At 45.0% G+C, this 72,089-nt stretch overlaps 2 protein-coding genes across 9 annotated transcripts; both read left to right on the top strand.

Moving 5' to 3' along the window:
- The first annotated feature begins 23,525 nt into the window (after positions 1–23,525).
- LOC122942023 lies at positions 23,526–27,677 on the top strand. Its single transcript, XM_044299517.1, has 2 exons — positions 23,526–24,314; positions 26,710–27,677. The coding sequence occupies exons 1-2, from the start codon at positions 23,621–23,623 to the stop codon at positions 27,675–27,677; spliced, it is 1,662 nt and encodes a 553-aa protein (XP_044155452.1). The 5' UTR covers positions 23,526–23,620.
- Positions 27,678–40,027: 12,350 nt separating this feature from the next.
- LOC122942501 (keratin, type I cytoskeletal 18-like) lies at positions 40,028–69,305 on the top strand. Of its 8 annotated transcripts, none has more exons than XM_044300163.1 (9): positions 40,028–40,173; positions 40,616–40,884; positions 51,648–51,730; positions 54,082–54,238; positions 54,882–55,046; positions 56,774–56,911; positions 61,948–62,168; positions 63,168–63,223; positions 63,410–65,572. In XM_044300163.1, the coding sequence occupies exons 1-9, from the start codon at positions 40,134–40,136 to the stop codon at positions 63,526–63,528; spliced, it is 1,248 nt and encodes a 415-aa protein (XP_044156098.1). In that variant the 5' UTR covers positions 40,028–40,133; the 3' UTR covers positions 63,529–65,572. The 8 variants fall into 8 exon arrangements, with proteins under 8 accessions (XP_044156098.1, XP_044156101.1, XP_044156095.1 ...); XM_044300166.1 differs by lacking the exon at positions 40,028–40,173 and adding an exon at positions 40,222–40,391; XM_044300160.1 differs by lacking the exon at positions 40,028–40,173 and having other exon boundaries at positions 40,467–40,884; positions 63,751–65,572.
- The last annotated feature ends 2,784 nt before the right edge of the window (positions 69,306–72,089 follow it).

Genomic DNA, 72,089 nt, shown 5'->3' with positions numbered 1-72,089 from the left:
AAGCATGAAGGAGGAGGTGTGATGGTGTGGGGGTGCTTTGCTGGTGACACTGTTGGGGATTTATTCAAAATTGAAGGCATACTGAACCAGCATGGCTACCACAACATCTTGCAGCGGCATGCTATTCCATCCGGTTTGCGTTTAGTTGGACCATCATTTATTTTTCGACAGGACAATGACTCCAAAACACACCTCCAGGCTGTGTAAGGGCTATTTGACCATGAAGGAGAGTGATGGGGTGCTGCGCCAGATGATCTGGCCTCCACAGTCACCGGACCTGAACCCAATCGAGATGGTTTGGGGTGAGCTGGACCGCAGAGTGAAGGCAAAAGGGCCAACAAGTGCTAAGCATCTCTAGAAACTCCTTCAAGACTGTTGGAAGACTATTTCAGGTGACTACCTCTTGAAGCTCATCAACAGAATGCCAAGATTGCGGCAAGCAGTAATCAAAGCAAAAGGTGGCTACTTTGAAGAACCTAGAATATGACATATTTTCAGTTGTTTCACACTTTTTTGTTATGTATATAATTCCACATGTGTTAATTCATAGTTTTGATGCCTTCAGTGTGAATCTACAATTTTCATAGTCATGAAAATAAAGAAAACTCTTTGAATGAGAAGGTGTGTCCAAACTTTTGGTCTGTACTGTAGATGTTCTTTTTCCTCATCTTCTCCAGTCAGACCGCCATGATGATTTTTCAGCCATCTTCCGTCTCTGCAGAGATTGACAAACATACATTAGTTTCCCACTTTTCCATCATCTTCACATCTTCTGAACACCCCATCCTGCCACCCCCAATACTGTGTACGCTGTGCTCCCCAATACTATACTGCAGAAACTGTCCCCTAAAAATATTAGTACCACACAGATAATGCCCTCTTCAACAATTATTTGCACATAGTGCCCATACTAGTAATCATGTTCCCCATAGTCCCCCAGTAGTAGTAAAGCTCACCATAATGCCCCCTAGTAGTAATAATTCTCCCTATAATATGACAGTACAAGAAATACCCCCGCTTAGTGCCCACAGTTGAGCTAATGTCCCCATAATGTATGCCAGTATAAAATACCCTTATATAGTGCTCCTCTCCCCCTTCTTCATAGTGCCCCCATAATGTGCCAGAATAAAATACCCCATCTTAGTGCCCCCAGCACATGCCTCCATTGTGCTCCTCTCCCCCTTGCCCATATTGCCCCCCATAATAAGCAAGGAAAAAAATGCCCCTTCTTAGTGCCCCTAGCAGATACCCCTATAGTTCTCCTCTCACCCATATTGTATCAATAAAAAATCCCCCTTCTTTGTGCTAATTCTAATTCCCCCATAATGTGCCAGCCAAAAATGTCCCTTATTAGTGCCACCAGATGTCCCCATAGTGCCCCCATAATGTTCCATTTAAAAATGCCCCTTATTAGTGCCACCAGATGCCCCATAATGATGCTCTCCCCTATAGTGCCTCCCATGTGCCAGTAAAAAATGCCCCCTTAATGCCAGATGCCATAGTGCCCCCTATAATGTGCCAGTAAAAAAAATGCTCCTTTAGAGCCACCAGTTGCCCCCATAGTGCTCCACTGCCCCATAGTGCCCCCAAACAATGCCCCTATAGTGCCACCAGATGCCCCATAGTACCGCTCTCCCCTATAGTACCTCCCATAATGTGCCAGTAAAAAATGCCCACTTAGTGCAACCAGATGCCATAGTGCCTCCCATAATTTGCCAATAAAGAGGGCCCCTTTAGAGCCCCCCAGATGCCCCCATAGTCCTCCACTCCCTCATTGTGCCCCCAAATAATGCCCCTATAGTGCCACTAGATGCCCCATAGTGCCCTCCCCCCCAAAAATGGGCCAGTAATAAATGCTCTAGTTCCACCAGGTGCTCCCCATAATGTGCCATCTAGTGTTGATCGAGCACCAAAGTGCTTGAGTGCTCGAGTAGAACACTTTGGGAATGGAAGTCTATGGGAGAACCTGAGCATTAAACCAGGCACCCCCTGCTCTGAAGAGGGGAGGGTGTCTGGTTCACAGGAAAAGGTCAGAAATTAATGGAAACACCACAGAAATGGTCCGGGAACAGCATGGGGAGGATGTCTGGATGCATCTTGGAGTCCCAGGTCGCTGCTGGGAATTATGTTGTCCGAGTAATACGCCACTTTTACAGACTGACAATAATACGCACAAAACCAAAGCTAAAATCGATTTTAGAGGAAAAATTGTTAGAAAACATTCTTTCCTGTATATTTACTTGTATATAAAGTGCAAGTGCTGCCAACAATTACAAGGCAGAGGCAGTCCGATACAACCTGTATATCACATAAAGGAGGGCCTCATTTGCATTGTGGTACAATTGTTCAGATAGTTGGACTCCCACACTCATAAAGCCTATGCGCCAAGTGAAAGGGCTGCCAAAAAGTACAAGGAACCGGCAATCTAATACACCCTTTATTACACATAAAGGAGGGCATCATACACACCCTTTAAAAATTATGATAGATGGCCTTCTGGTGACCCTCAAAAACATTAAGGGCGAGGGCCTGTTGCTTATCTGACCATCTAAAACATTAAAGGTGAGGGTCTGTTGCTGAGCTGACCCTCTAAAACATTAGGGGCGAGGGCCTGCTGCTGATCTGACCCTCTAGAACATTAGGGATGAGGGTCTGCTGCTGAGCTGACCCTCTAAAACATTAGGAGCGAGGGCCTGCTGCTAAGCTGACCCTTTAAAACATTAGGGGCGGGGCCCTGCTGCTGATCTGACCATCTAAAACATTAGTGGCGAGGGCCTGCTGCTGATTTGACCATCTAAAAAATTTAAGGCGCGGGCCTGCTGCTGAGCTGACCCTCTAAAACATTAGGAGAGAGGGCAGCCTAATAAGCATGTTGATATGATGGATGAGGACGATGACGAGAAAAGGAAGATTGAACCATATACCCTTTTTTGCGGTGGAAGGGGTGCATGGGAATACAGTGTATTCAATACACCATAAAAGCCACATGCTTTTATGGTGGCCAAGTGCCAAGTGCCTTTATGTTCAGCCGCTTTCCTCTGGTGGAGTAAAGAAGTCAGGGGCAATCCAGGCCTTCTTCATTTTGATAAGAGTCAACCTGTCAGCATTTTCAGTTGACAGGCGGATACACTTATCTGTTATAATGCCACCAGCAGCACTAAATACCCGCTCTGCTAAAACGCTGGCAGCAGGGCAGGCCAGCACCTGCAAGGCATAGAGTGCCAGTTCGTGCCATGTGTCCAGCTTGGATACCCAATAGTTGTAAGGCACAGAAGGATCACTGAGGACGCTGACACAGTCTGCTACGTACTCCTTCACCATCTTCCAAAACTTTTCCCTCCTTGTGACAGTAGGCCACGCATCAGGGTTAGGGTGCTGGTGGGGTGTCATGAAACTGTCCAAGTCCTTGGAGAGTGTTGCCCTGCCTCTGTTGGAGCTGTGTGTTCCCCTCGTCTCCCCTCCTCGGTTGCTCAAGGAACTACGTACTCTGCTGCTGGCGTTGTCAGCTGGACATTTTTGGAGCAATTTTTTCACAAGGACCTTCTGGTATTGCACCATTTTTCTAGTCCTCTCCACCACAGGAATGAGAGATGAGTTCTCTTTGTAGGGGGATCGAGAAGGGTGAACAACCAGTAATCAGCGTTGGCCAAAATGCATATAATGCAAAGGTCACAGGAAAGGCAGCATAACAAATTCAGCCATGTGTGCCAGAGTCCCAACAGACAAGACTCAGGACTCAGGATGACTCAATCTCCTCATCCTCTTCCTCCTCTTTGGCCCATCCATGCTGAACACATAGAATAAACCTGTTATGGGTACTACCCTCTGTAGCAGAGGCAACCTTCTCCTGCTCCTCCTCCTCATCATCATCCAATTCGCGCTGAGAAGACAAACGGAGGGTAGCCTGGCTATCACCCTGTGTACTGTCTTCCCCCATTTCCACCTCTTCCACATGCAAAGCATCCGCCTTCATTGTGAGCATCAAGTGTTTCAGTAGACACAGAAGTGGGATGGCTACGCTGATAATAGCGTCATCGCCGCTCACCATCCATGTTGATTCCTCAAAGTTGCGTAAAACCTCACAGAGGTCAGACATCCATGCCCACTCCTCGCTTGTAAAGAGCGGAAGCTGACCGGAAAGGCAACGACCATGTTGCAGCTGGTATTCAACTACTGCCCTCTGCTGCTCACAAAGCCTGGCCAAAATGTGGAACGTGGAGTTCCAGCACGTGCTCAGGTCACACAACAGTCGGTGAGCTGGCAATTGCAAGCGCTGTTGCAGCATTGCCAGACCGGCAGCAGCTGTAGAGGCCTTTCGAAAATGGGCACACACATGGCACACCTTCACCAGTAGATGTTACGGAACACATGCTGGTGTAAAGCGGGGATAGCCCACTGGGAAAAATTGTCGCGGCTGGGGATTGAGTAACGAGGGACAGCCGCCGCCATCAGGCTGCGGAAAGCCTCAGTGTCCACAAGTCTAAATGGCAACATTTCCAGGACCAGCAATTTGGAAAGCTGCGCATTTAGTGCTATGGCCTGTGGGTGGATGGCTGGGTATTTGCGCTTTCATTCAAAGGCCTGGGGTGTGGACATCTGTATGCTGCGCTGGGACACAGAAGTGGATGTGCTTGTGAAGGTCCAGGTGCAGGGGGCGGGAGGCATTCGGGCCTGCGTCTTGGACAGGGGATTGGCCAGCACTTAACACAGGCAGTTGTGTGACCCGCAGACACTGATTGTGGACCCAGGCGTTCAGCCCACCTATTAGGGTGCTTTGATGCCATGCAAATGACAATTCTTTTATCGTCTGCACTTTCCTCAAAAAAGCGCCAGACTGCGGAACATCTATCCCTTGGCAAGGGAGATTTCCGAAAGGGCGTGCTCCGGGGAACAGTTGCGGGCATGTTTGGTGTAGTCTGCCTTCTCCCTTTTCCCACCCCACTGCCTCTTCCAGCCTCTTGCGGTGCTGCAGATCCCTCCCCCTCTGTACTGCTGTCCTCGCTCAGATTGCCACCATCCCAGGTTGGGTCAGTGATTTAATTGCCCACGACCTCCTCTTCCACTTCCTCACTCTGATCATTCTCCTGACTTGTTGACCTAAAAAGAACCTCGCTTATTGACAACTGTGTCTCATCCTCATCATCAACCTCTTGAGACACTAATTGCCGTTGACTTATTGGCAACTGTGTCTCATCATCATCATCATCATCCACTTTGTGAATCACTAATTGCTATTCCCTACAGTCATCTTCTTCTGACTGTGGATGCTCAAGAGTTTGGGAATCAGTGCACAAGATCTCCTCGTGTCCCTCTTCAAGCAGGCTTGGCCAAATTAAGGAATGGCGATGAAAACAGCTCCTCGCAATATCCGAGTGTGGGATCACTTATTTGCCAAGACATAGAGGGTGGAAGGAGTATCAGGGTGAGGATTCTGTTGACCAGACTCTTGGCTACTAAGACTGGATTTTGTGGAAGACAGGGTGGTGCTTAACCGACTGGAAGTATTATCTGCTGCAAACCAACCGAATACCTGATTGCACTGGTGTGACTTTGAGAGTGGTGTCCTGCGCTGCCCTGCAAACTGGGACATGAAGCTAGGTATCGTGGATTAGTGTGTTTCTTGTGCTCTGGCAGCAGGCACAGTATCACCGCGCCCAGGGCCACGGCCTCTGCTTGCACCATCAGCAGCACGGACACTTCTCCGTCCCTTACTGCTTGCCTTGAGCATATTAAATGTTATATATGCTTGCAAGTATGTGCAATGAGCAGGACACTGGGTCAGTGGGGTTGCTATGCAGTGGGTCAGTTTTATATGTGTATAAGTTTGTGACTCCATTTGCAGATTGCGCAGGTACTGTAGCAAGGCCCTTTAAGATGTTACAGCTCATACCAGGCGAGGAATGCCAGAGGGGGAATAATGTCTCTATGCAGTGTCAACGGTGTATCCTACCTTGGTACGGCTGGACTCCTGTATCCTGGCTCACATGCAACAAAATGAGTGTTGTTAATAGGAGTTTTGATGAAATAATTGAGATCCAGTCTGATAATAAGGTCCAACTTGTCTTTACTTAATGGCAGCTTTGATCCATACAAGGTAACAACAATAGTCTTGGGTCCCAGCAGGTTTTGGCAATATGTGGCAGGAATTTATATCTATTCTGCATCTGGTACATATGCCTATAGATTTGGCAGGTATTAATATTCTGCTCTATCTGTATTCTGCTTGATATGGGCCTGACTAGCTGAGGAGGTACTTATCTTCTCCTGGTCTTGGGATCTGTACTCACAGGACTGCTCGCAGGGTATGGTGTCTTCTTCCTGGAGATCTATTGTTCTGTGGATGCTGCTTCTTTGGTCGTCCAGCTGAGGTAGATGACTCCGGCTGGGAAGATGGATCTTGAACCTCAGCCCTGATTCTGGGAGCTAATATCCACACAACCCACCCCAACAGGGGTGGCTGGTACACTCACTTAGACTTCCTACTCCTCCTCATGATACAGGACATGGGAACGTCCCACTTCTGCTCATACAGGGGAGCCTAGACTGGAATGGACTATTCCGGTCTAGATATACTAAACTGTCCTATAGACTGCCTATACATTGCCGCCACCTACTGGTGTACATTAAAAATTACAGCAATTTACATAAAACAGTCATAGTAAATCCAAATAATACAAAGGCAATGTCAGATTACACAGGATGATAACACATTTACACTTTAACATCATGTAGCAGAGTGAACAGAGTTTTAGTGACATACTCTGGGATGTTACATATGTCACACGTACAGTAGCGCAGGTTTTGTAAGTGTATTCGCAAATAAATAAGACTAAATGTCACAGATATTTAGGATGCGCAAACGTTATACAGGAGATGTAGCACAGTAATGTTGATGGTAGTATTGGGAGCAAATATTCAATTCGCAAATTTTAAGCGTGAATATCGCCACTTCGAGAATTCGCGAACATTTAGAATAAAGTGCTATATATTCGTATTCACGAGTATTCTAGATTTTTATTTCATCAGTATCCTCCCTTCTTGCTTGTGGGCCAATGTCTTTGTCTGAGCTTAGCAATCTCTAGCAACCAATAGGAAAATGCCCTACCCCTTACTATATAAGAACCTCCACAGCAGCCATTTTCTGTAGTTTTATGGAGTTCTGAGAGAGACAGCAGTGTCGTTGCTGTACTCTGTGCTTTACTGTTTAATTTCATAAGGCTAGTTTCACACTAGCGGCAGGGAAGTCCGGCAGGCTGTTCCAACAGGAGAAGAGCCCGTTGGATCCGTCCTGCCGCTAGTTTACGTGTTTTCCCCGGACTGCCGATCCGACCCCATTGACTGTGGGCGGAGCTCCGGCGGCAGCAAAGCAGCGCGCGGCGAGAGGTCCGGCTGCCTCTCACTGTGCGTTGCCGTGCTGCCACCGGAACTCCGCCCCCATTAAAGTCAATGGGGACAGAGCGGCAGTCAGGGGGCACACGCGAACTAGCAGCAGTAGTCAGACCTGCTAAAATGTGAAGTTGCACGTATTGTGCAAATATATGTGCATCAATAATTGACGATTTGCGCAATTGCGAATATATATGTCGCAGAGAAATGATGAAAATGGAGATTTGATCAAATCCCTAAGGGTGTGATTTCCCTAAAGAAAGTAAGTGATTTGGTTCAAATCCCTTAACTGTTTTAGTGAAAAGATTAACCCCTTAAAGGAGTTGGCCACCATAAGTATAAAAAACAATAAAGTTCCCCAGACAATAACTAAAGCCAAGAGGAATTTGTATCATGACAGATATACTGTGTATTTATAATTTTTCTACTGCATTTAGCATAGCATGCTCCCATTAATGAGGGGCTGTGTGGGCGGAGCAGCTGCAAAGTGAAAGTAAAAATCCCAGCATGCATCACAGCAAAGCGTCTCCAGGGGAGCAGTCACATGACATCTCTGCCTACTTGTGATGCCATAGTGACAACAGCACATTAGGTGTCATTTCATCAGTGCTTTAGCATACCTCCCAACTTTAGAATAGAAGGAAGAGGGACACTACGTGCCCAAGGCTACTTTCACACTTGTGTTTTTTGCGGATCCATCATGGATCTGCAAAAACGGTTCTGTTACCATAATATAACCGAGTGCATCCGTCATAAACGGATCCATTTGTATTAGGTCTTCTATAACCATAACGGATCCATCTTGAACATAATTGAAGTGAATGGGGGACAGATCCGTTTTCTATTGTGCCAGAGAAAACTGATCCGTCCCCATTGACTTACATTGTTTGGCTCAGTTTCATCAGGCGGACAGCGTTTTGTTGTCCACCTCCAAAGCGGAATGGTGACTGATCGGAGGCAAACTGGTGCATTCTGAGTTGTTCCTTTTCCATTCAGAATGCATTAGGGCAAAACTGATCCATTTTCGACATACCTCCCCCGTACCAGGACCGCCACTGAAATCCGTGACTGTCCTGCCGGATACTGGAAGGAAGTATGACTTTAGGCCTCATGCACATGACCATAGCCTGTCTGTGCCTGTATTGTGGCCAGCGAACAGGGGGTCTGCAATATACAGGCACCAGCCGTGTGCGCACCGTATCAAGTGATGGGTCTGAAATCCGACAGATACGATGTGGTCTGGAATGGAAGCACAGATCTGAAACCTATGGAGTGCATCCATGGGTTTTCTGTCTATGCCTCCGCACTGCGAAAAAGTACTGTCGGATGCAGATTGCAGACCCCATTTAAATGAATGGGTTCATGTCTGCAGACAGTGGACACACTGTCGGCGCCCATGCATTGCAATGTATACACACACATGTGTGTAAATATATGTATATAAATATGTATATATACATATGTGTATGTATATATATATATATACATATACACATATATTTATATATTTATATGTACACATACTTAGGCTCCATTCACACATCCGCAATTCCATTCCGCATTTTGCAGAACAGAATTGTGGACCCATACGACTTTCGGGTCCGCAATTCTGATCGTGCAAAAAATAGAACATGTCCTATTCTTGTCCGCAATAGCGGACAAGAATAGGCATATTCTCTTAGTGTCGGCAATGTGCGGTCCGCAAAATGCGGAACGCACATTCACTGTGGTCTGTGTTTTGCGGATCCGTGGATCCGCAAAACACACATAGATGTGTGAATGGATCCTTAGGCCTCTTACAGATGGGCGTTAGGGGAAAATGTGCGGGTGCGTTGCGGGAACACGCGCGATTGTAATGCGTTTTGCACTCGCGTGAGAAAAATCGCGCGTGTTTGGTACCCGAACCCGAACGTCTTCACAGAAGTTCGGGCTTGGGATCGGTGTTCTGTAGATTGTATTATTTTCCCTTATAGCATGGTTATAAGGGAAAATAATAGCATTCTGAATACACAATGCATAGTAAAATAGCGCTGGAGGGGTTAAAAAAAAATTAAAAAATTTAACTCACCTTAGTCCAGTTGATCGCGCAGCCCGGCTTCTCGGGACCTGTGGTGAGTATTCATTGCAGGAACAGGACCTGTGGTGACGTCAATCCATTCATCACATGATCCATCACCATGGTAAAAGATCATGTGATAGATCATGTGATGATCGGAGTGACGTCACCACAGGTCCTGTTCAGCAAAGGAGACAGACGAGTAGCCGGGCTGCGCGATCAACTGGACTAAGGTGAGTTAAATTATTATAATAGTTTTTTTAACCCCTCCAGCGCTATTTTACTATGTATTCTGTATTCAGAATGCTATTATTTTCCCTTATAACCATGTTATAAGGGAAAATAATAATGATCGGGTCTCCATCCCGATCGTCTCCTAGCAACCATGCGTGAAAATCGCACCGCATCCGCACTTGCTTGCGGATGCTTGCGATTTTCACGCAACCCCATTCATTTCTATGGGGCCTGCGTTACGTGAAAAACGCACAAAAAGGAGCATGCTGCGATTTTCACGCAACGCACAAGTGATGCGTGAAAATCACCGCTCGTGTGAACAGCCCCATAGAAATGAATGGGTCGGGATTTAGTGCGGGTGCAATGCATTCAATTCACGCATCGCATCCGCGCGGAATACTCGCCCGTGTGAAAGGGGCCTTAGACATAAATACATACACACACATACATATAGATACATACACACATATATACATATATATACACATACGGTCAGTGCCCATGCATTGCGGACCGCAATGTATATACACATATAAATATATTAAACACGTGTGTTATATTTTGTGTATTAATAAATATGTATGTGTATATATATATATATATATATATATATATAGCAAAACAACAGCACTCTCATTAGATGAAAATAGAAAAAAGATTATTCACCCATGTGGACGCGATGTTTATATATATATATATATATAAAATCCAAAAAGCAGGCAGCAATTTTTTCACTTTATGCTTCGAGTGCTGCCTCATCCTTTTGAAGTTATACTTATCAATAGCCGTTGGAGCCTGCGGATTAGGGATGAGCGAACTCGAACTGTATAGTTCGGGTTCGTACCGAATTTTGGGGTGTCCGTGACACGGACCCGAACCCGGACATTTTCGTAAAAGTCCGGGTTCTGGTTCGGTGTTCGTCGCTTTCTTGGCGCTTTTGTGACGCTTTCTTGGCGCTTTTTGAAAGGCTGCAAAGCAGCCAATCAACAAGCGTCATACTACTTGCCCCAAGAGGCCGTCACAGCCATGCCTACTATTGGCATGGCTGTGATTGGCCAGAGCACCATGTGACCCAGCCTCTATTTAAGCTGGAGTCACATAGCGCCGCCCGTCACTCTGCTCTGATCAGCATAGGGAGAGGTTGCGGCTGCGACAGTAGGGCGAGATTAGGCAGATTAACTCCTCCAAAGGACTTGATTAATCGATCGATCTGCAGCTGTGCATCATTGAGCTGCTGATACTCAATTGCTCACTGTTTTTAGGCTGCCCAGACCGTTTGTCAGTCACTTTTTTCTGGGGTGATCGGCGGCCATTTAGTGTTTTGTGGTGCGCCAGCACAAGCTGCGACCAAGTGCATTTAACCCTCAATGGTGTGGTTGTTTTTTGGCTAAAGCCTACATCAGGGTGAAGCTGTCACACCAAGTGCATTTAACCAGCAATAGTCTGTTTATTTTTTGGCCATATACTACATCAGGGGCAAGGTGCGCCTGTCACCAAGTGCATTTAACCCTCAATGGTGTGGTTGTTTTTTGGCTAAAGCCTACATCAGGGTGAAGCTGTCACACCAAGTGCATTTAACCAGCAATAGTCTGTTTATTTTTTGGCCATATACTACATCAGGGGCAAGCTGCGCCCGTCACCAAGTGCATTTAACCCTCAGTAGTGTGGTTGGTCAAGCTGTCACACCAAGTACATTTAACCAGCAATAGTCTGTTCATTTTTTGGCCATATACTACATCAGGGGCAAGCTGCGCCCGTCACCAAGTGCATTTAACCAGCAATAGTCTGTTCATTTTTTGGCCATATACTACATCAGGGGCAAGCTGCGCCTGTCACCAAGTGCATTTAACCCTCAATGGTGTGGTTGTTTTTTGGCTAAAGCCTACATCAGGGTGAAGCTGTCACACCAAGTGCATTTAACCAGCAATAGTCTGTTTATTTTTTGGCCATATACTACATCAGGGGCAAGCTGCGCCCGTCACCAAGTGCATTTAACCCTCAGTAGTGTGGTTGGTCAAGCTGTCACACCAAGTACATTTAACCAGCAATAGTCTGTTCATTTTTTGGCCATATACTACATCAGGGGCAAGCTGCGCCCGTCACCAAGTGCATTTAACCAGCAATAGTCTGTTCATTTTTTGGCCATATACTACATCAGGGGCAAGCTGCGCCTGACACCAAGTGCATTTAACCCTCAGTAGTGTGGTTGGTCAAGCTGTCACACCAAGTGCATTTAACCAGCAATAGTGTGGTTATTTTTTTGGCCATATCCCAGTCTAATTCTGTCAGTAAATCCATACCGGTCACCCAGCGCCTAAATACTAGGCCTCAAATTTATATCCCGCTAAATCTGTAGTTATCGCTGTACTGTTCTGGCTGGGCAAGTTATTTAGTGTTCCTCAAAGCACATTTTTTGTTCTGGGTTGAAAAACACTTCCCAATTTAGCAATTTCCTAATTTAGTGGTTTCTGCTGTATCAGAGCTATTTGAAATCTATCCCTAAAAGGGTATATAATATTCAAGGTGCACATAGGGTCATTCAGAATAACTTCACACACACGCTACTGTGCATTTCCAAGTCTAATTCTGTCAGTAAATCCATACCGGTCACCCAGCGCCTAAATACTAGGCCTCAAATTTATATCCCGCTAAATCTGTCTTTATCGCTGTACTGTTCTGGCTGGGCAAGTTATTTAGTGTCCGTCAAAGCACATTTTTTGTTCTGGGTTGAAAAACAATTCCCAATTTAGCAATTTCCTAATTTAGTGGTTTCTGCTGTATCAGAGCTATTTGAAATCTATCCCTAAAAGGGTATATAATATTCAAGGTGCACATAGGGTCATTCAGAATAACTTCACACACACGCTACTGTGCATTTCCAAGTCTAATTCTGTCAGTAAATCCATACCGGTCACCCAGCGCCTAAATACTAGGCCTCAAATTTATATCCCGCTAAATCTGTCTTTACCGCTGCACTGTTCTGGCTGGGCAAGTTATTTAGTGTCCGTCAAAGCACATTTTTTGTTCTGGGTTGAAATACAATTCCCAATTTAGCAATTTCATAATTTAGTGGTTTCTGCTCTATCAGAGCTATTTGAAATCTATCCCTAAAAGGGTATATAATATTCAAGGTGCACATAGGGTCATTCAGAATAACTTCACACACACGCTACTGTGCATTTCCAAGTCTAATTCTGTCAGTAAATCCATACCGGTCACCCAGCGCCTAAATACTAGGCCTCAGATTTATATCCCGCTAAATCTGTCGTTACCGCTGTACTGTTCTGGCTGGGCAAGTTATTTAGTGTCCGTCAAAGCACATTTGCAAGTCTAATTCTGTCAGTAAATCTATACCGGTCAGCGCCTAAATACTAGGCCTCAAATTTATATTCAGCTGAATTTGAATACAATACATTGGGCCAAATAATATTTTTGTTGTTGTGGTGAACGATAACAATGAGGAAAACATCTAGTAAGGGACGCGGACGTGGACATGGTCGTGGTGGTGTTAGTGGACCCTCTGGTGCTGGAGAGGACGTGGCCGTTCTGCCACATCCACACGTCCTAGTGTACCAACTACCTCAGGTCCCAGTAGCCGCCATAATTTACAGCGATATATGGTGGGGCCCAATGCCGTTCTAAGGATGGTAAGGCCTGAGTAGGTATAGGCATTAGTCAATTGGGTGGCCGACAGTGGATCCAGCACGTTCACATTATCTCCCACCCAGTCTTCTGCAGAAAGCGCACAGATGGCGCCTGAAAACCAACCCCATCAGTCTGTCATATCACCCCCATGCATACCAGGGAAACTGTCTGAACCTCAAGTTATGCAGCAGTCTCTTATGCTGTTTGAAGACTCCGCTGGCAGGGTTTCCCAGGGGCATCCACCTAGCCCTTCCCCAGCGGTGAAAGACATAGAATGCACTGACGCACAACCACTTATGTTTCCTGATGATGAGGACATGGGAATACCACCTCAGCATGTCTCTGATGGTGACGAAACACAGGTGCCAACTGCTGCGTCTTTCTGCAGTGTGCAGACTGAACAGGAGGTCAGGGATCAAGACTGGGTGGAAGACGATGCAGGGGACGATGAGGTCCTAGACCCCACATGGAATGAAGGTCGTGCCACTGACTTTCACAGTTCGGAGGAAGAGGCAGTGGTGAGACCGAGCCAACAGCGTAGCAAAAGAGGGAGCAGTGGGCAAAAGCAGAACACCCGCCGCCAAGAGACTCCGCCTGCTACTGACCGCCGCCATCTGGGACTGAGCACCCCAAAGGCAGCTTCAAGGAGTTCCCTGGCATGGCACTTCTTCAAACAATGTGCTGACGACAAGACCCGAGTGGTTTGCACGCTGTGCCATCAGAGCCTGAAGCGAGGCATTAACGTTTTGAACCTGAGCACAACCTGCATGACCAGGCACCTGCATGCAAAGCATGAACTGCAGTGGAGTAAACACCTTAAAACCAAGGAAGTCACTCAGGCTCCCCCTGCTACCTCTTCTGCTGCTGCCGCCTCGGCCTCTTCTGCTGCTGCCGCCTCGGCCTCTTCCTCCGCCTCTGGAGGAACGTTGGCACCTGCCGCCCAGCAAACAGGGGATGTACCACCAACACCACCACCACCTCCGTCACTAAGCATCTCAACCATGTCACACGGCAGCGTTCAGCTCTCCATCTCACAAACATTTGAGAGAAAGCGTAAATTCCCACCTTGCCACCCTCGATCCCTGGCCCTGAATGCCAGCATTTCTAAACTACTGGCCTATGAAATGCTGTCATTTAGGCTGGTGGACACAGACAGCTTCAAACAGCTCATGTCGCTTGCTGTCCCACAGTATGTTGTTCCCAGCCGGCACTACTTCTCCAAGAGAGCCGTGCCTTCCCTGCACAACCAAGTATCCGATAAAATCAAGTGTGCACTGCGCAACGCCATCTGTGGCAAGGTCCACCTAACCACAGATACGTGGACCAGTAAGCACGGCCAGGGACGCTATATCTCCCTAACTGCACACTGGGTAAATGTAGTGGCAGCTGGGCCCCAGGCGGAGAGCTGTTTGGCGCACGTCCTTCCGCCGCCAAGGATCGCAGGGCAACATTCTTTGCCTCCTGTTGCCACCTCCTCCTACTCGACTTCCTCCTCCTCTTCTTCCACCTGCTCATCTAGTCAGCCACACACCTTCACCACCAACTTCAGCACAGCCCGGGGTAAACGTCAGCAGGCCATTCTGAAACTCATATGTTTGGGGGACAGGCCCCACACCGCACAGGAGTTGTGGCAGGGTATAGAACAACAGACCGACGAGTGGTTGCTGCCGGTGAGCCTCAAGCCCGGCCTGGTGGTGTGTGATAATGGGCGAAATCTCGTTGCAGCTCTGGGACTAGCCAGTTTGACGCACATCCCTTGCTTGGCGCATGTGCTGAATTTGGTGGTGCAGAAGTTCATTCACAACTACCCCGACATGTCAGAGCTGCTGCATATAGTGCGGACCGTCTGTTCGCGCTTCCGGCGTTCACATCCTGCTGCTGCTCGCCTGTCTGCGCTACAGCGTAACTTCGGCCTTCCCGTTCACCGCCTCATATGCGACGTGCCCACCAGGTGGAACTCCACCTTGCACATGCTGGACAGACTGTGCGAGCAGCAGCAGGCCATAGTGGAGTTTCAGCTGCAGCACGCACGGGTCAGTCGCACTACAGAACAGCACCACTTCACCACCAATGACTGGGCCTCCATGCGAGACCTGTGTGCCCTGTTGCGCTGTTTCGAGTACTCCACCAACATGGCCAGTGGCGATGACGCCGTTATCAGCGTTACAATACCACTTCTATGTCTCCTTGAGAAAACACTTAGGGCGATGATGGAAGAGGAGGTGGCCCAGGAGGAGGAGGAGGAAGAGGGGTCATTTTTAGCACTTTCAGGCCAGTCTCTTCGAAGTGACTCAGAGGGAGGTTTTTGGCAACAGCAGAGGCCAGGTACAAATGTGGCCAGCCAGGGCCCACTACTGGAGGACGAGGAGGACGAGGATGAGGAGGAGGTGGAGGAGGATGAGGATGAAGCATGGTCACAGCGGGGTTGCACCCAACGCAGCTCGGGTCCATCACTGGTGCGTGGCTGGGGGGAAAGGCAGGACGATGACGATACGCCTCCCACAGAGGACAGCTTGTCCTTACCCCTGGGCAGCCTGGCACACATGAGCGACTACATGCTGCAGTGCCTGCGCAACGACAGCAGAGTTGCCCACATTTTAACGTGTGCGGACTACTGGGTTGCCACCCTGCTGGATCCACGCTACAAAGACAATGTGCCCACCTTACTTCCTGCACTGGAGCGTGATAGGAAGATGCGCGAGTACAAGCGCACGTTGGTAGACGCGCTACTGAGAGAATTCCCAAATGTCACAGGGGAACAAGTGGAAGCCCAAGGCCAAGGCAGAGGAGGAGCAAGAGGTCGCCAAGGCAGCTGTGTCACGGCCAGCTCCTATGAGGGCAGGGTTAGCATGGCAGAGATGTGGAAAAGTTTTGTCAACACGCCACAGCTAACTGCACCACCACCTGATACGCAACGTGTTAGCAGGAGGCAACATTTCACTAACATGGTGGAACAGTACGTGTGCACACCCCTCCACGTACTGACTGATGGTTCGGCCCCATTCAACTACTGGGTCTCTAAATTGTCCACGTGGCCAGAGCTAGCCTTTTATGCCTTGGAGGTGCTGGCCTGCCCGGCGGCCAGCGTTTTGTCTGAACGTGTATTCAGCACGGCAGGGGGTGTCATTACAGACAAACGCAGCCGCCTGTCTACAGCCAATGTGGACAAGCTGACGTTCATAAAAATGAACCAGGCATGGATCCCACAGGACCTGTCCGTCCCTTGTCCAGATTAGACATTAACTACCTCCCCTTAACCATATATTATTGTACTCCAGGGCACTTCCTCATTCAATCCTATTTTTATTTTCATTTTACCATTATATTGCGAGGCTACCCAAATTTGAATGAACCTCTCCTCTGTCTGGGTGCCGGGGCCTAAATATATGCCAATGGACTGTTCCAATGTTGGGTGACGTGAAGCCTGATTCTCTGCTATGACATGCAGACTAATTCTCTGCTGACATGAAGCCAGATTCTCTGTTACGGGACCTCTCTCCTCTGCCTGGGTGCTGGGCCTAAATATATGCCAATGGACTGTTGCACTGGTGGCTGACGTGAAGCCTGATTGTCTGTTACGGGACCTCTCTCCTCTGCCTGGGTGCTGGGCCTAAATATCTGACAATGGACTGTTGCATTGGTGGCTGACGTGAAGCCTGATTCTCTGCTATGATATGAAGACTGATTCTCTGCTATCATGAAGCCAGATTGTCTGTTACGGGACCTCTCTCCTCTGCCTGGGTGCTGGGCCTAAATGTATGAAAATGGACTATTACAGTGGTGGGTGACGTGAAGCCTGATTCTCTGCTATGACATGAAGACTGATTCTCTGCTGACATGAAGCCAGATTGTCTGTTACGGGACCTCTCTCCTCTGCCTGGGTGCTGGGCCTGAATTTATGACAATGGACTGTTGCAGTGGTGGCTGACGTGAAGCCTGATTCTCTGCTATGACATGAAGACTGATTCTCTGCTGACATGAAGCCAGATTGTCTGTTACGGGACCTCTCTCCTCTGCCTGGGTGCTGGGCCTAAATTTATGAAAATGGACTCTTACAGTGGTGGGTGACGTGAAGCCTGATTCTCTGCTATGATATGAAGACTGATTCTCTGCTGACATGAAGCCAGATTGTCTGTTACGGGACCTCTCTCCTCTGCCTGGGTGCTTGGCCTAAATTTATGACAATGGACTGTTGCAGTGGTGGCTGACGTGAAGCCTGATTCTCTGCTATGACATGCAGACTGATTCTCTGCTGACATGAAGACAGATTCTCTGTTACGGGACCTCTCTCCTCTGCCTGGGTGCTGGGCCTAAATATATGCCAATGGACTGTTGCACTGGTGGCTGACGTGAAGCCTGATTGTCTGTTACGGGACCTCTCTCCTCTGCCTGGGTGCTGGGCCTAAATTTATGAAAATGGACTGTTACAGTGGTGGGTGACGTGAAGCCTGATTCTCTGCTATGACATGCAGACTAATTCTCTGCTGACATGAAGCCAGATTCTCTGTTACGGGACCTCTCTCCTCTGCCTGGGTGCTGGGCCTAAATATATGCCAATGGACTGTTGCACTGGTGGCTGACGTGAAGCCTGATTGTCTGTTACGGGACCTCTCTCCTCTGCCTGGGTGCTGGGCCTAAATATCTGACAATGGACTGTTGCATTGGTGGCTGACGTGAAGCCTGATTCTCTGCTATGATATGAAGACTGATTCTCTGCTGACATGAAGCCAGATTGTCTGTTACGGGACCTCTCTCCTCTGCCTGGGTGCTGGGCCTAAATATATGCCAATGGACTGTTGCACTGGTGGCTGACGTGAAGCCTGATTGTCTGTTACGGGACCTCTCTCCTCTGCCTGGGTGCTGGGCCTAAATATCTGACAATGGACTGTTGCATTGGTGGCTGACGTGAAGCCTGATTCTCTGCTATGATATGAAGACTGATTCTCTGCTGACATGAAGCCAGATTGTCTGTTACGGGACCTCTCTCCTCTGCCTGGGTGCTGGGCCTAAATATATGCCAATGGACTGTTGCACTGGTGGCTGACGTGAAGCCTGATTGTCTGTTACGGGACCTCTCTCCTCTGCCTGGGTGCTGGGCCTAAATATCTGACAATGGACTGTTGCATTGGTGGCTGACGTGAAGCCTGATTCTCTGCTATGACATGAAGACTGATTCTCTGCTGACATGAAGCCAGATTGTCTGTTACGGGACCTCTCTCCTCTGCCTGGGTGCTGGGCCTAAATTTATGAAAATGGACTCTTACAGTGGTGGGTGACGTGAAGCCTGATTCTCTGCTATGACATGAAGACTGATTCTCTGCTGACATGAAGCCAGATTGTCTGTTACGGGACCTCTCTCCTCTGCCTGGGTGCTGGGCCTAAATTTATGACAATGGACTGTTGCAGTGGTGGCTGACGTGAAGCCTGATTCTCTGCTATGACATGAAGACTGATTCTCTGCTGACATGAAGCCAGATTGTCTGTTACGGGACCTCTCTCCTCTGCCTGGGTGCTGGGCCTAAATTTATGAAAATGGACTCTTACAGTGGTGGGGGACGTGAAGCCAGATTCTCTGCTATGGGACCTCTCTCCAATTGATTTTGGTTAATTTTTATTTATTTAATTTTTATTTTTATTCATTTCCCTATCCACATTTGTTTGCAGGGGATTTACCTACATGTTGCTGCCTTTTGCAGCCCTCTAGCCCTTTCCTGGGCTGTTTTACAGCCTTTTTAGTACCGAAAAGTTCGGGTCCCCATTGACTTCAATGGGGTTCGGGTTCGGGACGAATTACGGATCGGGTTCGGATCCCGAACCCGAACATTTCCGGGAAGTTCGGCCGAACTTCTCGAACCCGAACATCCAGGTGTTCGCTCAACTCTAGTGAAGATCTCTTGCAAATCATTTTTATTTATAAAAAAATACCAAATTTACCAAAAAATTAAAAAAAATTGCAAATTTCCAAGTTTCAATTTCTCAACTTCTATAATACCTCAAAAAATAGTTAGTTTACATTCCCTATATGTCTAATTCATGTTTGAATCATTTTGGGAATGATATTTTATTTTTTAGGGATGTTACAAGACTTAGAAGTTTAGAAGCACATTTTTCAGAAATTTTTAAAAACCCAATTTTTAGGGACCAGTTCAGGTCTGAAGTCACTTTGCAAGGCTTACATAATAGAAACAACCAAAAATGACCCCATTCTATAAACTACACTCCTCAAGGTATTCAAAACTGATTTTAGAAACTTTGTTAACCCTTTAGGTGTTCCACAAGAATTAATGGAAAATAGAGATACAATTTAAAAATTTCACTTTTTTGGCAGATTTTCCATTTTAAGAATATTTTTTCCAGTTACAAAGCAAGGGTTAACAGCCAAACCAAACTCAATATTTATGGCCCTGATTCTGTAGTTTACAGAAAAACCCCATATGTGGTTGTAAACTGCTGTACGGGCACACGGCAGGAGGCTGAAGGAAAGGAATGCCATACGGTTTTTGGAAGGCAGGTTTTGCTGGACTGTTTTTTTTTACACCATGTCCCATGTGAAGCCCCCTGATGCGCCTCTAGAGTAGAAATTCCATAAAAGTGATCCTATCTAAGAAACTACACCCCTCAAGGTATTCAAAACTGATTTTACAAATATTGTTTACCCTTTAGGTGTTCCACAAGATTTAATGGAAAATAGAGATACAATTTAAAAATTTCACTTTTTGGGCAGATTTTTCATTTACATTTTTTTTTCCAGTTACAAAGAAAGGGTTAACAGCCAAACCAAACTCATTATTTATAGCCCTGATTCTGTAGTTTACAGAAACACCCCATATGTGGTCGTAAACCGCTGTACAGGCACACGGCAGGGCACAGAAGGAAAGGAATGAAATACGGTTTTTGGAAGGCAGGTTTTGCTAGACTGTTTTTTTTTTACACTCATGTCCCATTTGAAGCCCCCTTATGCACCCCTAGAGTAGAAACTCCATAAAAGTGACCCCATCAGAAACTACACCCCTCAAGGTATTCAAAACAGATTTTACAAACGTAGTTAACCCTTTAGGTGTTCCACAAGAGTTATTGGCAAATGGAGATGAAATTAAAAATTTTTAATTTTTTGGCAAATTTTCCATTTGAATCCATTTTTCCCAGTAACAAAGCAAGGGTTAACAGCCAAACGAAACTCAATATTTATGGCCCTGATTCTGTAGTTTACAGAAACACCCCATATGTGGTCGTAAACAGCTGTACGGGCACACGGCAGGGCGCAGAAGGAAAGGAATGCCATATGGTTTTTGGAAGGCAGATTTTGCTGGACTGTTTTTTTTGGACACCATGTCCCATTTGAAGCCCCCCTGATGCACCCCTAGAGTAGAAACTCCAAAAAAGTGGCCCCATTTTAGAAACTACGAGATAGGGTGGCAGTATTGTTGGCACTAGTTTAGGGTACATATGATTTTTGGTTGCTCTATATTACACTTTTTGTGAGGCAAGGTAACAAGAAATAGCTGTTTTGGCACCGCTTTTATTTTTTGTTATTTATAACATTCCTCTGACAGGTTAGATCATGTGATATTTTTACAGACCAGGTTGTCACTGACGCGGCGATACCTAATATGTATACTTTTTTTTTTTTTATGTAAGTTTTACACAATGATTTCATTTTTGAAGCAAAAAAAATCATGTTTTAGTGTTTCCATAGTCTGAGAGACATAATTTTTTCAGTTTTTGGGCGATTACCTTGGGTAGGGCATGATTTTTGCGGGATCAGATGACGGTTTTATTGGCACTATTTTAGGGCGCGTGTGACTTTTTGATCGCTTGCTATTACACTTTTTGTGATGTAAGGTGACAAAAAATGGTTTATTTAGCACAGGTTTTATTTAAAAAAAATTACGGTGTTCATCTGAGGGGTTAGGCCTCTTTCACACTTGCGTTGTCCGGATCCGTCGTGTACTCCATTTGCCGGAATTACACGCCGGATCCGGAAAAACGCAAGTGAACTGAAAGCATTTGAAGACGGATCTGTCTTCAAAATGCATTCAGTGTTACTATGGCAGCCAGGACGCTATTAAAGTCCTGGTTGCCATAGTAGTAGTGGGGAGCGGGGGAGCAGTATAATTACCATCCGTGCGGCTCCCGGGGCGCTCCAGAATGACATCAGAGCGCCCCATTCGCATGGATGACGTGTCCATGCGATCACGTCATCCATGCGCGTGGGGCGCCTGACGTCACTCTGGAGCGCCCCAGGAGCCTCACGGACAGTAAGTATACTGCTCCCCCGCTCCCCACTACACTTTACCATGGCTGCCAGGACTTTAGCGTCCTGGCAGCCATGGTAACCATTCAGAAAAAGCTAAACGTCGGATCCGGTAATGCGCCGAAACGACGTTTAGCTTAAGGCCGGATCCGGATTAATGCCTTTCAATGGGCATTAATTCCGGATCCGGCCTTGCGGCAAGTGTTCAGGATTTTTGGCCGGAGCAAAAAGCGCAGCATGCTGCGGTATTTTCTCCAGCCAAAAAACATTCCGGTCTTGAACTGAAGACATCCTGATGCATCCTGAACGGATTTCTCTCCATTCGACGACGGAACTCTATGCCGGAACAAAAGAACGCGGCGATACCTAATATGTATACTTTTTATTTATTTATGTAAGTTTCATACAATAATATAATTTTTGAAACAAAAAAAAAAATCATGTTTTAGTGTCTCCATAGTTTTTTCAGTTTTTGGGGGATTATCTTAGGTAGGGTCTCATTGTTTGCAGGACGAGATGACGATTTTATTGGCACTATTTTGGGGTGCATATGACTTTTTTATCGCTTGCTATTATACTTTTTGTGATGTTTTACACAATAATATAATTTTTAAAACAAAAAAAATCATGTTTTAGTGTCTCCATAGTCTGAGAGCCATAGTTTTTTCAGATTTTGGGCGATTATCTTAGGTAGGGTCTCATTTTTTCTGGGATGAGATGACGGTTTGATTGGAACTATTTTGGGGTGCATATGACTTTTTTATCGCTTGCTTTTACACTTTTTGTGATGTAAGGTGACAAAAAATGATTTATTTAGCGCAGTTTTTATTTTAAATTTTTTACGGTGTTCATCTGAGGGGTTAGGTCATGTGATATTTTTATAGAGCCGGTCAATACGGGCGCGGCGATACCTAATATGTATACTTTTTTTTATTTTTGTAAGTTTTACACAATAATATAATTTTTTAAACAAAAAAAAATCATGTTTTAGTGTATCCATATTCTGAGAGCCATCGTTTTTCAGTTTTTGGGCGATTATCTTAGGTAGGATCATATTGTTTGCGGGACTAGATGATGATTTGATTGGCACTATTTTGGGGTGCATATAACTTTTTTATCGCTTGCTATTACACTTTTTGTGATGTAAGGTAAAAAATTGTTTATTTAGCACAGTTTTTATTTTTTATTTTTTACGGTGTTCATCTGAGGGGTTAGGTTATGTGATATTTTTATAGAGCCGGTCGATACGAACGCGGAAATACCAAATATGTATACTTTTTTTTATTTATGTAAGTTTTACACAAACAAAAAAATTATGTTTTAGTGTCTCCATATTCTGAGCCATAGTTTTTTAATTTTTTGGGGGCGATTGTCTCAGGTAGGGGCTAATTTTTTGCAGGATGATATGACGGTTAGATTGGCACTATTTTGGGGTGCATATGACTTTTTGATCGCTTGCTGTTGTACTTTTTGTGATATAAGGTGACAATTTTTTTTTATTTAGCACAGTTTTTATTTTTTATTTTTTATGGTGTTCATCTGAGGGGTTAGGTCATGTGATATGTTTATAGAGCCAATCGATACGGACGCGGCGATACCTAATATGTATACTTTTTTTCCCTTCTATTTTTTACCAATTTTTTGTAACTTTATTTGGGGAAAATGACGTTTTTGTTTATTTTTACTTGAAACGTAAATTTTTCTGGGGGGGAAAACTTTATTTTTTCATCTTTTGCTTTCACTTTATTTTTCGTCCCACTTTGGGACTTGAACTTTGGGGGGTATATTACTTTACAATGCATTCCAATACTTCTGTATAGTCAGGCCGGACGAGGAGCGCAGCGGTGGGGGAGGCCGTTCATGAAGAGGTGATGGCAGCGAAAGGACAGGTGAGGTAAGGGTTAAGTGGGAGACTGGGTCAGTTAGGCGCGAGTTGTCAGGGGAGCGGGAGGGGGTGGGGGCGTGGCTAGCGCTTGCGAGGGGAAGAGGCGGGAGAGAGAGGACAGTGCGGCCAGGGCAAGCGAACGGAGCAGACCTGCGTTAAGATGTCGGCTCAGGGGATGTCGGTGGAGCAGCTGCTGGAGTGGCTGAGGAGAGAGGCGGAGGTGCGGGGGCCTGGCTGGCTGCAGGAGCAGGTGGGTGCGTGCGGAGTTTTGCCTGCTCCTGTGGCTACCCCTCTTGAACGGGCGGCACGGCCGCGGCGGGGTCACCCACCGGCGCGCCTCAGCCCTGAAAGCACCCCCCGGGCCCGGCGCCGAGTCGGGAGCCCCTCTGCGGACCCTCCGCGGCGGAGGGCGGCCGCTCGGCCTGCAGTGAGTCGCCCTCGCCGCGGGAGGAATCCCACTACACGGCGGGGCCCTGAGAGGAGCGGGACGCCCCCTCCCCCGCTCCCGGCGGCGGTCTTCATGGATGCGGGACCAGGAACGGTGGTCCGGCCTGGGCCTTCTTACAGCGGGCGGTCCACTCGGCGGCAGGATGAGTTCCAGGTGCTTCGGGCTGCATGGGATGGAGGGGATTCCCCGTGCAGGCCCAGAGAAGATCGAGGCGGTGAGGTAGAGGGTCCCCTCGTCGACACGGACGCCGCGGTTCCGGCCCGGGGGCCTTCCAGTGTGGTCCAGAGGGTCGTCCAGGTGGTCCAGGAGGAGCAGCCGTCGACGTCTGGGAGCTACGCCAGTGAAGTGTCGGTGCGGCGGGAGTCTGGATCAGCGGCAGCGGGAGTCACAGCGCCCGTGGTGCCTGGTGAGATTGCATGGGGACCCATTTTAGCGCAGGGCTTCCCGGTGGGGGGGGCTGGGGGTGGGGCGGCCATGGGTGAGTTAGGTAAGGGGTTGGGGCAGTTGTTGGGGGGGCTGGCGGGATGGTTGTCTGGGTTGGGGTCCGGAGGGGGGTCGCCATTGCAGGGTTGGGGAGTGTTGCCGGGGTTGGGGGCTGGGACGCAGGTTGGGGGGGATGCGGAGGGGCAGAGGTTGGATGACAGGGCGCGTGGCGAGGTGTATGTGTGCTTTGGGGGCTCATTTGAAGCAGGAGGTGCGGGAAAAGATATGGAAGGGGAGTATGTGGAGATTTTTTCGCTGCTCCCGTTGGAACGGTTTAACTTGGACAGGGGGAAGAAGGATGAGGGTAAGAAGGTGGAGGAGGAGGAGAAGCGGCGGCATCGGCTGATTCCGCGGACATTTGCTAATTGGCTTCAGGCGTTTGCCATTTTAGCTAGTGTCATTGGGGAACGGTCCCCGGAGTGCTGTTCGGCGCTGTTTTGCTATCAGGACGCCATAGGGGAAGCGTATCGGGTTTACGGTGGGGTGGGCTGGCTCCGGTATGATGAGCAGTTCCGGCAGCGTAAGGCGGTTAGGCCTGATATCCGGTGGGATCACAAGGACATCGGGCTGTGGCTGAGGGTGACGGCGGTGCCTAGGGCTGGGCAGTCCTTTCGGGGGGAGCCGGGCGGGTCTTCTCCAGGAGCGTTGGCGGCTGCGTCGGCAAAGGGGCTGTGTTTCCTCTTTAATGAGGGAAACTGCAGGTTTGGGGCAAAATGCAAATTCAAGCATGAATGCACTGGGTGCGGTGGGCCCCATGGAGCGAGCCGTTGCTTTAAGGGGGGACGGCAGCGGGGGGGTGAGGGGGCTGGAAAAGGGACTGACTCCGGTGCGGGTGGACGTGATGCAGGAGTTTCTAGATAGATATCCGGATCGGGAAGCGGCTAGGTTGTTGGGGGACGGTTTTCGTTTTGGTTTTCGCATTCCCTCTGTGGTGGCGGCGGGGCCTGTGGTTCACAAGAACCTTAGGTCTGCGCTTGAGCATGGGGGAGTGGTTGGGGACAAGTTGCGGAGAGAGGTTGAGCTGGGGCGGATGGCGGGTCCGTTTAGGGAGCCACCGCTCCCGAATCTGAAGGTGTCTCCTTTGGGGGTGGTGCCGAAGAAGGAGCCGAATAAGTTTCGGCTCATTCATCATTTGTCTTACCCCAAGGGTGCGTCGGTCAATGACGGTATTGATCCGGAGATTTGCTCGGTGGTTTATACTTCCTTTGACGCGGCTGTGAGGTGGGTGAGGAGGTGGGGGCGGGGGGCGCTGTTGGCAAAGGTTGACGTTGAGGCGGCTTTTCGTCTGCTTCCGGTTCACGTGGAGAGCATGGGGTTGTTGGGCTGTTTTTGGGAGGGGGCGTATTTTGTTGATCGGTGTTTGCCTATGGGGTGCTCTCTCTCGTGCGCGTACTTTGAGACTTTTAGCTCGTTTTTGGAGTGGGTGGTGATCGAAGTGTCGGGTTGTAAGTCTGTGATACATTACCTGGACGACTTCTTGTGTTTGGGGCCGGCGGATTCGCGGGTGTGTTCCTTGTTGTTGCACACGTTGCAATCGGTTTTTGAGCGTTTTGGGGTGCCGTTAGCGCGGGAGAAGACGGTGGGTCCGGTGACGGAGTTATGTTTTTTGGGGATTGTCATAGATACGGAGCGGATGGAGTGTAGGCTGCCTGAGGATAAGTTGCTGGATTTGCGCTGCGGTATTGAGCGGGCCATAGGGAAAGAGAAGATCAGGTTGCGGGATTTGCAGTCGTTGTTAGGGAAGCTCAACTTTGCTTGTCAGATTATGCCGATGGGGAGGATTTTTTGCAGGCGGTTGTCGGCGGCTACGGGGGGGGTGTCGGCGCCTCATCACTTCATACGGTTGGGCAAGGAGTTAAAGGGGGATTTGAGGGTGTGGGCGGAATTTTTGGGGCAGTATAATGGGCGGACGCTGGTTATGGGGGGGTTGTGTGATTCCGTGGATTTCGAATTGTATACGGATGCGTCGGGGGGGGGTGGGGTTTGGGGCTTATTGCCAGGGACAATGGTGTGCGGGCAGGTGGCCGGAGGCATGGGTGACCCGAGGATGGGTGAGGAATCTGGCGTTGTTGGAGCTGTTTCCGATTGTTATGGCGGTAGTGTTGTGGGGTGAGAGATTTGGGAATCGGAAGGTCCGGTTTCATTGTGACAACCTTGGGGTGGTACAGGCTATTAACAGTTTGTCAGCGTCTTCCCCGCCAGTGGTTCGGCTGTTGCAGTTTTTGGTGTTGCGTTGTTTGTCGATTAATGTTTGGGTGGTGGCGGAGCATGTTGCTGGTGTGTCTAATTCAGTGGCGGATTCTCTTTCTCGTTCGCAGTGGGAGCGGTTCCGGCTTCTAGCGCCAGAAGCGGAGGAGGAGGGTCTGGAGTGTCCGCCGTGGCTCTGGGGGATCCTGGAGGAGAAGTGATGGGGTTGTTGAGGGATTCGCTGAGTCCGGGTACTTGGAAGGAGTATGGTAAGGCGTGGACGACCTGGGAGTGTTGGAATGATGCCAGGGGGACGGGTGTTGGGGGCGGGGAGGTTAGGCTGTTGGAGTTGCTGGGTTGTTTGAAGAGGGAGGGGTGGACAGTGTCCAAAGTGAGTCGTTTTATGGCAGGGGTAGCTTTTGGGTTTAGGTTGAGGCGGCTGCCTGATTTGACGAAGGGTTTCCTGGTGCGGCAGGTGTTGAAGGGTTGGCGCAGGGGGGAGCCCAAGGTGCCGGATCAGAGGAAGCCGGTGTCTTTTGAGTTGCTGTTGCGGGTGGGCGTGCAGTTAAGTAGCATTTGTAAGTCTGGTTGGGAGCGGGGGTTGTTCAGGGCGGCTTTTGCATTAGCGTTCTTTGGAGCGTTTAGATTAGGGGAGTTGGTGAGTGGCAGTGTTCGGAGAGCGGGGGGTTTGCGGTGTGATGATGTGGAGTTAGCGGTGGACAGGGTTGTGGTTCGGATTCGACGGTCCAAAACGGATCAGGAGGGCAGGGGGCGGCAGTTTGTGTTGTTTGCGGTCCCGGGTTGTGGTATGTGCCCGGTGCGGTGTGCGGGCGCTTACGGCGCGGGGATTACCAAGGATGCGCTGCCATTTCTTCGGCATGAGGATGGTTCCTTTTTGTCCAGATTTCAGTTTCTGGCGGTGTTTAAGAAATGTTTGAGAGGATTGGGCGTGCCGGCGGAAGGATATGCTGGGCATTCGTTTCGGATTGGGGCCGCGACGGAGGCGGCTAGGTTGGGGGTCAGTGCGGAGGGGATTAGGAGAATTGGGCGTTGGGAGTCGGCGCGGTTTAAATCGTATGTTCGGTTGGGGTTTTTGTAAGGGGGAGTGGGTTGGTGTGAATTAATTTTTTCTTTTGTTGTTCGCAGGTGTTGCGGCGGCCTTGGTGTGGATCTTGGGTCACTCCTATGTTTTTTGGGGGGCGGTTAGAGCGGATGTGCGGCCGTGCGGGCGCCAGTTGGGTTTTAGTCCGGAGGTAGCCACGGTCCGGTGGTTGGGGGTTCGGGGGATGTTGTGGGGGGGAGTGTTGCGGGAGGTTCATCGCTTTGCGCGGTTGGATCGCCCTCCGGATGTGTTGGTGCTTCATGTAGGTGGCAACGATCTGGGTAGGAGGCCGTTTAGGGAATTGATTAGGGACGTCAAGTTCGATTTGTTGAGGATTTGGGCGCTGTTTCCAGGTATAGTGACGGTTTGGTCGGACATTGTTCCGCGGTCGGTTTGGAGGGGGGCACGGTCGGTGGACAGCATTAACAAGGCCCGGATAAAGGTGAACAGGGCGGTGGGTCGTTTTATGGCAAAGAATGGGGCGGTGGTGGTGCGACATGTGGAGCTGGAGAAGGGTGAAGGGGCTTTTTGGAGAGCGGATGGGGTCCATTTGAATGCGGTGGGAACAGATTTGTGGTCTCTGGGGCTCCAGAGTGGTGTGGAAACGGCGTTGGGGATGTGGAGGGACGCGCAGGCTTGAGGAGGTCAAGCTGCGCGTTCGTGGAGGCGGGGGAGGTCCTTGAAGTGGAAGAAGATGGTGGTATCTGAGGATGGGAGGGCCCCGCGGGAGGGGCTGGACTCTCATTGAGGAGCTGGTAGTAAATAACTACGCGTCCATCAGTTGCTGCCTCCGAGCTGGGTTCAACGGCTGGGGGCAAGATGGAGACGCAGGTTTTAGTGGTGTTATGAGGTTATTGGGGCTTCTAGGACCTCCCCTCGTCCTGGGTTAATTTATATGTTAATGATGTTATGTATTTATTTAATAAACGGCTGCTGTGGCCGATTAAATCCAGGCAGTGGTGTTGCGTGTTTATTTCTATGGGATTAGGAGGGTAGTTCTGGTATGGTAGGTGGTGTGGTGGACCGAGCGTATTGCCATTACCCTCTTCAAGTCAGGCCGGACGAGGAGCGCAGCGGTGGGGGAGGCCGTTCATGAAGAGGTGATGGCAGCGAAAGGACAGGTGAGGTAAGGGTTAAGTGGGAGACTGGGTCAGTTAGGCGCGAGTTGTCAGGGGAGCGGGAGGGGGTGGGGGCGTGGCTAGCGCTTGCGAGGGGAAGAGGCGGGAGAGAGAGGACAGTGCGGCCAGGGCAAGCGAACGCCCACCCTCCCGGCCCTTTGGTGATAGGGTATGGGGGGGGTCTGGGTTGGTTTCCTTTGTTATTTTGTCGCGGCAGTCGTGGAGGCGGGGGAGGTCCTTGAAGTGGAAGAAGATGGTGGTATCTGAGGATGGGAGGGCCCCGCGGGAGGGGCTGGACTCTCATTGAGGAGCTGGTAGTAAATAACTACGCGTCCATCAGTTGCTGCCTCCGAGCTGGGTTCAACGGCTGGGGGCAAGATGGAGACGCAGGTTTTAGTGGTGTTATGAGGTTATTGGGGCTTCTAGGACCTCCCCTCGTCCTGGGTTAATTTATATGTTAATGATGTTATGTATTTATTTAATAAACGGCTGCTGTGGCCGATTAAATCCAGGCAGTGGTGTTGCGTGTTTATTTCTATGGGATTAGGAGGGTAGTTCTGGTATGGTAGGTGGTGTGGTGGACCGAGCGTATTGCCATTGCCCTCTTCATGGAATGCATTGGCTGTATGAGTGATACTGTGTGTATTACTCATACAGCTTCCGGGGCTGTGAGATCCTGGGGGCTGGATCTCACAGGCTCTTCACCAGAAGGCAGCGCGATGCCTTCCTTAGCAATCGTGCTGCCTTCCATGCCATCGGATCCCCCCCACAGCCGCATGGGGAGCCGATGGCACGCTAGATCACCGCCGCAACCACAGGTAAAAGCCGCAAACCGCAGGTCTGAATTGACCTGCGGTTTGCGGCGATCGCCGATACGGGGGGTCACATGACCTCCCCCCGTCATTGTGACAGGATGCCCGCTTAATGATTTCAGCGGGCATCCTGTTCCGATTAACCCCTGCCGTGCCGCAATCGCGGTTTAAACCCGTGACATACCGGTACAGGTCATGCGTCCCTAAGGGGTTAAATAAACAAGTAAGGAGTCCTAGAAAAAAAATAAAGCAGTCAAAGGACCTTTGATTACCTCATAGACATGTGACCAGTAATGTGACCAGTAATATTGCTATGTTACTGGTCACTTGGTGATGAGGTCATCAAAGGTCCTTTATCCCATAGCTCTCACAGTTCGCTGATAAAAGGCCCTAGCAACGCCCCTGATTCTGGGTATATACTATTCTGGCAGGGGGAACACAGCCAGGCATATTTCTGTGGGGGCACACTCCTGACCATGGGTTCAGATATAGAAAAAAATCTAACTCTGACCGAAGTTGTATCTAGAGAACAGTTTAATGAAACTATCAGGACGTTTTTGAACAAGCGGCATGATAAAGAAAAACCTTTGTGGACTCGCGAAAGGATAGACAAAGCGATCACAGTCATTGAGCAATTTAAATTAGCACCGCTACTTAAAGGGAACCTGTCACCGGGATTTTGTGCATAGAGCTGAGGACATGGGTTGCTAGATGGCCCCTAGCACATCCGCAATATCCAGTCCCCATAGCTTTGTGTGCTTTTATTGTGTAAAAAAACAGATTTGATATATATGCAAATTATCCTGAGATGAGTCAGAGCTCGAAAATATGACTCTTCTCTGGTCACACAAGTAAGATATGACTCTTTTATGTTAAATTGCATAAAAGGCGGGAGGTAAAAAATGCATAATACTTATTGAATTTGTCTGCAAATGAAATTAAAAGTGTAATTTATATGTTTAGGGTAACACAATGAACATTTAGAAACGCTCAGTGCGGGTAGCATAGTAAAGGTGACAGGTTCCCTTTAAACTACAACGAACACATAAATAGTACTATTATAGAAAAAAATACGATGTTATGGAAGTAGGTACTAAAAAATCTTTGATTTTAAAGAGAAAGTCTGACTCCAATCCAAATATCTAAACAATATTATTTCATATTATTATTATTATTATATTATCAAAAATATTAAACTTTTCACTAAAACAGTTAAGGGATTTGATGATCAAATCATTTACTTTCTTTAGGGAACATCATCTTCCGTGAATTGATCATCTCCCATAGGGATTTGATCAAATCTCCATTTTCATCATTTCCCTGCGACATATATATATATAAAAAAAGGACGTGTGTGTGGATGTCTGTATGTATGTTCCGCGAAAACTCAAAAACCCAACCATCCATTTGAACAAAACTTGGTACACACGTCCCTTGCTACCTGGAAAGAAATCTTGTGGGGGTCTCAGCTCTCTAGGACGTACCATTTCCAAGATATTCCCCAAAAATGGCCTGCATTAGCCAATACAGGCCTGCAAGTCTTTCACTTAAATCCTAACTGCCATACACACGGTCACGTGTCCCTTATCAGCCAATCGAAGCTCGCAGGTCCTACTCCAGGTTGCCATAACAACTGATCACAGGTTTTTGCAGTTCACAGGTCCTGAAATATTTAGTCATATGACGGCACAACTATACTGCTACATGCATGGGGGCAGGGGCCACTATTAAACGGACGGGCACTGTGGAGTTCACTGTTAAAGAGGCGTGCGCTGTGGAGTTCACTGTTAAAGGGGCGGTCACCGTTAAAGGGGCGGACACCGTGAAAGTCACTGTAAAAGGGGTGGTCACCATTAACCGCCTCCGGACCGCCTAACGCAGATCCGCGGTCCGGAGGCGGTAGCTCTGCGCAGAGTGACGCATATACGCGTCATCTCGCGAGAGCCGTGATTTCCTGTGAACGCGCGCACACAGACGCACACGTTCACAGAAACGGAAGGTAAGAGACAGGATCTCCAGCCTGCCAGCGGCGATCGTTCGCTGGCAGGCTGGAGATGCGATTTTTTTAACCCCTAACAGGTATATTAGACGCTGTTTTGTAGCAGCGTCTAATATATCTGCTACCTGGTCCTCTGGTGGTCCCTTTTGTTTGGATCGACTACCAGAGGACACAGGTAGCTCAGTAAAGTACCACAAAACACCACTACACTACACCCCCCCTGTCACTTATTAACCCCTTATGAACCCCTTATGAATCTGCAAAACACATACGGACGTCTGAATGGAGCCTTACAGGGGGGTGATCACCCATATAGATTCCCTGATCACCCCCTGTCATTGATCACCCCCCTGTAAGGCTCCAGTCAGACGTCCGTATGATTTTTACGGATCCACGGATACATGGATCGGATCCGCAAAACACATACGTAAGTCTGAAAGGAGCCTTACAGGGGGGTGATCAATGACAGGGGGGTGATCACCCCATACAGACTCCCTGATCACCCCCCTGTCATTGATCACCCCCTGTAAGGCTCCATTTAGACATTTTTTTGGGCACAAGTTAGCGGAAATAGATATTTTATTTTTATTTTATTTTTCTTACAAAGTCTCATATTCGACTAACTTGTGTCAAAAAATAAAATCTCCCATGAACTCACCATACCCCTCACGGAATCCAAATGCATAAATTTTTTTAGACATTTATATTCCAGACTTCTTCTCATGCTTTAGGGCCCCCAAAATGCCAGGGCAGTATAAATACCCCACATGTGACCCCATTTCGGAAAGAAGACACCCCAAGGTATTCCGTGAGGAGCATATTGAGTCCATGAAAGATTGAAATTTTTGTACCAAGTTAGCGGAAAGGGAGACTTTGTGAGAAAATACAAAAAAAAATCAATTTCCGCTAACTTGTGCCAATAAATAAATAAATTCTATGAACTCGCCATGCCCCTCATTGAATACCTTGGGGTGTCTTCTTTCCAAAATGGGGTCACATGTGGGGTATTTATACTGCCCTGGCATTTTAGGGGCCTGAAAGCGTGAGAAGAAGTCTGGGATCCAAATGTCTAAAAATGCCCTCCTAAAAGGAATTTGGGCCGCTTTGCGCATCTAGGCTGCAAAAAAGTGTCACACATGTGATATTGCCGTACTCAGAGGATTTGGGGAATGTATTTTGGGGTGTCATTTTACATATACCCATGCTGGGTGAGAGAAATATCTTGGTCAAATGCCAACTTTGTATAAAAAAATTGGAAAAGTTGTCTTTTGCCAAGATATTTCTCTCACCCAGCATGGGTATATGTAAAATGACACCCCAAAACACATTCCCCAACTTCTCCTGAGTACGGCGATACCACATGTGTGACACTTTTTTGCCGCCTAGGTGAGCAAAGGGGCACACATTCCAAACAGCACCTTTAGGATTTCACAGGTTATTTTTTACACATTTTGATTTCAAACTACTTACCACACATTAGGGCCCCTAGAATGCCAGGGCAGTATAACTACCCCACAAGTGACCCCATTTTGGAAAGAAGACACCCCAAGTTATTCCGTGAGGGGCATGGCGAGTTCCTAGAATTTTTTATTTTTTGTCACAAGTTAGCGGAAAATGATGATTTTTTTTCTTACAAAGTCTCATATTCCACTAACTTGTGACAAAAAATAAAAAAATTTAGGAACTCGCCATGCCCCTCACGGAATACCTTGGGGTGTCTTCTTTCCAAAATGGTGTCACTTGTGGGGTAGTTATACTGCCCTGGCAATTTCGGGGCCCTAATGTGTGCGAAGTAGTTTGAAATCAAAATCTGTACAAAATGGCCGGTGAAATCCTAAAGGTGCTCTTTGGAATGTATGCCCCTTTGCCCACCTAGGATGTAAAAAAGTGTCACACATCTGGTATCGCCGTACTCAGGAGAAGTTGGGCAATGTGTTTTGGGGTGTCATTTTACATATACCCATGCTGGGTGAGATAAATATCTTGGTCAAATGCCAACTTTAAAAAAAAAATTGGAAAAGTTGTCTTTTGCCAAGATATTTCTCTCACCCAGCATGGGTATATGTAAAATGACACCCCAAAACACATTCCCCAACTTCTCTTGAGTATGGCGATACCAGATGTGTGACACTTTTTTGCAGCCTAGGTGGGCAAAGGGGCACACATTCCAAAGAGCACCTTTCGGATTTCACCGGTCTATTTTAAACAGATTTTAATTTCAAACTACTTCGCACACATCTGGGCCCCTAAAATGCCAGGGCAGTATAACTACCCCACAAGTGACCCCATTTTGGGAAGAAGACACCCCAAGGTATTTTTTGATGGGCATAGAGAGTTCATGGAAGTTTTTATTTTTTGTCACAAGTTAGTGGAATATGAGACTTTGTAAGAAAAAAAAAAAAATCATCATTTTCCGCTAACTTGTGACAAAAAATAAAAAGTTCTATGAACTCACTATGCCCATTAGTGAATACCTTAGGGTGTCTAAAATGGGGTCATTTGTACTGTTTGGGCATTGTAGAACCTCAGGAAACATAACAGGTGCTCAGAAAGTCAGAGCTGCTTCAAAAAGCGGAAATTCACATTTTTGTACCATAGTTTGTAAACGCTATAACTTTTACCCAAACAATTTATTTTTTTGCCCAAACATTTTTTTTTATCAAAGACATGTAGAACAATAAATTTAGTGAAAAATGTATATATGGATGTCGTCTTTTTTGCAAAATTTTACAACTAAAAGTGAAAAATGTCATTTTTTTGCAAAAAAGTAGTTAAATTTCGATTAATAACAAAAAATGTCAGCAGCAATGAAATACCACCAAATGAAATCTCTATTAGTGAGAAGAAAAGGAAGTAAAATTTATTTGGGTGGTAAGTTGCATGACCGAGCAATAAACGGTGAAAGTAGTGTAGTGCAGAAGTGTAAAAAGTAGCCTGGTCATTAAGGGTGTTTCAGCTAGGGGGGTTGAAGTGGTTAAAGGGGCGACCTCCGTGAAAGTCACTGTTAAAGGGGTGGTCACCTTTAAAGGGGCGGCCACCGTGAAAGTCACTGTAAAAGGGGCGTTCACCGTTAAAGGGGCGGCCACTGTGAAAGTCACTGTTAAAAGGTCATCCACCCTGAAAGTCACTGGTAAAGGGGCGGTCACTGTTAGAGGAACGGTCACTGTAAAAGTCACTTTTAAAGGGGCAGTCACCGTTAAAGGGGCGCCTACCATGAAAGTCACTGTTAAAGGGGCGGCCATTGTGAAAGTCACTGTTAAATGGGCGGTCGCCGTTAATGTGGTGGCCACTGTAAAAGTCACTGTTAAATTGGCGGTCACCGTTAAAGAGGCAGCCACTGTAAAAGTCACTGTTAAAGGACCGGTTATGTTTAAAGGGGTGGCTATTGTAAAAGTCACTGTTAAAGGGGCGATCACCGTTAAAGGGCCAGCCACTGTGAAAGTCACTGTTAAAGGGATGGTCACTGTGAAAGTCACTGTTAAAGGGGCCGTCACCTTTAAAGAGGAGGCCACTGTGAAAGTCACTGTTAAAGGGGCTGTCACCATTAAAGGGGAGGCCATTGTGAAAGTCACTGTTATTTAATATAAAATTGCAATAAATAAATACCTGAGCAATGCTGGGTCATCAGCTAGTCTGCATATAAAGCTATTGTAATGTTCTGCCATGCCAACCATTTTCTCCAGGAAACTTCTAGCAGCTTGAAAAATGTAGCAACTGTGACCCACGCCTGTATTGCGCGCGCAATACGCGCATATTACATTGTCGATTTTCACAATTCTGAAAATAATCGCGAATTTGTGAATATATGACAAATATTCCCGAAATATCACGAATTCGAATATTGCCCCTGCCGCTCATCACTAGTCACTGTCACCAGCGGGGAAAAAATTTGACTGAATGTCACAGATATTTAGGATACGCAAACGTTATACAGGAGCTGTAGAGCAGGTAATGTCGCTGTCACCAACGGCGACATTTTTTTACTGAATGTCACAGATATTTTGGATGTGCAAACGTTATACAGGACATGCAGCGCAACCAGCGGGGAAAAAATTTGACTGAATGTCACAGATATTTAGGATGCGCAAACGTTATACAGGAGATGTAGCGCTGGTAATGTTAATGTCACCAGCGGCCAAACAATTGTGCTGAATGTCACAGATATTTAGGATGCGCTAATGTAACACAACAGATGTAGCAGAGGTTGTGTCACTGTCAGCAGCGGCCAAACAATTGCAGACAATATAGAGCAGGCTGCGCTAATAATATATATTGCAGCCAGATAAAACAATAGTCCTTAAAGGGACTTTTGGGCCTCTAACACCTTTCAACACTAAACAATTCCTGTCGCTACACTATCTCTCCCTTCTGCTGAAGATCTTCCTAAGACTGAGACGAACCACATGTCATCGGGTTCTATAATTGCCCAGGGCCCTGATCCTCTAAGGCAGGTATCTTCAAACTGTAGAGCATTGACATTATGTTTAGGGGACACCCTGTGTATATAAATCTAATTTAGACTCTATTTTTGAAATGTCTCTGTGGGGATTTGAACTCCCAACCTTCTGCATTAAGGATAAGAACCTTAACCATTGAGCTATAGAGCTCAGTGTTAAGTCAGTGCTGAAAAACCTCATAGAAGTTTCTCTTGTACAATAAAAGTAATAATGCTCATAGAAGTTTCTCTTGTATAATAAAACTTCTATGCTGTTTTTAACAGAAGAGAAACTTCTATGATTTTTTTTTTCAGCACTGATATAGCATTGAGCACTATATCCCAGTGGTTAAGGTTCTGGCCCTTAATGTAGAAGGTTGCGAGTTCAAATCCTTTTTCAAAAATAGAGGCTAAATAAAAATTAAATGCACAGGGTGTTTCCAACAGTGAAAAATGTGATCAAATAACATCCGTATTAACCTACACCAACCATTTTAACTCGTGTAACCAGTATTTTTAAAATGTTTCTGTGGGTATTCAAACTCACAACTTTCTACAATTGTGGCCAAAAGTTTTGAGAATGACACAAATATTAGTTTTCACAAAGTTTGCTGCTAAACTGCTTTTAGATCTTTGTTTCAGTTGTTTCTGTGATGTAGTGAAATATAATTACACGCAGTTCATACGTTTCAAAGGCTTTTATCGACAATTACATGACATTTATGCAGTATTTGCAGTGTTGGCCCTTCTTTTTCAGGACCTCTGCAATTCGACTGGGCATCCTCTCAATCAACTTCTGGGCCAATTCCTGACTGATAGCAACCCATTCTTTCATAATCACTTCTTGGAGTTTGTCAGAATTAGTGGGTTTTTGTTTGTCCACCCGCCTCTTGAGGATTGACCACAAGTTCTCAATGGGATTAAGATCTGGGGAGTTTCCAGGCCATGGACCCAAAATGTCAACGTTTTGGTCCCCGAGCCACTTAGTTATCACTTTTGCCTTATAGCACGGTGCTCCATCGTGCTGGAAAATGCATTGTTCTTCAGCAAACTGTTGTTGGATTGTTGGAAGAAGTTGCTGTTGGAGGGTGTTTTGGTACCATTCTTTATTCTTGGCAGTGTTTTTGGGCAAAATTGTGAGTGAGCCCACTCCCTTGGATGAGAAGCATCCCCACACATGAATGGTCTCAGGATGCTTTAATGTTGGCATGACACAGGACTGATGGTAGCGCTCACCTTTTCTTCTCCGGACAAGCCCTTTTCCTGATGCCCCAAACAATCGGAAAGAGGCTTCATCGGAGAATATGACTTTTCCCCAGTCCTCAGCAGTCCATTCACCATATTTTCTGCAGAAGATCAATCTGTCCCTGATGTTTTTTTTGGAGAGAAGTGGCTTCTTTGCTGCCCTTCTTGACACCAGGCCATCTTCCAAAAGTCTTCGCCTTACTGTGCGTGCAGATGCGCTCACACCTACCTGCTGCCATTCCTGAGCAAGCTCTGCACTGGTGGCACTCTGATCCCGCAGCTGAATCCTCTTTAGGAGATGATCCTGGTGCTTGCTGGACATTCTTAAACAATCTGAAGCCTTCTTAACAATAATTGAACCTCTTTCCTTGAAGTTCTTAATGATCCTATAGTTGATTGAGGTGCAATCTTAGTAGCCACAATATCCTTGACTGTGAAGCCATTTTTATGCAACGCAATGATGGCTGCAAGTGTTTCTTTGCAGGTCACCATGGTTAACAATAGAAGAACAATGATTTCAAGCATCACCCTCCTTTTAACAGGTCAAGTCTGCCATTTTAACCCAATCAGCCTGACATAATGATCTCCAGCCTTGTGCTCGTCAACATTCTCACCTGAGTTAGGCTACTTTCACACTAGCGTTCGGGCGGATCCGTTCTGAACGGATCCGCCCATAATAATGCAGACGGAGGCTCCGTTCAGAACGGATCCGTATGCATTATATTAGCTAAAAAAAGCTAAGTGTGAAAATAGCCTGGGACGGATCCGTCCAGACTTTCAATGTAAAGTCAATGGGGGACGGATCCGCTTGCAGATTGAGCCACATTGTGGCATCTTCAAACGGATCCGTCCCCATTGACTTACATTGTAAGTCTGGACGGATCCGCACGCCTCCGCACGGCCAGGCGGACACCCGAACGCTGCAAGCAGCGTTCAGCTGTCCGCCTGTCCGTGCGGAGGCGAGCGGAGCGGAGGCTGAACGCCGCCAGACTGATGCAGTCTGAGCGGATCCGCTCCATTCAGACTGCATCAGGGCTGGACGGCTGCGTTCGGGTCCGCTCGTGAGCTCCTTCAAACGGAGCTCACGAACGGAAACCCGAACGCTAGTGTGAAAGCAGCCTTAACAATACGATTACTGAAATGATCTCAGCAGGTCCTTTAATGACAGCAATGAAATGCAGTGGAAAGTTTTTTGGGGGATTAAGTTAATTTTCATGGCAAAGAAGGACTATGCAATTCATCTGATCACTCTTCATAACATTCTTGAGTATATGCAAATTGCTATTATAAAAACTTAAGCAGCAACTTTTCCAATTTCCAATATTTATGTAATTCTCAAAACTTTTGGCCACAACTGTACATTATAGGTAAAAAGCTTAACCACTGGGCTAGCGAGCTCAATGCTTAGCTCCTGCTGAAAAATCTCATAGACGTTTCTCTTGTATAATACAAGAGAAATGTCTGTGAGGTTTTCCAGCAAAAGCATAAACCAGTGGTTAAGGGTTTTGCCCTTAATGTAGAATGTTGTGAGTTTGAATCCCCACAGAAACATTTTAAAAATAGAGGCTAAATAAAATTGAAATACACAAGTTGTCCCAAACAGTGTAAAGTTAGATTTTATTGAGAAAGAAAAATGGAGCAAAACTTAAAATATGATCAAATAACACTGTATTAACCCACACCAACCTTTTTAACTTGTGTAACCAGTATTTTTTGTTGGGAAACGGAGATGTGTGGGGGCTAATTTTTTTGCGGGACCATCTGTCGTTTTTGACAATGCCATTTGGGTTGTGTATGACTTGATTACTCTTTATTTCATTTTTATTAACGGCCTTTATTAAGACATTTTCTGTTACGCCATTTACCATATGGGCTAACTTTAAAAAAAAAATTATAGTATGGGCTATTTCCCATGTGGCAATGCCATTTTTTTGTGTTTTCTTTTATTTTGGGGAATGGGGTTGTTATAATTTTTATGTTTTTTTATATTTTCAAAGCTGTTTTACATTATTTTTTTCTTTTTGTTAAGTCCCCCAAGTGGACCACAACTTACAATCATCAGATGTAAATTGCTCCATTATTCTGTATAGAAATCACTTTATCACAGTTCAGTGCTGCCATCTAGTGGCCTGAACTAGGATATACTAACAATGAGCCTGAAAGCCTAGTACAGGCTGCGACTCATTTTTAGAGCAGGGTACTTTTCCTGATTTCCTCTGGGGGAAAGCGTGCCTGAAGGGAATCCCGCGCTTCCGTTTTTTAACGCTGTCAGATGCCGTGAGTAGGGGGTACTCATTGCTTTGCGGGGAGGGGGTATGTGGTATATTCTGGGGCCATGAGTGTGAAGAACTGTGTGAGGAGCTTTATGGGGTGTAAATCTGTGAGGGAGCGCCAGAATCAACAAAATGTAACTGTGTTGTTAGTACATTATTACAAGATTCGGGGCGCACATTTGATTTTGCCCAGGGCCACATTTTGTCTAAAACCAGCCCTGCCCATGCTACACCATTAATTTATGTATAATTGTCTACCATTAGATTGCAAGGTTTATACTGTACTGTACAAACATTAGTTCCACTGACGTGTACAAATTCATAAGTATGCTCTTTCAACATCTACAAACAGCAGAGAAAGAAAAACTAAGATCAGAATAGTAATTACCATACAATTACGCATGTACAGTACTCGAGAAAAGTAGGGAACCTGGACAACTTCCCAGTCATTTCTGTTCTGTTAGTTCTCACAGTCATACCTCAAGAGGAGAGGCACCTGTGAGGCAATCCTGCTCATCATACCTCAAGAATAGGCTCCATTATTTTCTATATCTCCTGATCCAGAGTCAACATGACTTGTCCCAAGGGAACAGCTCCCTATTCTTTTCTCGGTGAGTCTCTTTAACTCCTTAAGTGACTGTGTGTGTACATCAGGTGCTGTATATAATACCCTTCTAGATACTGGCATTCCTGAAATTCCTCACAACCCCATCAAGAATGTTCAGCCAGACCAAATTAAAGCTGTTCTGGGAGTAATCTTGTACTGGAGACCTGCTGGTCCCTTAACTCAAAGAATAAATAGCATAGAAGAAATTATTCAGAGCCCAAGGTGAGTGAAATTTGAGCCGTTAGACATGGTTCACTTGCTAAGCCAATAACATGCAGTTAAAGATAAGCCACAAGACTTTCTTAGTTTGTGTTACTATGGGAGCTGTAAAATCACACATTAGATAGTCAGCATGCCCTATGGTAGCAGGTCTGCTCTCATGACATGTGCTGAATCTGGTAATCCCACGCTTTTCCCTATGTCTTTCAACCTATTGAATGATTTAGGGTTGAAAAGAAGCAATTTCCAAGATAACAGTTGGAGCCGGAGACCACACCATGGGGTTACTATGGCCATTAAAAATGTCTACAGTACAAACCAGAAGGACGTTTTGATAGATTTGAATTGTCGCCTGGCTGCGTATCTTGAAAAAGTAAAGACGTTAGAGGAGTCCAACCACAAGCTTGAGCAACAGATCCAACAGGTGTCTGAGAAACGGGTGGTAAGGCGAGACTACAATCACCATCAGAAGACCATTGCTGAACTTGAAAGTCAGGTGAGAATTTATAGGTTAATCTTCAGTCCCTCTAAAATGATGTTCCTACATGTGTCTTTTGGTCTATTCTCCCTTTGATGCCTCCTAGATTAGATCAATCAATTGATGCTGTACTGTGGGCCATAATGCAAATGAGTCAACGAGGTAACAGATTCAGCAGAACTGAGGAAGGATCAGTGTATAGCAAGATAATGTAACTATGTAACTAAACCCTGTGGCCAAAGGTCCAAAATTTAATTAACCAAGACTAGGCTGTGGAGGGAGAAAAAACCTCATGAGCAGGGCGTCGGGTTGATCTGTGCCCTATTTAGTACTTTCTGTTGACACCCACCCTTATTGTTAACCATTTAGTGCTACAATCCTATAGTGCTCAAATAACATTGCTGTAAGGCACTTGCCTAAATAACATAGCTTTTCATATCTGCAAGCACCATGTGTAGAATTGGACATGCAAGCTCTAGATCAGGGATGGCCAACCTGAGGTTCTCCAGCTGTTGCAAAACTACAACTCCCAGCATACCCAGACTGCCTACAGCTAGCAGCCTACAGCAGGGCATGGTGGGAGTTGTAGTTTTACAACAGCTGGAGAGCCACAGGTTGGCCATGCCTGCTCTAGGTGCTCAAGCCACCAGAGTGACCCCTGTTAGTATTGATATGTGATACACCCCTTACCTTGCATGGGGTAGATATTTCTTGATCCTCTTTAAAATGGTTTTACAGCAAAATAAAAATTAGTGGCAATGGGCTCTGAGGGATTTAAAAACATAAAAGAATAGATACTCATCCTCATCAGTCCCCCACTGCTGTCATTCCAATGTTGATCTGGTCTCCACTTTCTGTCCCTGCAAGACACGTAAAATGTTGATTTATCCTCTGGATAGATCATCAGCATCTGATCGTCGGAGGTCCGACACCCGGGACCCCTGCCAATCAGCTGTTTGAGAAGGCAGCAGCGCTGGCAGGAGTGTCGCGGCCTTCTCGCTGTTTACTGCAGGCCCAGTGACATCACGACTAGTATCATTGGTGTGGGCGGGGCTAAGCCCTATTCAAGTGAACAGAGCTTAGCCCTGCCCAGGCCAGTGATACCAGTCGTGACGTCACTGGGCCTGCGGTAAACAGTGAGAAGGCCGTGGCACTACTGCCTGCGCCGCTGCCTTCTCAAACAGCTGATCGGCAGGAGTCCCGTTTGTCGGACCCCCGCCGATCAGATGCTGATGATCTATCCAAAAAAAAACTGCAGAACTCCTTTAACATAACTCATAACTTAAAAGTATTGCCACCATACTTTGTATAGTGCTTGGATTTTTTAGGGTCAAGCTGTTAGGTCACACGTCTGACAGCAGAATTGAGATAAACTGCAGTCTGTTTCCAAAGGCTACCAGCAGAAAATTGTAAGCTGCTATTTATGTGAATAGAGTAAAAGTTTTAAAATCAGACCAGAAACAGTAAATCTAAGTATCTGCAAAGTACTCAACTTGTTAAAAAGATCTAAACTGTGACAATCTTCTATGAGAATTCCCATATCCGTGGAATAAACGGAGGAGGAAAAAATAATGTTTGCTTATTGGAGTCAAGAAATGTTCCAGACATCAGAGATCAAAGAGAGATGTACTAGGTTTTATTAAAAAAAACAATAACTTTATCATAGTGTACAATCATCAGCATTCATATAGGCTTCTCCACTAATGAGGGAAACCATTGTGTGACTTCTATGTAGGTGTGATGTGGTGATGTGTAGAGCTGCTTTTGAATACAGTACCAGGCACAATAATAGAAGGACAACTGTTTTGAAGTCTGTGGTTTAGTAGAACTAGGGCATGCATGTTATAGAGACAACCACTCTAACTGCTCTGAGACTCATGGCAAGGAGGAGTCTAGCTCAGTATGGTCCCATCTTTTTTCCCAGTGTTATCCTGCAGAGGACTAGAAGTATTCACATAAGCAGATGGTACTATAGTATCAGGGGCGTTGCTAGGGTCTCAAAAGATCTGGGGCACAAGCCCCAATAAATATGTTGCCCCCCCCCCCCACACACACACTTTGCTGTAGTTGCTATACAGCAGCACTTACCTGTCACATGCAGGGCCTCCAGGTGACGTCTCCTCTCTGTCATCATCTTCTCTGTAGATCTTCTCTCTCATCATCTTCTCCACTCGGTCTGGAAAACTTCTCTCAGCCGCCTCGTCTCTGCAGAGTGTGACACACAGACATCTTAGCTTCCTCACATTCTATCATTATCCCCCAACTGGAGTCCCCACAGTGTTATCCTGCTGCTTGCTGTGCCCCCCCTCCCCCAGGGGTGTAGCTATAGGGGGTGCAGAGGTAGCAGTCGCTACCGGGCCCAGGAGCCTGAAGGGGCCCAAAGACACTTGTGCCGCATAAGAAGACACACAAAGCACTGAGGGAAGGGGGGCCCAAGCTGAACTCTTGCACCAGGGCCCATGAGCCTTTAGTTACGCCCCTGCCCCCCCCAATACCCCCAAATACTATCCTGAAGAAACATTACTGCCCCCCATAGTAATAGTGCTCCTCATAGTCCCACTAATAGTATTTCCCTTCTAGAATGCCCTCATTAGTAACACTGCCCCAACCGTGATAATGCTCCTCAACAATGCCCCCATTATTAGAAGAGCCCTCTCATATTAATAATACCCTCACAGAGTCCCCAGTAGAAATAAGGCCCCCTATTGTTCCCCCAGTGGTAATAAAGCTCCCTACAGACCCCTCAGTAGTAATAAGGCCCCCATAGTGCGCTTAGTAGAAATAAGGCGGATCTATAAGACCCTCCTATAGAGCCCCCAGTAGTAATAAGACCGCCTATAATATCCCATGGATCTGCAGTGCCCCCTGCAGTTATAATCCTCCCTCCACCATACAGTCCCATGTAAATAACATCACCTCCTCCCCAGCCGCCTCCAACGCACAATCCCATGTAAACATCACCCCCTAAGGCTACTTTCACACTTGGGTTGGTGCGGATCTGTCCTGTATTTGTACAGGACGGATCCGCACCGATAATACAAACAAATGCATCTGTTCAGGACCGATTTGTTTGTATTAGATTTGAATTTCTAAGTCCCAATACGGATCCGTCCTGACTTACATTGAAAGTCAATGGGCGACGGATCCGTTTACAATTGCACCATTTTGTGTCAACGTAAAGGGATCCGTCCCCATTGACTTACATTGTCAATCCGCATCCATTCAGAATGCATTGGGGTTAAACTGATGTATTTGGGGCTGCTTGTGAGAGTCTTGAAACGGATATCACAAGCGGATCCCCAAACGCAAGTGTGAACGTAGCCTAAACATTAATTCCCATGTACATAAAAATCATTCTCCCCCACTATCCACTTTCAACATACAGTCCCATGTAAATAACATCACTCCCTCCCCCAGGCACCTCAAGCACACAGTTCCATGTAAATAACATCCCTCCCTTCAGCCCTAACATACATCCCAGTAAAATAACTACAACTCCCAGCATCTGCCTCTCCCTTCACTTACCTCTCCTCATGTACAGACATCACCATTAGGCTCCTTCTCCTCTTCACTCCGGTCCAATCCTGCACTGGTCACATGATGTTGACATCATCCAGGTCATCCTATCACAGCCTGTTTTGCTGATCACATGACCTGTGATGTCACCACAGGTCCTTCACCTATTCCCAGTGTATTAGAATAAATTGTATTGCCGTTCTGTGTATGGCAATACAGTTGTATCTAGCAGGCAGGCAGGACATTCGGGGCATGGGACAAAACATCCGGGGCCCAGGCCCGAATGTTTTAACCTAGCGACGCCCCTTATTTCAAAACTGATTTTGGGTTGATCTGAATTCCACAACCCATACCACTTCTGAGGATAAAGAAGTTGAAGCTCTAGTTAAGCACTGTAGCTCCACTTTCTCATGATCGGCACAGGTCTCATGGATCATAATGGCGTGGCATCTCATTGATATGCCATAGCATCAAAAAAATGTGAATACCCCTCGATAGAATAGAGGGACCTTAATTAACGGAATATATACCACTATTCTCTCTTATGGAAGATGGAGGAAAAGTGAATAAGTGCTAGAACCCTGTCCCCCAGATAGTCCCTCTCGAGGCACACTCCTGGCATTGAATATGGTTGTATGTATAACCATTTGGTCTGGTTTCATTTCAGCTCACCTTCATTAGAGTGAGTCCATCACCTCCAAAGTCCATTTTAAATTATGCCTCACCATGTAGGATAGGTGCTCTGAAACACAGCTATACCTTTCTTGTGAAAATCCAGTCCTCTAATCCTGAGAAATGCTTCTTTTTATGCAAATAACATTTTCAGTGCACTATGGGTGGAGTATTCCCTTCGGTGCATTTAGCTTTCCCGGCATCATCATCCCAGCTCTGAAATCTCAATGACTGCCAATCAGATAAGAGGGGGAAGCACTGGGTGACATTACTGGCAGAGTAATGGTTCACCACAGGGAGTGGTCCTGCCCATGGTGCACCGATATCCCTATTTGTATAAAAAAAAAAAAAAAAAAAAAAAGAATAATCTCAGGAATAGAGAACCAGATTGTCACAGGAAAGGTATGCTTACTTTGAAAAGGTTTTTGGGGGTGATAGACTGGCTTCAAAGAGTATTTATAACTGAATTTTTAAATCATTTTTATAAAATTCTCTTATCATTTTGTTTCTATAGCACCTCTGCAGATCTTTAGTACCAGATTACAAACAGGCTTTGTGTAATCTGTTTACTGCTGTGGTATTGCTATCCATCTGACCCCTACTTCTTGCTAAATTATCAAATGAATGTTCGTAAATGGATGAAAGTATGACTGCAGGATTAGACTACACAGGGTTTGTTTGTAGTCTGTTACCATGGAGACATATAGATCCAAGTAGTAAACATGGCATGATAGGAGATTTTTCATGAGGACTATTTCAGACTTTTTCTTTTACTTTAGAGGCATTGGAACAATAAATACATTGGCTGAGACGGCAGACATAGCTGTAGATTTACTGCTGCTAAAAAATACACAGTGACTGACATAAAAAATATAATAATCATGCAGATAGTGTAATCATGTAAATGCATTCAAAGCACTGAGTAAACAGAACAAGTCATCTTTTCATTCTCAAAATCTATTTTCATCCATATGGAGATTATGGTATTATGTCTAGTCACATACTGTATGGTATCGTGGAGAACAATGACATCCAGAGCTCCATAAACATGTCTGTAAATAAACATGGCTGTAATACAATTAGGCAAGCAATGGAAATAATTCTAATGCTTGCCCCCCCATCTTATCATCTGATCATATGATGTCACTGTGCTATCATATCATGTCACTCACATGCTACTTAAATCCTTCAATATATGTCAGCATGTGATCGATCAGACACAATTCTCCAGACTAAGTAGAAATGTCCATCACAGGGATATTTATTAAAGCGTTTACACTGTTGTGATGTAAAAAGGACGCAAATCATGGTGCGTGCTATAATTACACAATAATTTGTGACTTTTTAAAAAGTGGAAAGGAAAATTGGGTGTGGCTTAGCAGGAGAGGGGCATGGCCTCCTGCATCCTGCCAGAAAATAGCGTAAATGGTAGTTCAAATCTATACCAGCTCATAAATGTTTGGCGCACAGACTGCCTAGAAATATCAGACAAATTTATTAGAAGGCCTGTAGCTCTGAATACATTTGGTGCTTTCTGCTCTGCCGGACTTTGTCATTGCATTGTCAACTGGGAACCTTATTGACCACCTGCTGTCTATTAAAGGCGGGCAGTGCAGATCCTCATTCTGCAGCAACGTGTTTTGGTGTCGTTGTAGATGAGGGGATGCCAAAACACTCCTGCGCTAAGAACCAGCTGGCCTAAGTTCTTAGCACAGACTCCTGCTTAACAGCTGTTAACACTTTGAGTATGCCGTGATCCATACCACAGCATGATCAAAAGGGATTCCCCCTACGATCAGGTCAACAGGTTTCCCAGAACTTATGATGGACCCCAGGGCTGTCTGCACATACTGGCCTTATACTCAATTTGCCTCTGTTTTGTCCATTTCCATCTGAAATTCTCATTTTTTAGATGGGGAAAAAAAGTCCTGCATGCACGGTCAGAATTTGGTCAGTATTTTGAATGAGTGTTTGATCAATATTTGTAAGCAAAAAGCAGGAATGGAGCTTTTAGGCAGCAACCAACTGACTACACAGCATTTCTCTATAGTAGTACATTTTTGCATCCCTCTCAGAAGGTTTAAAAAATGCACCCGGGGTCTAACAATGTGGATAGCCAGTAGTTATGCCTCTGCAAAATTCTGACAATGTGGCTGTCACTGCACAAATATGACAGCATGCATCTGGCCATTTGCGCAAGGGACTCGGAGGGCCTCTCTGCCTCCATCTCCACTGCATACTGCCACCATCTGATGGGGTCATCTGCGTCATTGTTGTCCTCCAGCTCCTCTCCTTTCCTTTGGGCAGATAAATCACCTAGGTGTGTATAAAATTCCTGGGCATTTATGTTGTCTTTCTCTGCCAGTTCATCCTCCTCAGGTCTACAGTGGCCATGACATGTAGGTGACACATATTCTGTCCCCTTGCCAATCATATTTATCAACATCCCCTCCAGGATGTGAAGGAGTGGAATGACATCATTCATCCTGTAGTTCTGCTGACTGACAAATAAAGTGGACTTCTCAAACGGTGTGAGCAAATGGCACGTGTCATGCATGAGCTCCCGCTGGCTAAGATACAAAATTATAGCGGGGAGTAAACCTGTCTGTCGTTGATCACCTTCCTCTGCTCATCCAATGGGTGAAAACATATCAGGCAATGTTGGGGAAGAGCATTTTGCCTTTGTACCTCGAAGAGGACGTGTTTTGCATGGTGAGAGTGGCTGAAGTGCATGCACAGTTTCCTGAACATTTTTAACAGCTCTTGCAGTCTAGTGAAAGCCTTGAGGAACCGGGTGACAACGATATTTAAGACGTGCGACATGCAGGGCGCATGGGTCAGCATTCCCTTATGCAACACAGACAAAATATTTTTCCTGTTATCAGTAACCATGGTTCCTATCTCCAGTTGATGAGGAGACAGACAGTATTCCATTTCTTTATTGATGAAGTGGAGTAGTTCCTCCCCGGAGTGGCTCTGTTCGCCCAGGCTGACGACAAGCAGAACCACATGACAACACCTAGCTTTGCATAGATTATATGATGGAGGACCACTGTATACTGTGTCTAGAGGGGAGGGTGAGGACAAGGTAGAGGATGAGGAGGCAGAGGAGGACATTGGCACAAAAAAAAACAGCATTACAATCCGGAGGTGGCATTGCTATCATCTGGCCAAGTTGCTGGTGTGTCTGGGCCAGAACCACATTTGCCCAGTATGCTGTAAATAACATACACTACTCACAAAAAATTAGGGATATTTGGCTTGTGGGTGAAATTTCAGGATGAACCTAAAATGCACTCTAACCTTTACAGGTGAACATAATATGACCTTCCCTAAACTGTTGAATGCACATGTCCAACTGTTCAATGTTTCAGTACTTTTTGCATAACTTGCTGTTCTCTAAAAAGGAGCTTAATGGCAAAGTTCACAACAGGTGTTTGATCCATGAATAACCCAATACATTTCCTGGTTCAATTACAATTGGTATTTAAAAAGTGCTCCTCAGCATGCTGTTCACATTTTGACATCATGAGACCAAGACAATATCATGAGACGAAGATGATCAACGAGGCTTCAAGCAGGATGTTCTCAGACAGAAGTTGCCACTGAACTTAGAGTGTCACAGAGTATCATCAGCAGGTTGCAACAGAGATACAGGGAGACTGGAAGAGTCACAGAAAGGCATAGAAGTAGACATCTTTTGGCACATCCCACACTGATGACTGCTTCATTGTGAACAATGCACTGCGGAAGCAGATGATGAATGCCACACAACTCCAGGCACATTTAAGGGAGGTGAGAGGCACCCAAGTTTCACATCAGACCATTCGAAACCATTTACATCAATGTGGTCTGCATGCTAAACGACCTGCAAGGGTACTTGACTACACCACCAGGCACAAGCGTCATAGTCTTGCATGGATCAGGGAGCTGAATGAGGGACCAGTGGACCTCAGTGCTGTTTACTGATGAAAGTCGATTCATACTGAGCAGAAATAATGTCTGCCAACGATGTTGGAGATGTCAAGGAGAGCGCTATGGATCAGCCACTGTTGTCACCAGATGAGCCTTTGCTGGTGGTGGTGGTGTTACAGTGTGGGCAGGTGTGTCTAGTCAATACAGAACTGCCCTACAGTTTGTGAATGGTACAGTGACAAGTCCATACTACAAGTGACAAGTCCAGTTATTGTGCCTCTGCATAAACAACACAGGCATAATTTCATTTTCATGGATGACATTGCGCCAGCTCATCGAGGTCACATAATTAGGGAATGGCTGCTGGAGACTGGGGTACCTCAAATGGAGTGGCCTGCACTTTCTCCAGATCTAAATCCCATTAAAAACCTATAAGAGCAGCTGAGTCGCTGGTTAGAGGCTCGTAACTCTGTACGCCAGAACCTCAATTGCCTGAGGGCCACCTTCAAGAAGATTGGGATACCATGTCTCAGCAGACAATAAGTTGACTTGTGAACAGTATAAGACGTCATTGTCAAGCTGTAATTGATGCTCAAAGGTCACGTCCAATGGTGTCGCTACAGGGGGAAAAGGGGAGGCAATTGCCCCCCCTAGGTTATTCCTTGCCCCCCAGGTGCCCCCCGCTGAATCCCCAAGGCAGCTGCACTGCCTCTTGAGCCCCAAAGGACAGCGAATACTGATGAGCGCTTCCATTATGTAAGCGCTCATTAGTACCGAAGAACCAGGAAGCGGTGAACACTATGTACTTACCGCTTCCTGGTCCTCAGCTGTCGGCTGTGACCTCACGCTGTACGCACCAGTTCAGAGCACAGCCGACAGAGGAGGAAGAAAATCGCAGGCAGCAAGGAGCCGCGGAGTCCAGAAGCTGGAGAGGCAAGTGTTTTTTTATTTTATAAAAAATGAGGCTGCTGGGGGCATAATGGTGCTAATGAGAGGCATAATGGGGGCTAATGAGGTATAGTGGGGGCTAATGAGGCATATGGGGGCTAATGAGGCATAATGGCAGCTAATGAGAGGCATAATGGGGGCTAAAGAGGCTTTTGGGGGCTAATGAGAGGCATAATGGGGGCTAATGAGGCATATGGGGCTAATAAGACATAAGGGCTGATAATGGGGGTTAATGAGGCATAAGGGCTGATATGGGGGCTAATGAGAGGCATAATGGGGCTAATGAGGCATATGGGAGCTAATGAGGCATATGAGGGCTAATGAGAGGCATAATGGGGGCTAATGAGGCATATGGGGCTTATGAGGCATAAGGGCTTATAATGGGGGCTAATGAGGCATAAGGGCACAGATATTGGGGGCTAATGAGAGGCATAATGGGGGCTAATGAGAGGCATAATAATAGTGTCATTCACAGATCCCCTATAACAGTACGCCTGCGCACTCAGGAGAAACAGAAAGATGGGTAAAGAATCCGTGGAAGCAAGCAGAGGATGGCACAGCAAACAACTGAATAGTTTCTTTTGTAAGTAAATTGTTTTATTATAAATGTATCCCTGCATACCGCAATTTTCTCGTATTTTGTAATCTGATTTATATATACTTATTTATTTTTTTACAGTAGTATAATAACGTGGTGAAAATTATTAGTGCCCCCCCATTTTTGACTGTGGTATCTTTGTGCCCAACCCCCTATATATGGTTCCTAGAGTTGCCACTGCACCAAATGTCAGAAGCCGAAAACATAGTCACAAAGTCCAATCCAGAAAATCACAGCCAGTCTTTCATGTCAAGGAAAAGGCAGCTCACGCCGGCATGCTAGTACGTTGGGAGGAGCTGCTGACCTGCTCGGGAGCCATGGGGCACATCCTGTTTGGCCTGGGGCTCCTCAGAGAGGGTTGGGCAGCATTTTTTGTTGCCCTGGCAACCATATGCTGATGCCATACGGAGGCAGCAGCAGCTAGCGGAACCATGACAGTTTCCCTAGCACTGTTGTCTGGGTCCCCACTGCTCTCTACTTCCAGCTCCCATCATGACAGGTGGAAAAATGCATACTCAGCCAATCATCGTATCAGGAAGGTCAACAAGGTGTCCAGTGATTGGCTGAGCAGGCATTCTGAGGAATTTCCTGAGAGATAAAGTAGAGAGCAGCAGGATCCTGGGCAGCACCAGAGGAGCCGTGAAGGTGAGCTTATTTTATGTTTTTAAGCAACTCTTACCTTTTTGTTGCACTGGAAAACCCCTTTAAACAAACCCTAAAAATCCCATTAATGAAGACACAAGGCCCTCAGGTAAGTACAGTATATACTGATCGGCTGGTAACTGCAGCCAGTGTAGGAGGTAGATAAATAATACCAAGACCCCAAGAGCCTATTTTACCAAGCTTCTAGTGGGCAGTATAGTTTCACACAAGGGATATATCAAGGACTGTTACTCCCACAGTTCCATTCTGGTGGTGGGTGAAGTTATCTTTTACTTATGTGCTTCTCATTATCACAACTCATAGGACATCCTTGTTGTTGGTGACCTGGCAAAGGGTACTGGGTATTTGTGGTGAATTTAGTGTCAACCTAAATTGAGTGTGTTGAGGTCCAATATTACAAATATTTTAGCTGGGACAATACTTTATAAAATATTTGTTCTATCTTATATATCTTTTTGGTTTCTTTAAGATAAACAGAATGAAGCTGACTAACTCTGAGCTGTACTTGAACATCGAGAACACAAAATTAGCCGCAGATGGCTTAAGAGCTAAGTGAGTGTTCATTGTTTTATAGCTTTTTCTCAAGGGCATCAGTTACATCTCTGGCTGTGTGCTATGTGGTCCACGCTCTGCATGACCAGACTTGGAGATGATCAATGGTTCTCTTTGTTCCTGTTCTTTATTATTTATGTTTTCTTTATAAGTAATTGTATTGCTAATGCAAAGGTATAAGATTTAAGGGGTTAATGCAAAATCTGTAACAGGTTTCCCATGTACAGGTCCTTCTAAAAAAATTAGCATATTGTGATAAAGTTCATTATTTTCTGTAATGTACTGATAAACATTAGACTTTCATATATTTTAGATTAATTACACACCAACTGAAGTAGTTCAAGCCTTTTATTGTTTTAATATTGATGATTTTGGCATACAGCTCATGAAAACCCAAAATTCCTATCTCAAAAAATTAGCATATCATGAAAAGGTTCTCTAAACGAGCTATTAACCTAATCATCTGAATCAACTAATTAACTCTAAACACCTGCAAAATATTCCTGAGGCTTTTAATAAACTCCCAGCCTGGTTCATTACTCAAAACCGCAATCATGGGTAAGACTGCCGACCTGACTGCTGTCCAGAAGGCCATCATTGTCACCCTCAAGCAAGAGGGTAAGACACAGAAAGACATTTCTGAACGAATAGGCTGTTCCCAGAGTGCTGTATCAAGGCACCTCAGTGGGAAGTCTGTGGGAAGGAAAAAGTGTGGCAGAAAACGCTGCACAACGAGAAGAGGTGACCGGACCCTGAGGAAGATTGTGGAGAAGGACCGATTCCAGACCTTGGGGGAGCTGCGGAAGCAGTGGACTGAGTCTGGAGTAGAAACATCCAGAGCCACCGTGTACAGGCGTGTGCAGGAAATGGGCTACAGGTGCCGCATTCCCCAGGTCAAGACACTTTTGAACCAGAAACAGCGGCAGAAGCGCCTGACCTGGGCTACAGAGAAGCAGCACTGGACTGTTGCATGTCATTCGGAAATCAAGGTGCCAGAGTCTGGAGGAAGACTGGGGAGAGGGAAATGCCAAAATGCCTGAAGTCCAGTGTCAAGTACCCACAGTCAGTGATGGTCTGGGGTGCCATGTCAGCTGCTGGTGTTGGTCCACTGTGTTTTATCAAGGGCAGGGTCAATGCAGCTAGTTATCAGGAGATTTTGGAGCACTTCATGCTTCCATCTGCTGAAAAGCTTTATGGAGATGAAGATTTCATTTTTCAGCACGACCTGGCACCTGCTCACAGTGCCAAAACCACTGGTAAATGGTTTACTGACCATGGTATTACTGTGCTCAATTGGCCTGCCAACTCTCCTGACCTGAACCCCATAGAGAATCTGTGGGATATTGGGAAGAGAAAGTTGAGAGACGCAAGATCCAACACTCTGGATGAGCTTAAGGCCGCTATCGAAGCATCCTGGGCCTCCATAACACCTCAGCAGTGCCACAGGCTGATTGCCTCCATGCCACGCCGCATTGAAGCAGTCATTTCTGCAAAAGGATTCCCGACCAAGTATTGAGTGCATAACTGAACATAATTATTTGAAGGTTGACTTTTTTTGTATTAAAAACACTTTTCTTTTATTGGTCGGATGAAATATGCTAATTTTTTGAGATAGGAAATTTGGGTTTTCATGAGCTGTATGCCAAAATCATCAATATTAAAACAATAAAAGGCTTGAACTACTTCAGTTGGTGTGTAATGAATCTAAAATATATGAAAGTCTAATGTTTATCAGTACATTACAGAAAATAATGAACTTTATCACAATATGCTAATTTTTTGAGAAGGACCTGTATAATGTATTATAATTGTGTCTTCTTAAACATTCCCTGTCACTATGCGAGTGTGTTTATAAATGACTTTCTCATATCATGTCCCATGATACTCCATTATAGACATTACCCGACCTACAACAAGAAAAAGAAGGCCCAGACCTCTTTTTTTTATAAGAGATATGACATTGTTTTTACATCAAAATTTATAGCCATCCCAAAAACGTATGAATATACTTGTAGATTCACATAACTCATTAATTTTTATGGAAATTATAGAATGCATATACCCCCACCTCTCTGCTAAAAAAGTTCTCCCAACCATCTTATTTCAAGTATCACTGAGGATAGCAGCTTCTTGAGAGTAAGAGAGCTGAGGGTGAGGTGTAACACATGATTATTTGTAGTCTGTAGTCCTAAGGCTGCATAGACGCTGTATCCACAAAACAGTACGTTTTAATTTATTTGTATTTTATTTATGTTTTCATTGGCCTATTCCAAGCCTTGTGTGAGTATAGTTCATGCATGTATTTCCTTTAGGCATTTTGGGTGTCAGCTAGTTTTCTATTAAATCCTCAGGTATGATACTGAACTGGCCACACGTCTTACTATAGAAGATGATATGAAAAAAATGAAGGCAAACATTAGTGATCTAAACATGCAAAAGCATTGTCTGGAAACAGAAGTACAGATCTTAAGTGAGAAGCTGGAGAACCTTAAGAGGGACCACACTGAGGTACTGTAAGCTATTCTGCATATTAATATTTATATTAAGCGAACATGCCAGCAAGATAGTCAACAGCTATCTATGCACATTACTTTATCTTTCCAAGAATGTTGATTTAGGACTTAAAACATAAGAACTGGAGGGCAGAAAAAACGGCACCAGGTTCCTTTGACTGATGAAGCAAAATAAAAATAAAAATTGGCTGTAACAGAAGGCAGTATGTTTGCTGAAGGGACAGACAATTCTGAGCTCCTGTAGGCAACAGTGAAACATACTGGCGTTTCCTTGCAAGTTTGAGGTGTCCTCAATGGTGAGAAATACAGGCAGATACTTATCCATCATACAATACCATCAGGGAGACATCTGATTGGCTCCAAATTTATTCTGCAGGAAGACAAGTCCAAAAATACAACTAATATCATTGAGAACTATCTTCAGTGTAAAGTAGTACAAAGAGTCCTGGAAGTAATGACATGGCACCTACTGAGTCCTGACCTGATACATGGTCCAACAGGTCCTCCTAGAACTGGATTTTATCTGCATTTCACCAGTTCACTTCCATTTCTGTAATGTCCTGTCCAACCATGTATGCCAATGTACTCTGGCATTCTGTGAAGAATAAACTAATATGACATCAATTTATTCATATTAGGATCGAGAACATCTTCTTCAACAAAAGTTGAGGTGTCAAGTTAATGTTGAGGTTGAATCACTGAAGACAACACAACTCACGAATGACCTGGATAAATTGAGACAACAATACAATGAAATAGCAGATCATCACATGAGGGCTTCTGCAGCTTGGTTTGACCGTAAGGTAAGAGAAAGTATTCCATGGTGATGTTAAAGGTGTCATTGGGTTTAGAAATCCCACGTTTTAATAACCTATTAAGGAATTCTAAATTAACAGAGGGGAGTTGCTAATTCAAAGCCCTCATGTGTTGCCAGAGAGTGTCAATAAAAAGTGTCTTTCAATCTGAAGGTCCTAAAACATACATACATTACAGAGTCAACTTGATCTGAAAAAAGTATGTAATGCTTCAGTTTCCCTGACTTGGTGCTGTAAGGAAATTAAATACTTGCTGTGTTTTCTACAATTCACAGCTGATTACTGCAGGTCTCAGCAGCTGGACACAATGGGGGGGATTTATCACTTCCTGCACTCCAGAATTCTGGTTTCATATTAATGCATGATTAGCTATGTTAAAGGGGTTGTCCGGGTTCAGAGCTGAATCCGGACATACCTCCATTTTCACCCAGGCAGCCCTCCTGACTTGAGCATTGGAGCAGTTCATGCTCCGATGCTCTCCTTTGTCCTGCGCTAAATCGCGCAGGGCAAAGGCATTTTCAAAGGGTTCTGGTAATGAACCGGGCTCTCCATGGGGCTGCCAGGAAGCCCAGTGATGTCACCGGCACTGATGGGCGGGCTTTAGTGCTGCCCTAGCCAGTAAAACTGCTAGGGCAACGCTAAAGCACGCCCATCAGAGCCGGTGACGTCACCAAACACACTGCCGGGCGGAAGCCTCCGCCTGGCAGTGTGTTATTGTAAACATAAGAGCCCTTGCCCTGCGCGATCTAACGCAGGGCAAAGGAGAGCATCGGAGCATGAACTGCTCCGATGCTCAAGTCAGGGGGGCTGCCTGGGTAAAAATGGAGGCATCAGGTTATCAGGGAATTTGATATTGATAGCTTATCATCCAGATAGGTAATCAATATCAGCATTGGCAGGGGTCAGAGTCCCAGCATTCATCTGCATGGCCCATATCTATAGGCATAGTGTCCTTGCACTTAGACCAAAGGTGCATTTATATTTTAGGGCCCTCCTATGATATTTTGTCTGCCCACAACGATATATGTCCCCTGACAAACCAACCTAGTGTTGGGGAACATAAGCGTCAGGACCTTGGATTGGGACATCCGTCTCACTCTATTACGGCTAATCAGGAGCAAGTAAGGGCTTAGCCACTGATAGGTGGGTTCACTCTTTTCGGGGCGAATGCTCTGCCTTTAGGCAGGAAGAGTTGGAAGGGACTCACTTGGGAGAGCACCGGATAGTCTATACCTTCAACATATGCACATTATCGAGGCGATCTACTGCACAACAGACCGTGAGTAGGAAGGACTAATATTAGTCCTGCCTCCAGATATCCTGCATTGCCCGTTTTATCTCTTTTTTTTCAGTGTCAATTATAGTTCAAATTTACGTCAGCTCATAGTTGGCGCGTGGCCTTCCAAAAGCTGCATCAGATTTATTATGAGGCCTTAATATTTGGCACATCTTGCGCTGACAAACTTTTCTTTAGGACTGTGTTATGTGTTATGCCTAGTGCAGGGCTCTAGAGAGTGATTCATGAAACAAGGATTCTCTCTTTGGTGTTCTTTGAATGTCTGTACCATTTTCTGATCTCGCAAGTGCTGCACTAGACAGAACGTGATCAATTTTGCTAAGTGTTTCTTTAATATTGCATCCACAATCCATAGACAGAATTAAAATTTTCTCTATATATGCATATCTGATCATTTTTCTGTTTTTCATTCCTCTAGGAGACTCAGGCAACCACCTATCAGAAAGTTCAGTCAAATTTGGATCCTGAATCTCTTGTGAGCCACAGAAGACACTTGAACATGTTGAGAAGGAGTGCCCAAGAGCTGAAAGTTGAGCATGAAGTTCTTCAAAGCTTAGTAAGATGACTACTGAAACAATATATGGAAAGCTGAAATACATTTTATACAGATGGATCAGTCAAATTAATCATGTGCCTGTTTCTTCTTTGTACTAGTTTGCAATGTTATAAAAAGTCACTGCTTTATTGAAACATGAATTTGAACAAACATGATAAAAGCACACTATATAAATCCAATGTCCTACACCGCTGGTATGTCGGGCAAGCCCCACATGAAAAAATAAGCTGTGTATTCACACCATAGGCAATAACAATATACAACTGCATATGACATATTCCTTACAAAAGTTATTCCAGAATAATTTGAATATGAAAAAATATGGTGCCATATAGGAAAAGAAGACCCCACACATATCATCAGAGTAGGATTTCTCAGAGGTCTTTTTTTATAGGTGGTGCGGCCTTATTCTCTTGCTTACCTTGTGAGCGTGTGACAGTTGTAGCATGTAGACTAACACTCATAAGTTATTTATTGAAGTGGTGCCTGCTTATTGTGGTTTATATCTAGGGTGCAATGTTAACATATCATGATACCACAGCTAAAAGGGGTTGGACACTTGGACAACTGTATACCAGGCACTATTACCATGGATTATCATGCCACTATTATGTCACTTACTTGTTAATATTTAGTATAGGTTCATGACAGATTTTATGATTACTAAAACTACAACTCCAGTTTCCTTCCTTTCTCGGCCAGCTTCCTGTCATGTCTGGACAATGCTCCTGTTTATAACATGGCTGTAGATGGAGGGACATGTAACCAAAATGTCATCATGCCTCGCCCATTGAACCACATTGCCTTAACTCTCAATGTGTGCGCAGATGACAGGTGCACTGTTTTTCAGTGGAAGAGATATGATGACATTTTGGGAACCTGCCAGGAGGCTGACAGAGTGCGGGGCTGGCTCTTAGGCAACCATGAAAATGGTCCCTAATAAAGATGAATAGGTAAGAGTAGAATATAGTACTTCCTGGTATAAAATTGCAGTAAATGGCTGTTCTGCTACAGATATAAAAGGTCCTTAAAGGGTTACCTCATTTGAGACAATGGTGGCATATCACTAGGATATACCCCCATTGTCTGATAGGTGCGGCCACCACCAAACGCTTTCCCCATAGAAGTGAATGGGAGATGACCAGCCATCACTCCCATTCACTTTGGTGAATACAATTGGTTGTATTTATTTTTCTTTTTTTCGTTTTTATTCTACAGCCTGCTGTGCTTCCTATGCACAGCAGGCTGCTCTCAGTGAATTTACAGAGAATCCATCATCTGTAACTCCTCCTGGTTCCACACGGGAGCATGCACTGTCTCCCTCCTCTACAACCCCTCAGGATGGCAGAGCGGTGCAGACTGTCAGCTGTAACATACAATGGACAGTCTGCTTCAAACAGAACCCCCCATCAGGACAGCGTGGCAGCATAGAGCCCCCCTCCCCTTCAGGATGGCGCGGCAGCACAAAGCTCCCCCTCCCGTTCAGGATGGCGCAGCAGCACAGAGAACCCCAAAATACCCTGTTCAGCCCCCCTCCACCTTCAGGATGACTGAGGAGAGCAGTGTGTCAGCTGTAACACACAGCTGCCAATCTGATTGAAACGGCCAACATCATGTTGGCCGTTTAACCCCTTCTATACTGCGGTCCTTAGGAACTGCTGTATGGACGGGGCTAACCATCGGGCTGCTGCTCTGCTGTGGCAGCGTCCCGATGGTTACCATGGCAACCCGACGCCTTCACACGCATCTGGCTTGTCGTGGTATATCTTAGCCTGATCAGGAGCCTGAGCAGACTAAATGTAGTTGAAAATACACTGCTGTAGACTATACAGTGTACTGCAGTGTATTGTAAACCCACTGAATCTTCAAGATAGAATCGAAATTATGCCTACCTCACTTCCCAAAAAATTGTATAAAAGTGATCAAAAGAGTCATATATACCCAAAGTTAGCACCAATCAAACTGTCACCTCATTCCGCAAAAAATGAGACCCTACCTATGACAATCGCCCAAAAAATATAAAACATATGGCTTTCAGAAGATGGAGACATAAAAAAAACATGTTTTTTTCAAAAATGCTTTTATTGTGGAAAAAAAAATGCACATATTACATATCACCGCTTCAGTAACAACCTGCTCTATAAAATAAAAAATATTGTGTTATCCAGGCCCAAAAAATTTTTATGGTATAAATTCAAAAAAATAAAATAAAAATCGTTACGCCCTGCTCTATAAAAATATCACATTATCTACTCTGTCAGGTGAACATTGCAAAAAACAAAAAATAAGAACTGTGCCAGAACAGCCATTTTTTGGTTACCTTGCCTCATAAAAAGAGTAATATATATATTTATATATATATATATATATATATATATATATATATATGTAATTTATCAAACTGGTGTAAAGTGAAACTGACTTAGTTGCCCCTGGCAACCAGCCAGATTCCACCTTTCAATTTTCACAGCTTCATTGGAAAATGAAAGGAGGAATCTGATTAGGTCTTATAAGCAACTAAGCCAGGTCTACTTTACACCAGTTTTTATAAATCTCCCCCACTGTGTACTTCTATGTGTACATAGAATTGTGTGTCGTCACACTATACTAATTTGTGTGGGAAAAGTGACAGTTCACTGTGCGGACTGCACATAATACTGTATTCAGAAGAGAACGCATGTAGTGATCATATGAGAGCTGTTAGTAATGAGATCTACCGTATTTTTCACCCCATAAAACGCACTTTTTCTGCCCCCAAAATGGGGGAAAACTGCCCCTGCGTCTTATGGGGCAAATGCTGGCAGTTTTACATCGCTGGCTGCGATGTACGAGCCAGCAGGGAGGGACTGGGAAGAGGAGCTGGGGGCCAGCAATAGCGGCGGGGCGGTGCAGTCAGTGTACTATAGCCCCGCCCCGCCGCTCCGGTATACTAATTATTCAATTAATAGTTATTAAAAATGCCCCCCAATTCCTAATAGTACCGTACCTCCTAACCGCTTCAGTAGAATGCAGGCAGGCCGGGTGGGCGGCAGCGTAACTCCCTGATGTCACGTGCCTGCGCCGCCTACTTTATGAACGAAGCAGGCGGCGCACGCAAGTGACGTCAGTGAGTGATGCGCCAGCCGCCCGGCCTGCCTGCATTGTACTGAAGCGGTTAGGATGTACGGTACTATTAGGAGTTGGGGGGCATGTTTAATAACTATTAATTGAATAAGACATTTTATATTAGTATACCGGAGCGGCGGCGGGGGGGGGGGGGGGGCTTGTCTGTGGATGACATTTTTATGGGGGACATCTGTGGATGGCACAGTTATGGGCTGGGGGGGTCTGTGGATGGCACTGTTATGGGGTGGGGGGTCTGTGGATGGCACATATATAAAAGGGCCACCCAGAGATCCCCCTCTAACAGTGCCACCCACAGATCCCCCCTCTAACAGTGCCACCCACAGATCCCCCTCTAACAGTGCCACCCACAGATCCCCCCTCTAACAGTGCCACCCACAGATCCCCCCTCTAACAGTGCCATCCACAGATCCCCCTGTAACAGTGCAAGCCACAGATCCCCCTGTAACAGTGTCTGTCATCCACAGATGCTCGCAAAACGGTGTCCGTCATCCACAGATCCCCCATAACAGTGTCCGTCATCCACAGATCCCCCCATAACAGTGTCCGTCATCCACAGATCCCCCCATAACAGTGTCTTTCACAGATCCCCAGTAATAGTGCCATCCACAGACCACCATTAGTTCCAAACCCACCAAAAGCACACCTTTTGGCTTTTTTTCTTATTTTCCTCCCCAAAACCTAGGTGCGTCTTATGGGCGAAAAATGGGTATATCCTGCTTATAACGCCATTGATTGTTGCACTAACGTTATCAGCAGAAATATCTATTGTGTGTACAAATAATGGATTTTCTACAGATTGGAAAGTGAGAAATAAATCTGCTGATTACAGTTTGTAGCATACTGTAAGACTCACCATGTTGTGGATTGGAATGACATCTTACTACTAAGTCCCTTTCAAGTTCCGGCAGCCTATATCTAAGAGGCTGCTAGCTGTGCTATATAACAGGATGTGGGGACGGGGCAGCAGAACCTGTGCTGGTGCATGTGAAATCTACAGGAACACCCACAGAGCCTCACAGGAGATGGCAGCAGTGAGCAAAACTCATAGAAGAGCATTTCTGAGAGCATGTGAAGCAAAGCTGATACCAATAAACAAACAAGTGCAATTGTATTATGTGCTGCATTACAGTAAGATATGGGGTTATTGATTTTTAGTGCACAAAGGTGTCCATAGACTTTAAGTTCTTAAACATTGTTAACTAGCTTGGTCCTCTTGCAAAGTACCTGTGTTTGAAATGGTTAGGAAGTCCCACGATTGTAATTATCAGGAAAAAGTATGGGACCCAGCATCTAAGAGGATTAACTGGATAATTATGACTGGATAAGGTGGTGGTGAATACAATGCACATTACAGGAAAAGCAAGGAAAGGAGCAAAAGTTACATGGCACAAGTATGGCCCATTCCAAGTTTACCAATGGGGCATTGGTTATCATAAAGGATCAAGAATCATTGACTTGAATAAAATACCTGTAAGTACACATGATGTGTAACCATGACAAGGGGATATCCTCAACGTTTACAGTAAAGAAGGTTTCACCATCATAATGGGCAGGAATTCTTTACTGTAAAGAACAGTCAAACTATGGAGCTCTTGTGAAGGTTTATTCATAAAAGAGTACCTCCGATAGTCTGTTGATCCAGAGATTTATTCTACAAAATTTTCCTGCTAATATGTGGCTACTGACATCTGCCTCATATGAGTTTTTGCTTTCCTATAGATCAACATTGTAGGATTATTATTTGGACTTAATGGGCCTGTCTTTTTTCAACTCAGTAATTTGGTGTGGTTAGCTTTTAATCCACAATATGTGTCAGTCATGTTCAAGTCATGTAGGGTCCAAAAACATATACAGTTTTCAAAATCCAAGGTTAGACCGTTTGTCACAATTTCCTTCTATTTTCTTGGTAGAACTATGCTCAGGAGGCAGCTCTATATGAAACTATATCGGGCTTTGATGCTCAGCTGCAGAATATCCAGGAGATAGTGCTAAAGAAAGAAGATGAGTTGTCTAAGCTAAAGGCTGAAGCAAATAGATTGGCAACTGACAGTAGGTTATTGTGTTACATGAAAGATCTCCTTGAAATGGAAATACAGACTTATGGACTGCTAATGGTTGAAGAGGAAAACAGGTAGGAAGATCGTACATTTCAAATTTAGTGTTCACATCAAGCAGGATGTTAGCATTGAGTAACGTCATAAAGGGTTCTTGTCTCAGCAGAAAATATTTCATTTATACCTCTTAAAAAATAAATCTAAACTTGCAGCAATCACTTTGCTGACTGTGCTACTTTGGGTCCACCAGAAAAGCCCACCCACTATAACTGTGTGGGGCCCTCACTTGAGTAAACTTCCTGGTGCACCACAAAGGAAGCAACAGAGTAAGACTGTCGAAAAAAATAAATGGTCAGTTTAATTCTCTAGGGTTACTGTATAAAAGTCCATACAACATGACAGCAGCTATTTACCTATGGATGCCACACCTGTTTATCCACTCTTTCTGGTCAGTTATGTTCAGTCCCAGCCTGGGGTTCAAGATGTCAGGATCTCTATCCAACTAATGGAGTTCAGCTTAGGTCACTCACTAAGGTTCAGATATGATTTTGTATGGACCCCTTTCCTAGGTCACTCGACCTCTGTTTACTTCGACCTCCCCTGAGGAGCTATGGCTCAGACTCGGTACAGTATTCCACTACCAGGACATCACATACAACAAAAAACATTTTTGGTGGGAGGACATCCCTAATGTACAGTTCCCTTGATGCGCTGCCTCCTAGTGATGCCACTGCTAACAGTGCTTAGACATTAGGAGCCCCCACCCCACACCTTTCTCCTGTGTTACTGACTCTGGCATCTGATTAATGAGCAAGCACTAACTTTCTTCACTAAAAAGAAAACCATTAAAACAACATTTTCCATCATCCCAACACTTAGCAGTCAATATTAAATTGGAAAAATATGCAAAAACTGGTTAAACATTCTCTGAACATAGGGCAGTAAGTCGGATGCTGGTGGATATTCCTGTTATGTCGTACCTCTACACCTCACATGGAAATTCAGCTTTGCGGCAAATCAAATTTTTCTGGAAATATTTTCTCTAAGTTTTTGATTTGCTGCTCCCTTTCTTGTAGGATAGAAGAAGTGATTCATGAGCAACCTTGCAAAGGCATTATGAATAACAGACAAAGTAAGTTTATTATTTGATATACAAGACATAGATCATAATTACCATAACTAATTTATGCAGTAGTTTTTTCATTATGTCCTGTGTGCTTTTAGGGTTTCTCTAAAATGTTCTTCTGTTATGGTTTCTCCACAACATCTCCCAGGAGGTCATGGGTGCAGCTACATTCACCTTTTTATCCTTCTCCAGCAGCTGGGACCTACCAGCCTTCCTTTGCTCCCTTGTGGCAGGCCCATCCACCAGTCACCCTTGCCTTCTCTCCAACAAGTCGCAGCCTATTTCTTGCCAGCAAGGCTTCTTCTACTTAAAGCATCTTCCTCCATTGGAGGGTGCCTGAGCAATAGGTTCTTAGCTTGCTAATTCCTGCAAAGGTGTGCTGTATTAATTTGTTTGCCTGTGTACTGACTCTCTTTCCATTTCCTGGATATTGACCCTTTGCTATCTGATCTCAGACTGTTTATCGGATTGCTTGTACTTTGCCTGCCCTGATCTCAACCTGTCCCTGACCATGATTCTGCATGATCTTTCAGGGCTCTGCATCGGTGTCTCTGACACTGGGTCAGCTGCCAATCACATAGAGACTATTCCAGGAGGTAGTAGCCTGGTGGTTCCCCTGCAGTGAAGTCCCGATCCCTGTACAAGCTTAAAAGGGTGAAAACCAGGAACTGCTAGGATAAATCTAAAGCCAAGTGTGTTGGTTGAAAGAGTGGTCCCACATCCTCCAACACTTTCTAACAGGCCATAAAATAATCGACTTCATGGAAGTACTTTCAGATTTATTTTGAACGCCTTATCTTCTGTTTAAATCTTCTCGCCTTATCTTCTGTTTAAATGACATATTCATAATGTTCATAATTGCATCCATCATCTTATTGATGGTCATCCACTTCTACTCTTTGAAACATAATTGCCTTTTTTATTGTCCTTTGTCTTCCTGTAATATGTCTAAAATAACATCACTAAAGTCATTTGTAATTTACATGGATGGTTGTACTTGACTGTATTCCTGTCTTCTGAAGTCTTTGTCAATAAAAAAAAAATGGCCTAATTTCCTTGTTCTTTTGTAGCCTGCACTGACTTGTGGAAGCTAGAATCTAAAAATACAAACCTAACCTCCACCAGAACAATAAAATAGTTTGAATATGGCAAACACTATACTGTCATGTAGGCCCTCAAATTCCCTCCAACATCCCATGTCGTTCTACAGGTCAAATTCTGTTTAACTAAAAGCACTAATATTTAGAAAAAATATTTTACAATGCCTAGTCTTTAATTTGCTGTTCAGTGAAACTATAGAGAAACCCAAATATAACCCAACACCTCTGGCCTTTATTCATTAGTTTTTTCTGGTATTTAAGTTAAGCCCTAATATAGTGAATTTGGCTAAACTGCATTACCAGGCACAGGCTATGGTCAATAATGGTACTGTTTTTTCTGAGGAGGGAGCTCACTTTTTCTAATCCTAGACAACCCTTTTTTTTTTTTTACTTTGGTTTTGTTCAAGCTTCACATAATGATCATAGGTAATGTAAAGAATATGGAGGCAATATACCTGCACTATTATATTCTCTGTTAAAATATATTTTGTGCAAATCTCTCTAAAAGTTATAAGGACAGAAGTAGTGAAATATAAAACCCATGCTAACTACTAGTGTAACAGCAGTTATGGATCGTTGGTTTTCACCCACCTACCAGGCTCCGTCATTGCTCGCATCCAGCTACATTATAGGGCAGGTAGCATCAGTGATCTGCTGCCAGTGTCTCTCCATGCACTGTTCCGATCCTGGACTCTGTGCCTGCAGATGCTATACCTTCTGGAATCCACTCCAGTTTCCTTTCTGCCCTGGACGCAGCATGCCTTCTAGCCTGTTTCCTGTAGCACCTTGGTAAGGGCAGGCGCATCACTTCCTGTGATGTAAGGGTTTTGCACATGTGACCCGTGCGATCAATCCCATCCTGCAACTATTTTAGTGGTCTAGCCCTCTTCCCAGATGCCTGAGCGGCAAGGTTCTTGTGTCCCGCAAAGTTGGTGTTATCTGTGCTTGTGTTCCTGTAGAACTTATGCGTGCTTGTGTTTCTGGACTCCTCTACCTGTTTGATCCTTGCCAGGTTTGCCTCGAGTTTCATCTTGCTGCCTGGATTGCCTGACCTGTACCAGTGTCGCCTGCCCTGACCCATTTTATTGTTTGTCTTTGCCTCTGACTCATCCTTCGGTTCTGCACTGTCACTTCTGGTTACAACTTGGCCTGCTCACTATGACTGTATCTCTGGTACCTTGCACTGGTACCCCATGGTCTGCCTGGACCAGCTGCTTTCTAGAGAAGGAGAAAAGGAGCAAGACAAAGGAGAGAACTAGAGAACCTACAGTGTTCATGGCCAAGCATTGGAGTCAGTAAGGTGACCATGTTACCAAAAGCTTTTAAGACTTTACTGCAGTGAGGGACACTGTTAAGACACCCTTCACATCTTGGAATGATCTGGCCAGTTGTATCTCTAAAACCCTTATCCCTCAGTGGACATTACAGCCAGCATTGCAAAAGTACCATTGCCAGCCACTGATTCTGAAGAAAGACACTTGAGACAGATAGTGTGGGAAAAGGTCCATAACTCCCATCCTCCAACTCCATACTGTACATTGTGATCTGGGAAGAATTGCACTATGTACAGTTGGAACTGTGTTTTTCTATCGTTAAATGTACTACAACTCCTATTTTTCACTTCAGTAAAGAGAGACATTTATTCTACTACATCTGGCCTAGTTACGGACTCCTACACCATATACCCCCATTGCACTTGACATGCCTTGCGTTACACCCATACCAACACTCAACATCATGTGCACCTAGATATCATCAGGCAGGAGTCCCAACATCAGGGTGTGCCCCAGGGGAAGACAAGGTGCACCCTCCTTTAACTGCACTGGCCCAAGGGAGCAACTGTGTGAACAAAGCCACTATAAAAGACAGAGCCTCAACCAGTCCCATCCTCCACTCCCACTCTTCCTGGGTCGCTGCATATACTTAGTGATTGACTGGCATATTAGTGTGCATACAGAGATAGCTGTCAACCACTAAGTAGTACCACCTACTGGACTCCTAAGCAAAGAAACAGCGCCAATTTACATGAATAAAATACAAGTTATGCCTCATTCACACGTCCGTGCTTAAATCCGTGAAAAAGTGGTCTGTGATTCCTCTGTGAAGATGACCGTGCTGGGTCCGTTTTTTGCTGTCCGTGTCATCCATGTTTCACTGACACTGAACAGCTGAAAAATAATTTTCAAAGCATCTCTTCCTAATGATTCGTGAAATGTGGATTAAAAAACACGGATGACATCCATGGTTTTCACTGACCCATAGACTATAATGGACGTGATGGATCTGTGAACAAACAAAATAGATCATGCATCCGTGCTAAAAAAAAAAAAAACTGACCCATGGACCATGCTAAAATACTGATGTGTGAATACATACATTAAAATGAATGGGAAGTGGAGAACATGTACAGCACATGTCCGTGGAACAATGACGTGTGAATAAGGCTTAATACTGACTTTTTTTCTCTGAAAAGTATATAACAAGCTGCTCAACTCCTCCTGCTCTATATCATGCTGGGCACAAATCAGACACCATCTTCAACGTGACAGGTTCCCATTAAGGAGATATATAAGATTTAATGTAATGGTCTTTTTCATTCCAGAAACAGCATCACTCTTGTGCTTCGGCTGTGCCTGGTTATTCCAGCTAATAAGGCTACTTTCACACTGGCGTTTCTATTTTCCGGTATTGAGATCTGTCATAGGATCTCAATACCAGAAAAAAACGCTTCCGTTTTGTCCCTATTCATTGTCAATGGGGACACAACGTAACTGAGCAGAACGGAATTCTCCAAACAGCACTCCGTTTCAATTGGTTTTCTTTCCGTCATGGGATGCGGAGCAAGACGGATCCGTCATGACCCGCAATGCAAGTCAATGGGGACGGATCCTTTTAACTCTGACACATTAGAAAACGGATCCGTCCCCTATTGACTTTCAATTGACTTTCAATGACGAATCCGTCATTGCTATGATAAAGATAATACGACCGGATCCGTTGATAACGGATGCAGATGGTTGTATTATCAGTTACTGAAGTGTTTTTTGCTGAGCCCTGCCAGATTCAGCAAAAACGTTAGTGTGAAAGTAGCCTAATACTCGTTCCAACCTTTTTTCTTTCACATCAGAACATATAATAGAGATCTGTTAGTCAAGATGAATGAGTCTTCAGTCTCATTTCCAATAGAGCGCACACTCATAAGCTTTAACCCCCATAGTAGTCTCATCGATCTCTCTACTGAATGGACTACTGGGATACATTCATTCAGATTACTAGTAGGGCTGCCTTCTTAGACACCGGGTGTTGTGACTTTTTTCATGTTGTATTGTTCTCTTTGAACATTTTCATAATTCTATGCCCAGATCAGGATACAGTTGCATCATTGATGTTTTTAGTGTTTCTGTTTTTGATTTCAGAGTCGATGTCTGTCACCACTAAAAACCCAGTAGTTCCTGAGCCATCGAGTGGACATTCACCGCAGTTATCAAATTAGCACCTTAAATAAGTTTATATACTAAAGAGATAATAAAATATTGTATTGATGTGATTTTTTTTTACTATCCTATTTATCATTGCATGTAGTTATGATTTAAGGAAACTCCTGAAAACCTATTGTTGGAAACAATTGTGGTCGGCTACCTATTCCAGCAGTTAGATAGTTTTATATGACATCCATTCAGATGAATGGTGCAGGTCAAAAACACAAATCTTTCCATTACACCTGATCTCTGAGTAGGCTTCACTACTGGTTTTGGCCAGTTTTTAATCTAACAGGGCCCCAAATCTCCTGCTTCCACAGACACAGAGTTGCATGAAAAATTCTGCCTGTAGCTGTCACAAAAGGAAGCTTAGGATACACATCTGTAATCCTGTTCAATGGGAACGTAATAAGTCTGAATGCCTTAGTGGTTGCTTTACGCAGTCAAAATTTTACCATTTCACTGTACAGGGAATTTGGAGATTTGTATGAGAACACATTGCCCTATCCATATTGTGTATACCAAACACTTTAAAGGCTATGTACACCTTTGGGGACAGTTTTTTTTATTATTTATTATTGCATTGCACTTATTTTGATCTAAAAATCATTTTTTTTAATTATCTTTATTAAAAATATAGAATTCTAGCAGCAGCCTGTGAATTTGTTGTCCTTTCCGTCACCTGGGGAGCAGACGGACTTCTTATCTCTGCTCTCTGACATTATAAACACTCATCAAAGCTCAATCTTTATCTTTCTGATAAGAATGTGGCTTAAATAAGCGTTTAAGAACTCTTAGTAGTTTAGATATGAGGGTTATTAGAGGAGGCACAAAGTGAAAGTGAATGTACCAGTCACACAGTTAGAAAAACAGTTAACCCTTTGTGACAGAACGGCTCAATATTTTCAATAAAGTCCAATTGAAAATATTTTATATATATATATTGAAATGCAATCATAAACAAATTTCCTCCTAAGGTGTACATAGCCTTTAAGTTGGCAATTTCAAGAAAATATTTGCTGGTCAAAAGTTCATCATGTGTATTCCCTGTTTATATGCCTGTACCACGATTCACATGTACATACTGAGGGTTGATCAGCTGTCAGACGTTGGCACCAGTAAGAAATCAGTGCATTGAGATAAATCTTATAGAAATCCCTTTCCGCCAATCAAACATGGCAGGTCTAAATTTCAGTGCTCCCTAGCTGTCCTCATACATATTAGATAAGCAGCAAATGCCAGAAGATAATGACTATAGCAATGTAATAAGCAAGCTAAGAAAAAGATGCAGGTTATACGATCCCCCTCAAATGAATGCATTGTTATACAATTTTGCTATGTATTTGTTGTAGATTTTTTATTGTTTATGTTTTGCAGTTGTTTTTTACTAAATTTCTTCTATCCAGGGTTGTGGTTGTTGGAACACATATTACACCAGTACAAGGAATAACTACAGTCTACAAGATCTAAAGGAGTGAATTATTAGTCCAATATAATATGTTTACTGAAAATGAAAGTAAAGTTCTAATGTCTTTCAAGAATTAAGAGAAAAATAAATATTAATGGATTGATACATTCTTTGTCAGTTTTCTTTTACATGACTAACCACACAAAAACAGCCATTAAAATAGTACAAAAAAATTCCTGTAATCCAGGATTTGGTTTCCAGTAAAGAATATAAAATCTCATAAGAACCGAATCAGAAGACTTGTATGATCGGAAATGATGTCATATGGAGGTTTAGTAGGGCCTATAGACTCCTCTGGGCATCGTATTATCGCATTATAAAACACAGTCTCATGTGAATAGATGGTTATTTTAATAAGTAATATTATTTTGGTAAAATAAAGAATGATATCGTCTGTACATGGACCCACTCCATCATTTAAAATGTAATTTCATTTAAGGGGGTACTTACCTGACTCATCAACCTCCACTCCTGTTTTAATGTCTACCGGGTGTTAGATGGTATTAGACAATCTACTGACTGCCTGGATACACATTTAATGATGGGGTGAGGAATCAGCTCCCCCCTAGGGACAGTCATTGAGAGAGAATTTGCATGGAGCAGCTCTTTCTGTACCTCCCAACTTCTTATTTTGCTGTCTGTCTTGAAGGGAGGAAAGGGGAACTAGGGTCCCCCATTAAAACGATTGGTGGGGGGTTTCAGTAGTCTGACTTCACCAATCATTTATGCAGTAGATAATTTATATATATATATATATATATATATATATATATACATATGTATATATATAATTTACATATATGTTGATGATTGGAATACTCCTGTAAAGGGGTTCATGAGCTTAGAGAAACAAGACTACCTTTTTGCAAAAGGAGTGCGCACTTGTCCATGGGTTGCTTCTAGTGTTGCAGCTCAGCTCTATTAGAATGAATGGGGTAGAGCTGCAAGACCAGGCACATCCTGTGTAGCACAGAATTTTTGGAAGGAAACATGGTTTTCTAATCCTGTACATCCTGAAGTGGTTTTTCCACATTTTTTCTACTATGGAGGACAGGTATTAAAATTGGCACTAAGGTATATTGGCTTAGTTGTCCATAGCAGCCAATTACATTCATCCTATCATTTCCAAAGGAGATCTGAAAAATTAAAAGTGGAGTTGGATTGGCAACTAAACCTGTTTTACTTAGAATCAGTTTTGATAAATGTTCCTCCATATCCCTTGGTAAAACCATAATGAAATGTAGAAAAAGACCACACTTGTTTATCACTCATTGTGTGCTCCATCATGAAACACCACCAAGTCCCATAGTAACATTCTAGAGCAGGGGTCTGCAACCTTTTTTGTATGGTGTACTGGAAAAAAATCTAAGCTGAAGCTCTAAGCTGAAATGTATGGGTGATAATGCATGTCACTGCTCCTCTGAATCTGCCTAAGGGCCAATATATGGGGGACCCCCCCCCCCAACCAACCATACACTTACTGACACTTACTGAGTGTGGGAGAGCAGCTTCACTCATTTTAACTGACTGAGGGCTGCCCTCACTACTGTTGGCCATACACTGATGTCCCTTATACTGGTCACCCCCAAAACAATAACAATGAGAGCTCCCCCCCCCTCCCCCCCACACACACAGTTATTACATTTACACTCACCATCCCCACCAAATTCCCCAAATTAGTCAGAAAGCGGGATTCTCACCCTAATAATAATCCCCCCAGCAATCACATTGAGGCTCACCATCCCCTTCCCACCAGGAATAACATGCAGGCTCACCATCCACTCCACCTCCCAAGTAATCAGAAAGCTTTCTCTCCATCATCCCCCAGCAATCAAATGCAAAATCGCCACCCCCCCCCCTCAACCCAAGGTAGTCAGAAAGTTGGCTCATTATCATCCCCCCAGCAATTACATGCTGGCTCACCATCCTCCCCCCACCCCCAAACTAGTGATAGTTAAAGATGGCCTTGCGGTTCGCCCAGCGGTCGTTTCGCGGCGAACTTTGCTCGTTCGCGTTTCGCCGAACATGCGAACATATGGTGTTGTCCGCCAGCGCCATATTCTTTTGCATTGTGCCGAACTTTGACCCATGACACATCCATCAGGTGGGACAGGACAGCTAATTGAGACGTTTCAGCACATGGACAAACACCCTACCCTATAAATAAACCCGATCTGGCAGCCATTTTACATTCTGTTTTTGTCAGTGTAGGGAGAGGTTGCTCTGTGGAGTAGGGACAGACTGTTAGTGACACAAATTGCTAGGTAATAGGGCCACAAAAGTCCTTCTGGTATAGGTGTGCTATTGAAAGGTGTTATACACAGAGGGGCACGATATACTTATAATATACTTTCTAAGGCTACTTTCACGTGTTTTGTGCAGATAATACAACCGTCTGCATCCGTTCAAAACAGATCTGTTTGTATTATCTTTAACATAGCCAAGAAGGATCCATCTTGAACACCATTGAAAGTCAATGGAGGAGGGATCAATTTTCTATTGTGCAAGATTGTGTCATAGAAAATGGATCCGTCCCCATTGACTTACATTGTGTGCCAGAATGAATCCGTTTGGCTCAGTTTCATCAGACGGACACCAAAACGCTGCAAGCAGCATTTTGGTGTCAGTCTCCAAAGCGGAATGGAGACTGAACTGATGCAAACTGATGCATTCTGAGCGGATCCTTTTCCATTCAGAATGGATTAGAATGCAAACTGATCCGTTTTTGACCGTTTGTGAGAGCCCTGAACGGATCTCACAAACGGAAAGCCAAAACGCGAGTGTGAAAGTAGACTAACATAGAAAGTATATTATAGTGCATTTTT

This window comes from Bufo gargarizans, chromosome 6 (genome assembly GCF_014858855.1).
Source record: "Bufo gargarizans isolate SCDJY-AF-19 chromosome 6, ASM1485885v1, whole genome shotgun sequence".
Taxonomy (NCBI): Eukaryota; Metazoa; Chordata; class Amphibia; order Anura; family Bufonidae; genus Bufo; species Bufo gargarizans.
Note: the sequence above shows the minus strand (reverse complement) of the source record. Positions and strands in the feature narration are given on the sequence as shown.

Bases quoted from the DNA above. Each gene is read 5' to 3' on its own strand.
- LOC122942023 (XM_044299517.1), top strand. From the start codon at position 23,621: ATGTCGGCTCAGGGGATGTCGGTGGAGCAGCTGCTGGAGTGGCTGAGG. The intron at 24,315-26,709 runs GTGAGATTGCAT...TCTCGTTCGCAG, and splicing joins CACAGCGCCCGTGGTGCCTG to TGGGAGCGGTTCCGGCTTCT.
- LOC122942501 (XM_044300158.1), top strand. From the start codon at position 40,522: ATGCCCTATGGTAGCAGGTCTGCTCTCATGACATGTGCTGAATCTGGT. The intron at 40,885-51,647 runs GTGAGAATTTAT...GGTTTCTTTAAG, and splicing joins TTGCTGAACTTGAAAGTCAG to ATAAACAGAATGAAGCTGAC. The intron at 55,047-56,773 runs GTAAGAGAAAGT...TCATTCCTCTAG, and splicing joins CAGCTTGGTTTGACCGTAAG to GAGACTCAGGCAACCACCTA.